At 41.7% G+C, this 60,948-nt stretch overlaps 2 protein-coding genes across 6 annotated transcripts; one reads left to right on the top strand and one right to left on the bottom strand.

The window, feature by feature from the left end:
• The first annotated feature begins 2,436 nt into the window (after nucleotides 1–2,436).
• LOC143031778 (uncharacterized) lies at nucleotides 2,437–5,941 on the top strand. Its single transcript, XM_076196047.1, has one exon. The coding sequence runs from the start codon at nucleotides 2,552–2,554 to the stop codon at nucleotides 4,010–4,012; it is 1,461 nt and encodes a 486-aa protein (XP_076052162.1). The 5' UTR covers nucleotides 2,437–2,551; the 3' UTR covers nucleotides 4,013–5,941.
• Nucleotides 5,942–30,453: 24,512 nt separating this feature from the next.
• LOC143031776 (uncharacterized) lies at nucleotides 30,454–40,807 on the bottom strand. 5 transcript variants are annotated; one of them, XM_076196042.1, is made up of 2 exons: nucleotides 40,580–40,807; nucleotides 30,454–33,246 (listed from the first exon to the last, which is right to left on the bottom strand). In XM_076196042.1, exon 2 carries the CDS (start codon nucleotides 32,432–32,434, stop codon nucleotides 30,821–30,823), a length of 1,614 nt encoding a protein of 537 aa, XP_076052157.1. In that variant the 5' UTR covers nucleotides 32,435–33,246; nucleotides 40,580–40,807; the 3' UTR covers nucleotides 30,454–30,820. The 5 variants fall into 5 exon arrangements, with proteins under 5 accessions (XP_076052157.1, XP_076052160.1, XP_076052159.1 ...); XM_076196045.1 differs by having other exon boundaries at nucleotides 40,596–40,807; XM_076196044.1 differs by having other exon boundaries at nucleotides 40,613–40,807.
• Nucleotides 40,808–60,948: the final 20,141 nt, after the last annotated feature.

Genomic DNA, 60,948 nt, shown 5'->3' with positions numbered 1-60,948 from the left:
CCTGCCACAAGTGCAGTGTTGTCAGCAAACAACAACTGGCTTATCTCCCATTGTTCTCTATTTTCTTTAAGCATCTCCAATCCCCAGCCCATTACCCTTGCATTTACCTCTCTTACAACCCCATCCATGTATAGATTGAACAACCAAAGCGACATAACACATCCCAGGCAAAGTCCCACCTTTACCTCAAACCACTCACTCTCTCCATTTCTGATTCTAACATAAGCTCTACTACTCTCGTAAAAACTCTTGACTGCTCTTAACAGCTTTCCTCCTATCCCATATATCTGCAATACCTCCCACAGTGTCTTGCAGTCTACCCTGTCATAAGCCTTTTCCAAATTCTTAAAGGCCCAATATGTGAGTACATTCTTACCATTTCCTAAAACTTTCTGACATATCTGTCTTACACAAAAGTCTGATCCACACAACCCCTACCTGTTCCTCACCAGTTACTCCCACTATCCCTCTCCTAATTCCCTCAATCAAAACCCTTCCATAAGCCTTCCTAACTACACTCAACAAACTGATCTCTCTGCAACTACTAAACTCACACATGTCTCCTTTTGGGGAGCAGGTTTTCTTGAATACATTTTCTGTTGAATAATACAGCACACTTTGTGTTAATGATCTTCTTATTAATGTTTTCAATCCTTCTCGCTATCTTTCTATCTGCAGGGGGAAGGGAGAACACTGCATTACCAAATGAATCCAATGTAAATTTAGAAAAAAAAAACAGACATAACTTACATTTCACCTATATTTGAGCCATCATCTGGTAATTTTATTTCCAGAAACTACAAACTGTGGTTATGTATGACGCAAAGTGAATCAATGGGAGAGGTGCTGAGGTGCCTTTTAGTTTCTCCCTGGCATGCTGTAGGGTGCCCCATATAGTTCCAAAGTTCCACACATTCTGTTGGATATTTATTTCTGGCTGATGATATCAGTGCTGCTTCCATACATTTTAATTTTCTTTTACTATTGTCCTTTGCCAGTACTATTGTGTTTTCATTCATGTCCTCCTTTGATATTCTAGTTTTGTGTCCTTTTGTAATGTGGGACTTTATTGCCCCATTTTGCCAATGGTATGTGAGTATGATAAATTTTGGGTTGTGTGGCCAACGTTCTTAAGATTTGCAAGTTGTTCATCTCCTTCAATGTCTACAAAAATGTCATCAACATATCAAAAATACATACTCGGGCTCAGATCTATGGCATCAAAGAAGGAATTCTCAATGTGGCACATATATGACTGGGCAAATAAGACACCTAGGTGCCCATGGTTACATTTTTTTTTTTTTTCCAACATTCTGCCTGAGGGTCATCTGAAGGGTACTTTTATGCAAACTTGTAGCATTTTCTCAGTATATTAGAGTATATTGGCCATGCAACCCAAAATTTATCACAAAGACTCACATGCCATAGCAAAACAGGGCAATAAAATCCCATATTACAAAATTACATAAAACTAGCATTTCATGAGAGTACCTGAATAAAAAACACAACAGTATTGGTAAAGGACAATAATAGAAGAAAACTAAAATGCATGGAAGCAGTATTGATATCATCAGCCAGAAAGAAATATCCAACAGAATATTTGTGGAGCCTTAGAGTTATATATGTGTATATATATATATATTTATATTTATATATATATATATATATATATATATGTATATGTATATATGTATATGTATATATATATATATATATGTATATATATATATATATATATATATATATATATATATATATATATATATATATATATATATATATGTATTTACCTAGTTGTATTTTGCGGGAAGGGGAGCTATGCTCGTGTTGTCCCGCCATTGTATCTCGCAGTGTCTAGTTTGTTTTTAAACTCATGAATGGTTTTTGCGCATACTATTTCATTATCCAGTTTGTTCCAAGTGTCCAAAACTCTATGTGGAAAACTGTTTTTCTTCAGTTCTCTTCTATAGCTATGTTTTTTTATTTTCTTACCATGTCCTCTTGTGTTTCTTTTGTCCCAGTTAAGTAAGTTCTCTCTATCAAGTATCTCTGTGCCTTTCATGATTCTGTAGATGGTCAATAGGTCACCTCTCTCTCTTCTTTGCTCCAGTGTCGGTAATTCCAGTTTAGCCAATCTCTCCTCATATGATAGGTTTGCAAGTGCAGGTGCCATTTTTGTAGCTGCTCTTTGGTGTGTGTGTATGCAAGGTAGAATGTAATATATTATAGCACCATATCTGTTAGTGTTTCTACCTATTTTATATGAGGTGATGGTATGTATGACGGGTATGTTTAGATTCAAAGGTAATTGAGTATGAGATGATTTGTGTATGAAATATCCACAGTTATATTACACTGTATTGAACAATTACAAAGAAATATCAATCTTATAATTATTCTTTTCAGTTTAGGATGAGGGTAACTATCACCTTTTTTTTTTTTTTTTTTTTTTTGGAAGCGCTATCTGTCAACCCCATATGTGTCATACAATAAAGAGAATCCAGTGTGACATCTGCGGCACAGCAATATCACGAGTCATCTTAGATATTGCATGATGACCCAGACTGGAGACAAGCATTTCCAGTGTGATCTGTGTGATTCTGCTTTCTCACAAAAGGGCTGTCTCACACAGCATACGAAGTCCCATACAGGAGAAAACCCTTTCAAAAGTGACCTTTGTAATTCTGATTTCTCACAAAAGGGTAATCTCACACAGCATATGAGAACCCACAAAGGAGAGAAGCCTTTCCAGTGTGAGCTGTGCAATTCTGCTTTTCCACAAAGGAGTCATCTCAAAAATCATATGAGAACTCACACAGGAGAGAAGCCTTTCCAGTGTGACCTCTGTGACTCTGCTTTCTCACAAAACCATTATCTCAAAAGTCATATGAGAACCCACACAGGAGAGAAGCCTTTCCATTGTGACATTTGTGATTCTTATTTCTCACAAAAGGGTAATCTCAAGAGACATGTGATGATCCACACCGAAGAAATGCCTTTCCAGTGTGTCATTTGTAATTCTGGTTTCGCAGCAAAGAGTCATCTCGAAACACATATGAGAATCCACACAGGAGAGAAGCCTTTCCAGTGTGACATTTGTGATTCTCATTTCTCACGAAAGAGTCATCTCAAAAGTCATATGAGGACCCACACAGGAGAGAAGCCTTTCCAGTGTGACATTTGTGATTCTGCTTTCTCAGAAAAGAGTTCTCTCAAAAGACACATGAGGACCCACACAGGAGAGAAACGTTTCCAGTCTGACCTGTGTGATTCTACTTTCACAGAGAAGAGTTCTGTCATAATGCATAGGAGGACCCACACAGGAGAGAAACGTTTCCAGTGTGACCTTTGTGATTCTGCTTTTTCAAGAAAGGATTATCTCGCACATCATTTAAGGACCCACACTAGAGAGAAGCCATTCCAATGTGACCTGTGCAATAAAGTTTTCTTAGTAAAGTATCAACTCAAATCCCACATGATGATCCACACAGGAGAGAAGCCTTTCCAGTGTGACATTTGTGATTCTGCTTTCTCAGAAAAGAGTTCTCTCAAAAGACACATGAAGACCCACACAGGAGAGAAGCCTTTCCAGTGTGACTTGTGCAGTTCTGCTTTTTCACAAAGGAATCATCTCGAAACACATATGAGAACCCACACAGGAGAGAAGCCTTTCCAGTGTGACATTTGTGATTCTGCTTTCTCACAAAAGGGTAATCTCAAAAGTCACATAAGGACCCACACAGGAGAGAAGCCTTTCCAGTGTGACATTTGTCATTCTGCTTTCTCACAAAGGGGTGATCTTACACGGCATATGAGGACCCACACAGGAGAGAAACGTTTCCAGTGTGACCTGTGTGATTCTACTTTTACAGAGAAGAGTTCTGTCAAAATGCATATGAGGATCCACACAGGAGAAAAACCTTTCCAGTGTGACCTTTGTGATTCTGCTTTTTCACAAAGGAATCATCTCAAAAATCATATGAGGACCCACACAGGAGAGAAGCCTTTCTAGTGTGACATTTGTGATTCTTCTTTCTCATTAAAAGGTAATCGCAAACAACATATGATGACCCACACATGAGGGAATGCTTTCCAGTGTGACATTTGTCATTCTGTTTTCTCAGAAGAGAGTAATCTCAAAATACATATGAGGACCCACACAGGAGAGAAGCCATTCCATTGTGGCCTGTGTGATAAAGTTTTATTGGAAAAGTGTCTCCTGAAATATCAATTGATGATCCACACAGGAGAGAAGCCTTTTCAGTGTGATCTTTGTGATTCTGCTTTCTCAAGAAAGGATTTACTCAACATATGATGATCCATTTCTGGAGAAAATCCTTTCCAGTGTGACCTTTGTGATTCTGCTTTCTCACAAAATGGCTATCTCACATGGCATATGAGGACCCACACAGAAGAGAAGCCTTTCCAGTGTTACCTATGTGATTCTACTTTCACAGAGAAGAGTTCTCTCATAAAGCAGAGGAGAATCATCAGAGTCAAGAAACTTTTCCAGTGTGACCTTTATGATTCTGTTTTCTCAAGAAAGGATTCTCTCGCACATATAAGGACCCACACAGGAGAGAGCCCATTCCAGTGTGGCCTGTACAATAAAGTTTTCTCACAAAAGTATCAACTCAAAGCTCACATGATGATGCACACAATAGAGAAACCTTTCCAATGTGACCTTTTTTATTCTGCTCTCTCAAGAAAGGGTTCTCTAACAAAGCATACGAGGATCCATTTATGAGAAAAGCCCTTTCTGTGTGACCCGTGCAACAAGGCTTTCTTACAAAAGGATGCTCTCACACAGCATATGGATCCACATAGCCTTTTCACTGTGACCTTTGTGCTTTCTCAAGAAATGATTTTCTCACAGAGCATATCAGGACCCTCACTAGAGAGAAACCTTTCCAGTGTAACCTGTGCTATTCTGCTTTCTCACAAAAGAGGTCTCTCAGTCATCACATGGTGACTTACACTGGAGAGAAGTCATTGCAGTATGACCTGTGCAATAAAAAAAATTCCCTCCAAGCTCTGCACATGTGTGCATTTACATATGTTTTACAACTAGCGTTCAAAGGGGAAAATGTGTACACACAAGGTATTCAAGATGAAATTGAAATGTAATTAGAAAAATCATATAAGTTCATGATAATGAATTCAAAACAAGATATGATTTTGAGAATCTATTAATGACTGCTTCACATTTTGAGACCATTTGTATGGTGTTCAGCAGTTACTCATTACCAGTACTTGTTCATTCAAATGAGAAATCAAGAAGCATGTTTAACTTTTGCCCCCTGAAGTAACCCTGATGGTCTGACAAGTGAATGTTTTTTTTTTTTGTGTATCAAATTTAATTGTCAAATTCAAAGGATATGAAATACAAACAAACTGCTAGCTGCTAGTGAATGGATGGATGAAATATTGAAAACTGCTACATCCATTGACATGACAAATTCCCTGATGATGAGGTACAAGAACGATCAATGATATCTATTTGGAAACTGTTCAGGAGAACATCATTTACATATGCTTATGAGGTTGAAAAGCTACCAAATACATGGCAATTCAATAAATGTAGATATTGTGTGTAAAGAATGGGTGAATACCAAAGACAGCAAAGAATTCAGAATTGGTAATGGAATTAAGTCTAAATGAAGGTAATCAGTCATTAATATTTATCTTTTGTTTGTACTGCTTATCAGATAAATATGTATTACATATTTTGTCATTGTTTTTACACAAAAAACTATTGAAATACAAAATCAGTGTAACTTAAGAAACAATAGAATTAGAATATATGCCTAATCATTTGTTTTATTTATGGAAAGCCAAATTTGAGAAGTACTTCAAAGACATAATAAGATACTAAACTAGGTGGCAATCGGAGTGTGCATGCCTCCACCAACGTAAGGATCATAGAATGGAAAAAGTTCATATTGCCCACATGATAGCAATGGTCTTTTAGTATACAATCTATGCAGTTTGTAATCAATTCATAAATGCCAGGGTCTGGAAAAGAATGCACAAACATCTGTATCTGCCTCACATCTTAATATCTTGTTTCTAGCCCTGAGACGCTCCACAAAATTTAATCAAAATCCGCGTAAAGTTGCTAACAAAATAAATGTTGGCAAGTGGGGATAATATACACTTCAAAATGGCATGCATTTGCTAAACTGGTCCATATGATTACTCACGTGGGTACGGACATGCTTCAAAAAGAGGGTAAGTGTCGCAGACAAGCAAATTTCTGCACTCTTCTATCGAGGTAGATTTTTTTTTCTTTTTTTCAAAAAAATAAAACAAAACACATGCTCGACCACAAAAACATCCATGCTGATACTTTCTCTCGAGGTATCAGTTTTAAGGAGGAAGGTGTCATGCCATATTGTGAATATAATGACATATTCCATGTCCACCACTATCATTCCTTTGCATGATTATTGTAAAAAATACATTTTTATATGCGTGTAGTTGTGTGTCTTGTGTTGAAGTGTATGTTGTTGTTATTCCCTAGACTGTTCAAGCAGTCCTGTATCCCCAAGGAATGCCACAGCCAAAATGGGGTTTTCCCACAAATCCTTTATGGAGTTTTGTGTTGTTTGCATGTGTGATTGTGTGTAATGCAGTCTTCCATGACGTGTTGAATAGTATGGGGTGAAGTATTACATCCTGGGCATTTGTCCACAGTGCGGTCATCCAGTCTCTTCTGGTAGCCTAGAAGGGCTGGGTGGTGGCCGCATCGCAATCTGGCCAGGTGGACTCTGTCCTTTCGTGGGAGAGGGGATTCAGAGGGATGGACATCAGGGCTCTAGAATGCAGCAAAGTGTTGTCTATTAGTATGTTGAATTGTGTTATGAATTTAAAGTTGTACTTAAGAATCTTGTGATCCTATGTAGATGTGTGAGAATGGAGGGAGGAGATACACATTCAGGAAGTACGTTCCCAACGTCCGAGCCATATACATAAGGACTACCACACACACCACATAAATATGCAGTATTGACGTCATCAGCGAAGGTTATAGGAGATGAATACAGAGTGGCTAGACATCCTAGTTTAGACAGGGCACTCCTGTTTTTATATCACTCTGGTATCTGTGGAGAATATTGAAACGAACACCCCGGGCTCCTTCGAACGGCTCCGGACGGTGTCGTTCAAATACAACTTCCAAGATTCGCCAAGCCCAGTAGCCACGACAAAGATGGTATGAGTGAACAAAAACACACGATCTTCCTTGGTCACTTATATTAATGCAAGGCTTTTAGATATTTGAGGAAGGGTGATATAACAAGTATTTTTACTCGAGTCCCGGTTTTTGACTTGTTAACCTTTCTTGAAAAAGAATTAAAGAAATATGATCCTATACTTCCTTCCCATGCAATTATTAGTTTAATCAAATTATGTGTTATTGACTCGAAATTTGAGTTTAATGGGAAGTTCTACAAACAAACATTTGGTATGGCTATGGGGAATTATCTGTCTCCGGTTTTAAGTAATCTATATATGGAGTTTTTCGAAAGAGATTTATTGCCTAATATTTTGCCATCTAATGTAATATTGTACAGATATGTTGATGACATATTGTGTATTTGGCCTTGTGATAAACCTGTGGATGAGTTTGTGTTAAAGTTAAATAGTTTGGTTCCTTCTATAGAATTCACATTTGAGACAGAAGAGAACAACACATTGCCTTTCTTAGATGTAAGGATTCATCGATGTGGTAGATATTTTAAATTAATGTCTACAGAAGACCAACCAATGTTCTCTCATATATTCATTTCTATTCATACTATCATCAAAGTACGAAGTTATCTGTTTTTTCTTCTATGTTCTTGAGAGCGTTTAGAGTATGTTCTCCTGAGTATCTTGAAGATGAAGTAAAATTTGTTTATGAGATTGGTCAAAAATTAAAATATCCAAAACATCTGATGGATAGAGCACAAGAAAAAGCCAGAAGAAGATAATTTAACACCTCTCAAGTAAACGGACTTAAATTGAAGAACATTTGAGCAATTCCATATCATGAAAATTTGATCACCCTTCCTCAAATATTTAAAAGATTTGGTATTCAGGTGATATTTAATAACAACAATATTGTTAAGAACTATCTTATTAGGAATTCTCCAAATGAAAAAGAAGGATGTATATACAGTATACCTTGTAATGTGTGTGATTTTAAGTACATAGGACAAACAGGGAAAGATTTAAACAAAAGGATTAGTCAACATAAATACAACATAAAAACGGATCAAGTGTCAAGTGGACTTTTCGTCCACCAAAAAGAGTTCTCCCATAGTAGTGACTGGCAAAACACAAAAGTTATTACATCATGTCATAATATTGTAGAAAAAAACATAATTGGATCATGTTACATTAAAAATAGTTTTGAAAATAATATGAATTTAAGCTTAGGTTTGTATGAGTTAGATAATTTTATTATTAAAAAGATTGTAAACAATTCTTCTGGAATCAGGTAACATTGGACCTTTCCCAGTTCCTCTTCCACCTTTGGTCACTTTTTTTTTATTTTATTTTTTTATTTTATTTTTTTATTTTATTTTTTTTTTTATTCTCTGTACCCTGATGATGTCTTGAATAGACAAAAACGTTCGGTATTCATCTATTTTATTTTCCAAGTGGTTTCTGCAAATATGTATATATATGTATATATATATATACATATATGACATATATATATACATATATATTATATATATATATATATATATATATATATATATGTGTGTATATATATATATATATGTGGTGGGGGAAAAGAATACTGCCACCAAGTATTTCCACTTGGATCGTAAGAGGCAAGAAGAAAGGGACGGGGATTGGGACTAGGCATCCTTCTCCTTGTAGCCCCACAAGGGACATTCCTAAAAAAAAAGTAAAGGCATAAGAGGGTCTAGGAGTTTTCCGACTAGCACCCTAAGGTTTGGGTCTTTTAATGTGCGTGGATGTGGTACAGATGAGAGTAAAAGGGAAGAGATAGGTAGTATGTTTGTGAGAAGAAAGATGGATGTGTTGGCTTTGAGTGAAACAAAGTTGAAAGGGAAGGGCGAGTATAAGTTTGGGAGTGTAAGTGGGAGGTAAATGTGTAGTGGAGTGGAAGGAGGTTTCCTCAAAGATAATGTGGATGAAGGTGAAACTGGGAAAGGAGATGTGGGTTTTTGTAAGTGCATATGGGCCTGGTAGTGAGAAGAGTGTAGAAGAAAGGGAGGCCTTTTGGATAGATTTAAATGAGTGCATAGAGGATTTAGGGAGAAATGTCAATGTAATAGTACTGGGAGACCTTAATGCTAGGGTAGGAAATGATCCAATTGATGGAGTGGTTGGGAAATGTGGAGTTCCAGGAAAGAATCGTAGTAGAGAGTTGATGGTGGAAATGTGTCTAGATGAGAGTTGATGATAGCAAATACAGTGTTTCGGAAGAAAGTCAAGAATAAGTACCCATGGGAGAGGGTGGTGGATGGAAGGGTGGTAGATAGAGCGTTGATGGATTATGTAGTGGTAAATAGGATTATGATAGGAAGAGTTAAGGATGTACATGTGCTAAAGGGAGAGGGTGGGGGAATTTCAGATCATTTTTTGGTGGAAGATAGTTGAGAGTGGAGGATAGATGGAGAAAGAGGAAAGGGACAAAAGGTAGGGAGGTGCTTAGAGTGAGCTCTTTAAATGAAAAGAAGAAGGAGTACAAGAAGAAGCTGAAGGAGGAGTGGGAGGGAGTGAAGGATAGAGTAGAGCTAGGAGTGGAGGAGGAATGGGGATGGTTCAAGGAGGGAGTCACAAAGTGTGCAAAGATGGTGTGTGGGACAAGAAGGACAGGAGGAAATAGAAGGAAGGGTAGTGAATGGTGGGATGAGGAAACAAAGAAGGTTGTAGAAGAGAAGAAGCGAGCTTTCACAGATTGGTTACAAAATAGGAGTCATATGAGAGGTACAAAGAAAAGAAAAGAGAAGTAAAGCAAAAGGTAAAGGTTGCAAAGAGGAGAGCAGATGTGAAATGGGGTAAGAGTTTGACAGAAAATTTTGAAAGTAATAGAAAGATGTTTTGGAAAGAAATTAAGAGAGGAAGAGGCGAATCAAGTAGAGAAGAAAAGGTAAAAGGTGCAGATGGAGAGATGATAATGGAAGAGAAAGCAGTAAGGGGAAGATGGGCAGAATATTTTAGGGAGTTGCTAAATGTGAAGGAGGGTAGGGAAGGAAAGATTGCTGCAGTGGGAAGTGCGAAGAAAATGAGAGTGATGAATGGAGGAGAAATAAGGAAGGATGAGGTGAAGGCAGTTGTTAAGATGATGAAAGCAGGTAAGGCACCTGGTCTGGATGGATGCCATGCGGAATGTCTGAAAAAGGGAGGTACAGTGATGGTGGACTGGTTGGTGAGGTTATTTAATGTTTGTTGGAGAGAGGGTAGAGTGCCGGAAGACTGGAGGAGTGCCTGTATAGTTCCTCTTTACAAGGGAAAAGGGGACAAGTGTGAATGTAGTAGTTTCAGAGGGATTAGCTTGTTAAGTGTAGTTGGGAAGGCTTATGGGAGGATCTTGATTGAGAGGATTAGGAGAGGAACAGGAGTAATTGGTGAGGAACAGTGTGGATTTAGGACAGGTAGAGGTTGTGTAGATCAGATCTTTGTGGTAAGACAGATATGTGAGAAAGCTATAGGAAAGGGGAAGGATGTTTTTTGGGCTTTTATTGATCTGGAAAAGGCTTATGATAGGGTAGACAGGAAGGTACTTTGGGAGGTTATGCAGATATACGGGATAGGAGGAAAGCTTCTGGGAGCTGTCAAGAGTTTTTATGAGAGTAGTAGAGCTTGTGTCAGGATTGGAACAGGAGAGAGTGAGTGGTTTGAGGTAAAGGTGGGACTTCGTCAAGGATGCGTTATGTTGCCCTGGCTGTTCAACTTATACATGGATGGGGGGGGGGGTGCGAGAGGTAAATGCAAGGGTAGTGGGAAAGGGATTGGAGATGGTTAAAGAAAATGGAGAAAAGTGGGAGGTGAGTCAGCTGTTGTTTGCGGACGACACTGCGCTTGTGGCAGGATCGGAGGAGGGATTGAGGAAGCTGGTGGCAGAGTTTGGGAGAGTATGTGATAGAAGAAAGCTAAAGATAAATGTGGGTAAAAGTAAGGTGATGAGATGTACAAGGGGTGAAAGTGGCAGTAGACTGGAAGTGAGCATTAAGGGAGAGCGACTGGAGGAAGTGGATAGTTTTAGATACTTGGGTGCAAATGTGGCAGGGAAAGGTGGAGTGAAAGTGGAGGTAGAATGTAGATTGAGAGAAGCGAGTAAATGCCTTGGTGGATTGAAGAATGTAATGAGGAATAGACATTTGGGAATGGATGATAAGAGGAGACTGTATGAAGGAGTGATTGTGCCAACAGCACTGTATGGGGCAGAAACATGGAACATAAGAGAAGAAGAGAGAAGGAGTTTGAATGTGTTTGAGATGAGGTGTCTGAGAAGTATGATGGGGGTTACTAGGCTAGATAGAGTGAGAAATGAGGAGGTGAGGAGGAGAACAGGGGTGGAAAAGGAGCTGGGAGATAGGGTTGATGAAAGAATATTAGGATGGTTTGGACACATGGAAAGAATGAGTGAAGAAAGACTAGTAAGAGAGGTGTGGAAGGCAGATATGGAGGAAGTGAACATGAGGGGACGTCCTAGGATGAGGTGGATGGATGGGGTGAAGGGGGCTTTGGGGAAGAGGGGAATGTCTGTTGAGGAAGGACGGGAGAGGACAGAAGACAGGGGTGAATGGAGAATGGTTGTATATGGATGATGTGATTGCATGAGGTGGAATGGGCGGGTGGATGGGGAGTGAGGTAGTATGTGTGAGCAAAATTTGACGCAGCCCAAAGGGATTTCTCCCCGTCCTCATTTTATGCAATGGGGGGATGGAGAGGGGGGGGGGTCGCCGATTTAATGAAGCGGCTTTGCTGTGGATGTGCTGTGTCTTGCGACACTGCTTCTGACGCAGGGCAGTGGACAAGGTGCAGGGATGACCCGTCATTCAGGAGGTGCTAAGATAAGAGGGAGGGTGGAGGGGTGTGGAGTGTATTCAGGGATGGAATGGGTGGGAATGATTTTATGCCTTTTCTTTTTGGCTACCCTCCTTGTAAGGGAAAAAAAAGCCTTGGTATATGTATGTATGTATGTTTCTCAGAATGTTTCGCTCACTTAATATGAAAATTTTCAAAATTCATCGTCTTTTCTATATTTGAAAAATTCTCTACACGTGTGTAAGGATTTTCTCAGAATGTTTCGCTCAGTGTAAATATGAATTCATTGTATTTTCTATATTTATAAAACATTTTTCTCTCCACGTGTTTAAGAATTTTCTCAGAATGTTTCCTTCAGTGTTAATATGAACATAATTGTCAGAATGTTTCGCTCAGTGTTAAATGAACATAATTGTCCAAATTTATCGTATTATCTATACGAGTATTTTTTATATTTTCTCTACAAGTGTTTAAGGATATTTTTAGAATGTTTCGCTCAGTGTTGTCATAAAGCATCTTTTCTATATCTTTAAATCAGTTTTCTCTCCACGTGTTTAAGGGATTTCTCAGAATGTTTCGTTCAGTGTTAATATGAACACTTCAAAATTCATCGTCTTTTCTATATATCAAAAAGGTTTTCTCCGTTTTTCAGAATGTTTTGTCAAATTTCATTGTATTTTCTATATTTCTAAGACATTTTTCTCTCCACGTGTTTAAGAATTTTCTCAGAATTAATATGAACACAATTATCAGAATAATTCGTTTAATATTAGAATGAACATAATTGTCAAAATTTATCGTATTTTCTATACGAGTATTTTTTCATATTTTCTCTACAAGTGTTTAAGGATTTTCTCAGAATGTTTCGCTCAGTGTTAATATGAACACAATTGTCAAAAATAATATTTTCTATGTCTTTAATGCATTTTGCATTTTTCTCTGCACGTGTTTAAGGGTTTTCTCAGAATGTTTCGTTCAGTGTTAATATGAACGTTTTCAATATTCATCGTCTATCCTATATTTTTAACAGTTTTTTCTCTAGGTTTTCTCAGAATGTTTCGCTCACTGTTAATTTAAAAACAATTTTCAAAATTCATCGTCTTTTCTATATTAAAAAATCTCTGAACGCGTTTAAGGATTTTCTCAGAATGTTTCGCTCAATGTTAATATGAACACAATTATCAAAAATAATCTTTTCTGTGTCTTTAATGCATATTTCTCTGCACGTGTTTAAAGGTTTTCTCAGAATGTTTCGTTCATTGTTAATATGAACACTTTTCAGAATTCATCGTCTTTTCTATATTTCTAAAAGGTTTTTCTCTAGGTTTTCTCAGAATGTTTTGCTCACTGTTAATTTTCTAAATTCATCGTCTTTTCTATTTTAAAAAATCTCTACACGCGTTTAAGGATTTTCTCAGAATGTTTCGCTTGGTGTTAATATGAACACAATTGTCAAAAATCATCGTATTTTCTATATTTTTAAAACATTTTTCTCTCCACGTGTTTAAGAATTTTCTCAGAATGTTTCGTTCAGTGAATACAATTGTCAGAATGTTTCTCTCAGTGTTAAAAAGAACATAATTATTAAAATGATCATATTTTCTCAAGTGTTTAAGGGTTTTCTCAGAATGTTTCGCTCAGTTGTCAAAAATCATCTTTTCTATATCTTTAAAGCATTTTTCTCTGCTGTTTTCTCAGAATGTTTTGTTCAGTGTAATGAACACTTTTCAAAATTCATCGTCTTTTCTATATTTCTAAAAGGTTTTCTCAGAAAGTTTCGCTCAGTGTTAATATTAAAACAATTTTCAAAATTCATCATCTTTTCTATATGAAAAAAATTCTCTACACGTGTTAAAGGATGTTCTCATAATGTTTCGCTCAGTGATTATATGAACACAATTGTCAAAATTAATCGTATTTTCTATATTTAAAAAAAGATTCTCACCACGTTTCTCAGAATGTTTCGTTCAGTGTTAATATGAAAACAATTGTCAAAATTCATCGTCTTTTCTATATTTTAAAGTGTTTCTCTCTAAATGTATACAGGGATTTTTTCAGAATGTTTCGCTCAATTGTCAAAATTCATTATCTTTTAAATATTTTTAAAACATTTTTTGGGCTTTCTCAGAATTTTTCATTCAGTGTTACGGGAGGCCACGTGCTGAACTGAAAATTTCGCTCCACGGTACCATGAAATCTCTTACGTCACAGTCTAATTCCATCTTCAAACGAGGTAAAAACACAGTTGATTTTCATCTTCACAGTAGGCAAATATACCGTCGATTTCCATCTTCACACTAGGCAAAAATATCGTCGATCTCCATCTACACACTAGGCAAAAAATAACGTTGATTTCCATATTTACACTAGGCAAAACTGCCGTCGGTTTCCATCTTCACACTAGGCAAAAATACCGTCGATTTCCTCCTTCATATTAGGCAAAAATGACGTAGATTTTCATCTTAACACTAGGCAAAAATAACGTTGATTTCCATGTTCACACTAGGTAAAACTGCCTTTGATTTCCATCTTCACACTAGGCAAAACTGCCGTCGATTTCTTTCTTCATACTAGGCAAAAATGACATCGATTTCCATCTTCACACTAGGCAAAAATGCCGCCGATTTTGGTTTTCTATGTCGATGTCACATTTGGCAGAAAAATCGTATTTTTTGTTCTATTCGCGAAAAAAAAAAATCCTTCAACGGGACAGAATACCGTCAAAATTTCCTCACATAGACTCGATACACATGACAGTAGATATTGTTTTCCCCAAAAACCCGTAAAGATGTTTTTGTCCCTTGAGAATATGAATAAATATACATAAAAATACAAATAGAATTAATAAAGAAAAAGTAAAGGAATAAATAGAAATTAAATCACATAAAACGCAATATAAGTAAATAAATAAATAGATACATCAATAAAATTATTAAACAAAATAAACTTTTTACCCTTACACTGCCGTATTCTTGCGCATTGTTACATGATTTATTTTAGCTTAGGGTAAAAGCATAATCATTACTTCATTTAGTTTTGGTCTTGCCAAGACGATGCTTACTATCTAATTGATATAATAAAAAATTGCCATGCTTATGCATACTGTTGTTTTGGAGAAATAATGCGAGATCTTGAAATAATTTGAATGAAAATGGGCTATTGGCAACTCGACGGCAGTGCTGGAATATGATTGGCTAATATATATATATCACCCCTATCCTCCTGAAATAATGATAAATTGTGAAAATGAAACGTCAGGACCCGATACTCACGAATAGAAATTCATATAAATACCTTTCCATCAAATAAAGTATTTCCCTGTAATACGTTATGATACTGCAGAACACGACAAAGAAATAATAATGGAATATTAGACGGAAAGGTAAAGAGAGGAAACGAAACGGAATGAGAGGTTGAAAGGAGGGTCGGCTTTCAGCGACTACAGCACTATCTCCCTCATCCTTGGATCCAGTACCTACCATCTGGTAGTGGTGGGCAGCTACCGGTAAAGTTACCGGTTTTATCGGTAACAGCCTTGACGGTAGCTTACCGGCAATAATTCTGCTACCGTTAAGGTTCCGTTAACCGATAAGCTATACCAAACACTAGTGGAGCGGTAAGCACGTCTCGGCTTGGTGGTACTGAGTGACGGTAGTGGTGGGCAGCTACCGGTAGTTACGGGTTTTATCGGTAACAACCTTGACGGTAGCTTACCAGCAAAAAATCTGCTACCGTTTAGGCTCCGTTAACCGATAAGCTATCCCATAATACTCAGAGAGCGGTAAGCACGTTTCGGCTTGGTGGTACTGAGTGACAGTACTGACGGCCCTACGTAGGATGAAAATTAACAGGAACGTATTCAACGTGCTAGATCGTCCTGCTCCCTTCTCGGCCCACAGATGCACAGTACGAAATGTACGTATTCGAATATGAAAATTAACAGTCGTGCTAGATCGTTTTGTTCGCATCTCGGCCCGCAGAGGTTCAGTGCAAAATGTACGTATTCGATTAGTCAGCCTATGTTCCGGTGGGCATGTATCCAAATGGATGCACAGAATAAAAAATTAAAATAAAACATATGCGTGTGTTTTTTGTCCATTTAAAGGTACTATAATATAAATATAGGGATCGTAGAGTCCTGCTAATACAAAATTAACGTTATTCCAATATAAAAAATGGCAACTATGAACAATTGAAAAAAACTTTGACAGAAATTCAAAGGGTTGAGATTGTGTTCCTGAGCCTAATATAAGAGGAACTTGGTAAAAAAAACATTATGAAAATGACCTACGTATGTCAATTCATCTCGCACAAAACCTTTAAAACCTCAATTGTACAAAAAAACTTTGTCCTGACTAAATGAAAAATGGGTGATTTTGGAAATGAATTTTTATGTGTAATGTGTAAAAATGATGCATGTAATTATTTTTCTTATATGAAATTGTGTTTCTATGTGAAAAATATATTCTTTGTATGAAATTGCACTTACATAGAGACGGAAGTGGGGTGTGAGAGGGGGAGGGGGGGATTGGTGCGTAGGCCTAATATGCACTGAGGGAGAGGAGGTAATGCTGTGACCTTACACGCACCCCCTCCCTACTCCCCGCCCACGAGAGTTGGAGTAACGACTCGGAGCGCAGGATTTTTATAGTTACGACGTTACAAAACTTGTGACTACACACCATAGTAGGATGAAATTTGTTTAGATTTAAGTCATAAAGGCGACTCGAACTTGGGACGTCACTACTACCTCACGAGTCTTTTACCGGTAAATTACCGGTAATTCCGGTAACGGCATTGTTGTTTACCGGTAATTCCGGTATTGAAATTAGCGGTATTTGCCCAGCACTACCATCTGGAAAGAGAGGAGAAAACGCATCTGTCTCTAGCACACATTTCAACGACAAATGATTGGAGCTAAAGAGATGCTAGATGGTGACGTATAGATTCATGAATTGATTTTACATTTTCAAATTATGAATATAAAGAAATACACCTTTAGAATATATCATTTCCAATACAATAAGAATTAGTAAAAGTTGAAAATGATAACTTCCAATACAGTAATTACCACTGCCATCCCTTTCTAGTAGGGGTATGAATTACAATTCATAACAATGCAACATTATATCATGAAGGAAATGATACAGACAGACGAGAAATTAACAATTTCCAATACATCAAAACTGATAATAAATGAGTGAAAACTAGAATGAAAATATGATAATAGACCAAACAAATAATTTTCGTTATAGTGATAACTCCTTTAGACCTTTTCATTTAGACCATAAGTGGACAGCAGGAATATATAATTCCTCATAAATAATGCGGAATGAGATGAGAAAGGAAAGAGAAGTGAATGGAGAGGGTAGTAAAGGGGTGAGGAGAGGAAAGTAAAGGAAGGACAGGCGTAAATGTCTGAAGAAAAGAGAAATGCAACAATAGATTTAGGAAGGAAAGCTAGTGTGGAGAAAGAGGGGGAATAAACTTCAGTCAGCACCACATCCAATACAAGTACACATTTTACAAATGGAATGATGCGTCGTTTGGCGTGTAGCCACAAGGCAAAATATTTCTTTTTCAGTACTCTAGCACTCAATAGGTTCGAAGAGTGTGGTACTGCGTATAGCATTTCCCTGGGCAGAGTGCTACATTGCACTCCTTACAATGGTAGGATGTTGATTTTCTTTTCTTTGGTCGCAGGATGGTGTTCATACAAACGTGGCAATCCCTTTGTCTTTTTGTACGTTTTATTGAGGCAGCAGTAGGTGCTGGGGGTGAGAGAGATTTCCAGGTAGTGCCTCTGTACCCACGCTGTACAGGCCAGACAATCGGGCATGTTTTGAAGTAGCGAGTGGCGGCCTGGCCTGGGTGTGTTGAACTTTGTTCTCCGTACTTCTCCAGCAATTGGTACGACACTGCATACGTGAATTTCTTCAGAGACGTTGGTCTGTTGCCACTCCTTATCAGCCTGAAGTTACAGGCATTGAGCACAGTTTTCCTCACACATTCCACAAACCTGACCATCGTGTCGGCCTTGTCAACAAGACGCATATTTGCCGTGTAGTCAATCACAAGGTCAGGTTTCTTTATTACTTCACCTGTCCTGTAATTCATCTTCCCTGTAGTCATCATTTTTCCGGTATGCAGAGTTGACAGCATAATGACTTGACGCTTGCCATGCCACTGCATTGCCATGACCTTTCCCCACTTCTGAATGCTGTGGTCCTCGCTTCTAGTTTTGTGTGCCTCGAAAAGTGGAGGCATGTGTCTTTCGTGTCTTTCGAACTGTACCACAGGATCCTCCTACCCCTTTGTCGTGCAGAAAACGGGACAAATCTGGACTTGAATAATAGGAGGAGTCTGTATACAAGACGTGGCCTTTCTCCATGTATGGTGCAAGTAGATTTTTTTTTTTTTTTTTTTTTTTTTTTTTATAATGCTCCCTGTGCTTCCATGAGGGTCATTTCGATTGTAATCAATGCTGGTTGGTACCTGTGTAAGGGATCATGTCCACTACAATACCAGTCTCACAATCACACAAGACAAACAATTTGATTCCAAATTGGTTCCTTTTCGTCTGCATATACTGCTTGAAAATAAGACGTCCCTTGAATAGCACAAGCGATTTGTCTATTACCAGCTTGTAGAAGGGTTTGAGAAATCGGCTGTACCGTTCCTATATCATCATAAACACGTCACGTATCTTCCACATGCGGTCGTCTGGTCGAGGTTGTGTATTCGTGGCAAAGTGCAAGGTCCTTAGTAGTTTTTGGAACCTATTTCTTGACATGAATTTCCCGAATGTTGGTGTACCCAGCAACGGTTCTGTTTTCCAATAGTCGCTGATGACATGTTTCTTTGCGTGTGGCATCAGAATAATTAGAGTTCCCTGACTGTTGCGTCTTTCCATATACTAAGGTAGCTGTGTATATTACTTTCTTCTGAATTGCCACTCTCCTGTGTTATGAGATAATTATGTTGTAGATTAGTCTTCTGCACTATTCTGTCCATTACTTCATTGTCAAAGAAGGCTTGTAAATATTCTGCTTCCGTTCCATCAGGTCCAACGGAAAAAAACAACAACTGAAGTCACAACTGATGAGCTATCAAAATTATGAATGTGAGGCTCAAAATCATGACCATCACTCCAGGAAGAAAAACCCACATTGTCGCAGGGGTTCGTGTCAGGTGGTGTGGGGAGTTGGTGCAACTCCTTCATCCTCACTCGAATTCCATTCATAACTCTCTCCCCGATGCACCAGGGCCATCGATGTCTCACTGCTGTCCACTGCTCGGTGATCGTGATTCATGTCATCATATGATCCATAATTGCCATCCGCTCTTCTTGTTGTTGATAGCAAAGTTTGATCACTTCGTCGCTTTTCCCCATCTGAAAAAGGTCAATATATGTGTATTATTGCGGCGTTATGCAAGTTCAACTACTTTCATTATATATGACCCATGCCTCAAATCACCTGTAACCCGTTGTAGAAATGTCACACATTACAGATAGCCTATCTGTAATGTGTGACATATATATGCATAGCCTTTCTGAGATAGACTATGCAATGAATCAGGGCGTGGCCAGGCGACAATAGTATTCCCAAAGTATAAAGACCAGGGATTCTCAAAGTGGTCGATATCGACCCCTGCGGGGTCGATCGGAACTACCAAGGGGTCAATGAATAGCCAAGGGGTCTAAAGGGGGTCGATGAATAATTAGGGGGTCGGTGAATGTTTACTGCTGGAGTAGAAGAGACCATCTAAATATAATTTCAAACTACAAAATTACACTGTATTAATGATTATGCTAATAAACATTTTTAGTTAATACCAATCATTGCTTTAATACCGATAATATAAAAATACTTTATAATAGGTTACAATACATTATTGTAGTGGAATATATATATATTTATACATATATATGTATATATATATATATATATATACATCTATATATATATATATATATATATGTGTGTGTGTGTGTGTGTGTGTGTGTGTGTGTGTGTGTGTGTGTGTGTGTGTGTGTGTGTGTATATATATATATATATATATATATATATATATATATATATAAATTCGACGCACCCAAGTTATATCACATTTGACCTCTGTCACACTCCAACCTTCATCATAGTTCTTAACTCTTCTTAAACTTTTCTTCGCATTCAATCTTATCATCTGCCTACGTTGGTTTTTTTTCTCTGTCATATTTGAGATGGTGCCAATATGAATGGATCGTATATATATGGAAAACCAGATATAACTAATATTAATGACTAATGAGACTGAGTAATTTCTTAAAGACGCAATAGATGATGAAATCAATTCAAACTAATTAAATCAAATCAATTGAATTTTCAATTTTACAGCCTTCGTTGTCCGTGCAAGTTTGGTATGTAGTGTTCATAAGCGAGATGCATATTTTAGGCGAAGTTGCGTTCTTGGCAACTATAAACTTCAATCAGTTGGATTGGAAACACTTCGAGGAATTTCGTGGTTGTTATTCATGCAGTTTCAGTTTGGTTGGTTGTGGGTTTGTTTGTGATTTTGTACATGGTGAGGTTTTTCAACTTGCTGTTTCAACCTTGTAAATCGTTTTCCCCACATGGAGATGATTTTGTAGTGACGCAGCCACAGGCGGTCACACACTTCCCATAGTTGGCAAGAGGTGAATATGAGCTAGCCAATCAGGAGCCAGCAAATGGTTCTCGAGCGGCTAGCGACCTTTCTTGCCAACTACGCTGAGCCGCGAGCGACCCTTAAATAGGGCAGCGGCGGCCAGTCAGGGCAGAATAGTAGCAGCCACGGCAGCAGCAACAACATCTCGTCCAGTCTTGTAGCAGTCCCATCGAGCCTCGCCGTCATCAGCCGCCACCGCCTCTGACGTTAGGCTCACCGTCCAGCTACGACTGATAAGATCCACTAAGCAGTGGCTATTACTTGTGGTTGTTTTACCAAAGAGATTAGAATAAGAGACCAAAGTGAATTTCATTTTCCCTGGCTTGTTCGAACCAAACCACAACAAATTGGTGACTCCGGTGAAGGACAACCAGGATTATGGAAAATTCACAAGTGAAACTTCCCAGTTTCTCCCGTGACTTGGAGAGCTGGCTACTTCACACAGAAGCCTATTTAGCCACTCAAGGTGACGTTCCGGACCACCAAGCCTTCGGCGCGTACATCGCCGCTCTACCAACGGACGTCATCGCCCTTGTCCGTAACGCCGTCTCTTCTCCTCCGGAAGAAGGCAAGTGTGCCGCCCTCAAGACTGCCTTACGGAAGCTATGCGCCAGGCCTGACGACCAGCTCTACCGAGATATCCGGCAGAGCGAACTCGGCGACACCACCCCCTCACAGCTATACACCCGTATGGCCAACCTCAACACCCGGGCAAAGGTGTCATTGCCCAAGGAACTCCTCCGCTCCATTCACCTCTCCAAGATGCCGGACGCCCTCCACTTACACCTGGAAGCTCTAGCCGGCGATAAGGACGACGAACAATACTGCGAAATAGCAGATAGGTTGTTCCAGCGACATACCTCGGTACACAAACCAGTGCATAGTGTTCGTGCAAAGTGTCGTGACAACCCAGGTGTTACCGACCATAGTGCTGTGAGTGAAAACATTCCCATGTCATATAGTGCCAGTGACCAAAGTATGCAGCAACTACGGCAGGAAGTCGCCGACATGAAGACCTTGCTCAACCAGTTGCTTGCCGAGAAGGGAACCCCCCCCCCTCAACCACCACCTAGCCCCGCTCCACGACAGGATACTGCCTCCTGTTGGTACCATACCCGCTTCGGAGCCAAGGCGCTCAGATGCACACAACCATGCAGCTGGTCGCAGGGAAACGCCAAACGCGGGGGTCGGTAAGCACTCCTACCCCCGCTAACCATACTCACACCCTCCTCTCAGTGCGTGATCGCCACTCTGGCCTCTCTTTCCTGGTAGACACGGGCTCAGCCGTCAGCATCATACCCCCGACGGAAGAACCCAACCACGGTACACGGTGGCCATCCTACGACCTGCTTGCAGCCAACGGTACGCCCATTGCAACGTACGGCAGCCACAGCGTCCTGGACCTCCACGATGTCAAGTTCCCTTGGACATTCGTCATAGCAGCGGTCCAGCACCCCATTCTTGGCTACGACTTCCTCCAACATTACGATATGGTAGTTAGCGCCAAGGATAACTGCTTGTACCACGGCACGACAAGCATACCGGGAACCACCACTAACGCCAAATCCCACCAGATATCGTCCCTCCAGTCCGCTGGCGATTATGTACGCATCCTGCAGGAGTTTCCCCAGCTAACATCGCCAGACAAGACCAACACCACCACCACCCCTCACAACATCATGCACCACATCCAGACATCTGGACCGCCAGTACACAGCAAGCCTCGACGACTTTCCCCAGAGAAGTTGGCCGCTGCCAAACAGGAGTTCCAAGAACTCCTAGACCAGGACATCATCCAACCATCGGAGAGTGCTTGGGCATCACCACTCCACATGGTTCCCAAGCCACCCCCACCGCCCAACCAATGGCGGGCTTGCGGTGACTACCGTCAACTTAACCGCATCACGAAGCCCGACCGCTACCCCATCCCTCACGCTCAAGACTTCCACTTCAAGCTTCACGGGAAGCAGGTCTTCTCCAAAATTGACCTGGTCAGGGCGTTTCATCAAATCCCTGTAGCGCCGGAAGACGTCCAGAAGACAGCCATAGCCACTCCGTTCGGCCTCTTCGAGTGGAAGATGATGGCCTTTGGCCTCCGGAATGCCGCCCAGACGTTCCAGAGGTTCATAGACCATGCCCTCAGAGACTTCGACTTCATCACCGTTTACATCGACGACATCCTCGTAGCCTCCGATACCCACGACGAACACCGCCAACGCCTCCGCCTCCTCATCCGCCGCCTCCAAGATTATGGCCTCCGGGTACATCCGTCCAAGTGTCTCCTCGGAGTTTCATCTCTCGACTTCCTCGGACACCGCATCTCAACAGCAGGTCTGTATCCTCTCCCTCAGAAAGTAGACACAATCCAAGATTTCCCACAGCCAACAACCATCAAGATGCTCCGACGATTCCTAGGAATCGTCAATTATTACCACAGATTCATCCCCAACGCAGCTGCAAAACTCGCTCCCTTGAACGACCTCACCAAGAACCATTCCAAGCGGTCGGTCAAACCTGTGAGATGGTCTTCCGAAGCGACCCAGGCATTCGAACAAGCCAAGGCGGCAATCGCTGAAGCCGCCCGCTTGTCCTACCCAGTAGCTCACGCACCCACATTCCTTACCACTGATGCCTCCTCCACAGCAATTGGCGCCGTCCTCCAACAGAAGATCAACGGCCAGCTCCAGCCTATCGCCTTTTTCTCCAAACGTCTGGACCCTCCTCAAATTCGCTACAGCGCCTTTGACAGGGAACTGCTAGCCATAGTCTCGGCTGTCAAGCACTTCCTTTACTTCCTGGAAGGCCGGCCTTTCGTTATCCTTACAGACCACAAGCCACTCGCCCATGCCCTAGACAGAGTCTCCAACCATCACTCCCCAAGAGTCTCCCGGCAGCTGTCCTTCCTCTCCCAATTTGATACTCGCATTGAATACATCAAGGGAGAGGATAACCAGGTAGCCGATGCCTTGTCTAGAATCACCTCCAGCATCCTCCCTAACCACAACATAGACTACGCACGCATCGCCGCATCTCAGAACAACGACGGTGAACTCCGCCTCCTACGTATGCACGACACCTCGTCCCTACAGCTAAGACAGCTTCCCAACAACCCCGTACCATTGTGGTGTGACATCTCCACAGGCAAACCCCGTCCGTACATCCCCGCCTGTCACCGTAAGGACGTCTTCTCCTCCTTCCATGACCACAGTCATCCGGGCATCCGCGCGACACAACGCCTCATCACGGATCGAGTCGTCTGGCCAGGCATCAACAAGGATGTCAGACAATGGACCCGGACCTGCCTCCCCTGCCAGACGGCCAAGGTTACGCGCCACGTCCACGCACCACTCCAGCGTTTTCCTGCACCAACGGCACGTTTCCAGTCAGTTCATGTGGACATTGTGGGCCCCCTTCCGCCTTCTCGCGGCATGCGTTACCTCCTTACGTGTATCGACAGGTACACCAGGTGGCCAGAAGCGATCCCCCTTCCGGATATATCCGCCGAGACGACCGCCCGTGCTTTCCTCTCTGGATGGGTATCCAGATTCGGCGCACCTCACATCATTGTCACCGATAGGGGCTCCCAGTTCGAATCTGACCTATGGTCCAGCCTCCTCAAGTTCCTTGGCACCAAACGTAACCGGACCACCGCTTACCACCCCCAAGCCAATGGACTCGTGGAACGGTTCCACCGCCAACTGAAGGAGTCGCTGAAGGCACAACCCTCATGCGACTGGGTCGACGCCCTTCCCCTGGTGCTTCTCACGATCCGCGTCACACCTAAGGTCGACAATGACATTTCCCCATCGCAGCTACTTTACGCTGAGAACCTTCGCCTCCCTGGGGAAATTGCCACGCCTGCCGTCGGCGATCCGGATCGTCACGCCCTCCTCCAACTCATCAAGGACACATTCGCCAACACCCCCTCGTCCACCACAACCACAGCCGGAGCACCTTCCCCCGGCCCTGTCTACAAGTGACTACGTCTTCGTCAGGAAAGACTCCACACGAGCTCCTCTTCAGCGCCCATACGACGGCCCCTTCCGAGTCCTCAGCAGATCACCAAAGTACTTCGTGATCAACCGAGGTGCCAAACCGGATAGCGTCTCCATCGACAGGCTCAAGCCGGCCCATCTCCCCATCAATCCCCCTACCAAACCTCCAGGGCCACTACAATACATCTTACAACATGGTCCTAACCCCATCCTCACCACCGAACCAAGTCATTCCTCACCCCCCGAAACACTCTCCCTTCCAAACCAACACTCCCCTCCAGGGCCACTACAATACATCTTACAACATGGTCCTAACCCCATCCTCACCACCGAACCAAGTCATTCCTCACCCCCCGAAACACTCTCCCTTCCAAACCAACACTCCCCTCCTGCCCCTGACTCTTCACCATACACAGATCACACGCACACGACAGCGAACCCTTCTCCTTCTCCCACCCCGCAACCACATCCTTCTACAACTGTTCCCGGCACCCCGCAAGATCCTCCCCACCCTACGCCCCCACTCTACCATGCAATGCAACAATTCTCACCCAACCTTATGTCTCCACAGCTCCATACTCAACCGACCCCACCTCGCCAGGCATCTGACTTCGACCACACCACCCTGCATTCGAGCCCCCCTCCATCAAGGCCCTCCTCGCCAGACATGCCCCCTGATGGAATGACCACACGTTTTGGGCGAGTGATACGAAGGCCACACCGATTCAACCACGTCGCGCGCGTCGCTCCCTATCTCCCTCGACGCCCGCTCTCGAAGAGAGGGGGAGTGGTGTAGTGACGCAGCCACAGGCGGTCACACACTTCCCATAGTTGGCAAGAGGTGAATATGAGCTGGCCAATCAGGAGCCAGCAAATGGTTCTCGAGCGGCTAGCGACCTCTCTTGCCAACTACGCTGAGCCGCGAGCGACCCTTAAATAGGGCAGCGGCGGCCAGTCAGGGCAGAATAGTAATAGCCACGGCAGCAGCAACAACATCTCGTCCAGTCTTGTAGCAGTCCCATCGAGCCTCGCCGTCATCATCCGCCACCGCCTCTGACGTTAGGCTCACCGTCCAGCTACGACTGATCAGATCCACTAACCAGTGGCTATTACTTGTGGTTTTACCAAAGAGATTAGAATAAGAGACCAAAGTGAATTTCGTTTTCCCTGGCTTGTTCGAACCAAACCACTACACTAGTATTATTATTATTATTATTATCATTACTATCATCATCATCATCATCATCATCATCATCATCATCATCATTATTATTATTATTATTATTATTATTATCATTATTATTATTATTGCTATTTTTATTATTTTTATTGTGTGAGTGTATGTGGCGCGGACAGGGACGGACGGTTGGCAACTCCCCCCTCCGATTGGGGGGAGGGGGGTCAAAGGGCACGAGCGTTGGTATCCCCCTTCCCGCCAGAGGGGGGAGTGCCCTCACATCATCGACGGAAGTGGGCAGTTCCTGGGAGAGGTTAGATGAAGTACCTGACTGCGATCTGATTTTCAGAGGGGATGAAGAAAGTAGTCTATCTAATATCAGCATTAGTAAAGTAGAAGTAGTCAAGCAGATTGAAAGACTTAAAGGTACAAAATCCCCGGGTCCAGACGAAATTTTTCCTAGAATGCTAAAGGAATGTAAATTTGAAATCTGCGACCAGTTAACTGAAATATTTAATCAATCAGTAAACACTGGTTTTATGCCTACGGCTTCGAGGCAAGCAAACGTTGTTCCTGTTTTAGAAGGGAGATAGATTGTCTATATGCAACTACAGGCCAATCAGTTTGACATCGGTTATAGGAAAAAATGCTTGAATCAGTAATAGTAAATAGACTCAGGGAACACATCGAAAGACGTATCTTAATTCGTGATTCACAGCATGGTTTCTCCAAGAGTAAGGCATGCGTGACTAATCTATCCTTTTACACTAAAGTATGTAAGGCGTCAGATAACAATGATAATTACGATATTATTTACCTTGACTTTAGCAAAGCGTTCGACAAGGTGCCACAACAGAGACTACTAAATAAAATCAAAGCCCATGGCATAGGAGGAAAAGTGTTAGAATGGATTAGAGCTTGGATTAGTAACAGAAAATAGCGAGTCACCATAACTGGAGTAAAATATAAGTGGGGCAGTGTTACTAGTGAGGTCCCCCAGGGCTCGGTTTTGGGTCCCTTGTTGTTCATTATGTATATAACGACTTAGACGACGGGATAAATAGTGATGTTACTAAGTTTGCGGACAACATTAAAATAGGACGCCTAATTAGGTCAGGAGACGACGTAGAGATTCTGCAGGATAATCTTAAATTGTTCACATGGTCGGTGAAATGGCAAATGAACTTCAATATCTCTAAATGTAGCGTGTTAAACGTAGGGCTACACAACCCCAAAAATAGATACAGCTTAGATAACACACTTTTAGAGAAAACCGAGTGCGAGACTTGGGAGTTCTAGTGAGTCCGGACCTTAAAACTAGGAAAAAGTGCATTAGCGCCATGAATAAAGCTAACAGAGCATTAGGTTACATTGCTAGGACAGTAAGGAATACAAGTGCAGAGGTAATTATTAAACTCTTTCTAGCGATGGTTAGACCCATTCTTGACTATGCGCTACAGTTTTGGTCTCCGTCCTACAGAATGGACATCAATTCACTAGAATCAGTACAGAGAAGAATGGCCAAAATGATACATGGACACAGAAATTTGCCTTACGAAGAGAGGCTTAGGCACCTTAACTTACTGCCGACGGAGGCAGTTTTTTGGTATAACATGTCCCCCAGGTCAGGCCAAGACGACCGCTCGGTCCCGCAAAAGGCCGTGTTCAAATACGATTGGCGGCATCCGCTGAAAGGGCCGGAACCGCCGGCCAATGCCGAAGAAGGCCCAGTACGCCTCAGTGCAGGTGGGGGGGGGGGAGGTATGGGTGAGGCCAAAGGACAGAAAGTGCACGTCACAGTGGGTGGACGAGAAGGACAGTGACGGAGCTGAGGTGCACTCACGGAACAATGTCTCTGTTGAGGGAGTGCCCCCGCGGCACATCTTGGATATTCGGCGTCGTGTGGTGAACGAAGGAGGCGACGAGGAGGAAGGCTACCGAGCGACAGCGAATGAGGAGGCGATGACTCGGAGACCCTACCGCGACAGGCGTCCGCCGAGGTGGCTGGCTGCAGGACTATGATGTAGAGGAAGGAGGAGACGAGGGGTAGGTTGATCTCGAGATCAAGGCGGGGTGTGGTATGAGTGTGAGTGTATGGGACGCGGACGGGGACGGGCGGTCGGCACCCCCCCCCCCCCAGACGTCTTTGGCGTGCATATACAACATACTTCACAGAGACTTGCTGAGCATCTTGGCCACACCAACTTCAAGTGTAGTGATGGCTGGCTGCGGTGGTTTCGACGGCGCCACGCCATCGTAAACAAAGCTATCACTGGGGAGCTGCTTAGTGCCGACGCCAGTGCTGTGGATCCGTCTATGGACAGGTTTCTTGAGTTTAGTGAAGTGGAGCATTAACGACTTTCAAATTTAAATCGCTGATGAAAGCGGGTTATATTGGAAGTCTCTGCCCAGTAACACCCAGGTTTCCACCGAGATAAGCAGCACTACCGGCAGGATACTTGTAAAGGACAGGCTGTCAGTTATGGCCTGTGGTAATGCTGACAGCTCCCACAGACTGAAGCCTGTTGTTGTTAGTAAGAGTGCTAAACCAAGGGCACTTAAGGAAAAAATGCGCAAAGTACCTGTAGTGACTATTGTTTTTATGTGCTTTGCAACGACTGATTTTGTATTTCAAGAGTCCTTTGTGTGACAATGACAGAGCTGACAAAAATATTCAGTATGTATGGCAGGAACGGGAGGAATGGAGGTAAATTGTAGATTGAGAGAAGCAAGTAAATGTCATGGAAGATTAAAAAGTGGTATGAGAAATAGGCAACTGGGAATGGATGCAAAGAGGAGAATGTATGAAGGGATGATTGTGTTGATGGCATTGTATGGGGCACAGGCTTGGAATTTAAGAGAGGCAGAGAGGAAAATTTTAAATGTGTTTGAGATGGAATGTCTGAGAAGTATAGTAAGGGTTACAAGGTTGGATAGAGTGAAAAACGAGGAGGTGAGGAGGAGAGCAGGAGTGGAAAAGGAGATGGCAGATATGGCTGATGAAATGTTACTGGGATGGTTCGGACACATGGAAAGAACGAGTGGTGAAAGACTAGTATAAGAGGTGTGGAAGGCAGAGGTGGGGAGAATGAACTTGAGGGGACGACCATCATGAGGGGAATGTCTGTTGAGCAAGGAAGGTAGAAGGCAGAAAATAGGTTTGAGTGGAGAATGTGTATGGGTGATATTGTTATGAATGATATTTTGATGCAGCCTGAAGGGATTTTTCCTCTTCTCCTTTCCTGCTTGAGGGGATGGAGAGGGGGGTTCACCAATTAAGTGAAACGGCCTTGCTGTGGATACACTGTGTCTTGCTGCATTGCGTTTGACCCAGGGGGGCAGTTGGCAGGATGCAGGGATGACCCATCATCCATGAAGAGCTGAGATGGGATGGTTGGAAAAGGCGGAGTGAAATGGGTGGGAATAGGTATGTGCCTCTGACTTACCTACCTCCCTTATAAGGAGGAAAAAGCTCTTGGTATATATCTATTTGATTAGTAGAATGAAATGAAGTAAAAAAGATAACACTGATGACTGACTACCTTTATTTAAAATGTCTAAATTTGCAAATAAATATATACATAATAAAAGAGCCCATTACCAATTATCAGCATTAGTTCTAGCTTCCCCTTATTTCTTCTCTCTTCTGTCTTTGGCATTCACCGACTCTTTGTACACATTATCTAAAGTGATTGAATTCCCATACAATTGGTAGCTTTTCATTCTCATAAGCATATCCAAATGACATTCCCCTAATTGGTTCTAAGTTTGTTCTTTATTTTATTCATTTGGGTAAAACCTCGCTCATAGTCTGCATGAGACACAAGGAAGGTTCGTCCAATATCCATCAACATTGCCAAGTCACATAACTGTTCATTCTGAGGAGCAAATACCACCATTTGTGTAAAATCTCATATCATTTTGGGTTTGATTTTTTTCTGCACAGAATATTTGAAATCATTAAACTGACTAATTAATCATTTCTGTAGTATCAGCCAAAACAATTATGATATTCAAGACAAAGGGCATTAACATGTTCACTACCAAATGAGAAATCATAATGTGAAATACAGGAGATATCAAACACTGACCATCCTCTGAGAACCTATCCTGTGAATGGGCATAGTTTGTTTTTTGCACCACACCATTTGCCTCCTTTGAATTTGACATGTTGCCTTCTTTTGTTTTCCTTTGCTTACCTTTCAATTAAAGTCAACTAGAAAGTCAGGATGGGCCTTTCCAACACCTCCCTTTCCCCTTTTCATAATTTTTAATTTCTAATCTTTCCTTTGGCTTTGATTCAGTGTTGTGCTTATTTGACTTTCTAACTAAGCAAAGCTCTTTAAGTAGCCATATTTTCATCATCATCTTTTTTGCTCATGCTGTTATTCAGGCCATTAAGAGTATTTAATTTGAGGGAGTGAAATTGTAAACATTCTTCTTGATTTAATTAATTTGAATGATTAAGTGCTGGTGATAAATAACCGTTAAACACAATACAAACCATCTTAAACCCACATGTGACATTATGAAATTGTACACTTACATTTTAAAGGTCATTGACAGATTCTCAAGATCACATCTTTCTTTTATTTTGAATTCATCATTATAAAATCATAAAGTTTATCTAGAACAATTCAATTTCATCTTAAAAGCCTTGCGTGTGCACATTTTTTCCTTTGTGTATTAGTTGTGAAACATGTGTGCACACACATAGGCATAAAACTTAGAGGGAACACTTTTCACTACACAGGTCACAATGGAATGGCTTCTCAACAGTTTTAGTAACCATGTGACATATGAGAGACCTCGTTTGTTAGAAACCTGAATTGCTCAGGTCACACTGGAAAGGCTACTCTCCTGTGTGGGTCATCATGTGATATTTGAGGCAATTCTTTTGTGAGGAAGTTGCATCATACTGTTCACATAGGAATGGCTTTTATCAAGTGTGGGTCCTTATATGCCTAGTAAGAGAACTCTTACGTAAGAAACCAGAATCGCACAGGTCACACTGAAAAGGATTCTCTCCTGTGTGGGTCCTCATATGTTTTGTGAGAGATCCCTTATGTGAGAAAGCAGAATCACACAGGTTACACTGGAAAGGCTTCTCTCCTGTGTGGGTCCTGATATGCCTTGTGAGATTACTCTTTAGTGAGACAGCAAAATCACACAGACCACACTGGAAAGGTTTCTCTCCTGTGTGGGTACTCATATGTTTTGTGAGAGAACCCTTTTCTGAAAAAGCAGAGTCACACAGGTCACACTGGAAAGGCTTCTCCCCAGTGTGGGTCCTTATGTGCCTTGTAAGATCATTTTTCTTTGAGAAACCAGAATTGCACAGGTCACACTGAAAAGGCTTCTCTCCTGTGTGGGTCCTCATATGCTGTGTGAGAGAACCCTTTTGTGAGAAAGCAGAATCACATATGTCACACTGGAAAGGCTTCTCTCCTGTGTGGGTCCTTATATGCTGTGTTAAATTACCCTTTTGTGAGAAAGTAGAATTGCACAAGTTACACTGGAAAGGCGTCTCTCCAGTGTGGGTCCTTATATGCTTTGTAAGAATTAGCTTATGTGAGAAACTAGAATTGCACAGGCCGCACTGAAAAGGCTTCTCTCCTGTGTGGGTCCTTACATGCTGTGTTAAATGACCCTTTCGGGAGAAAGCAGAATCACAAAGGTCACACTGGAAAGGCTTCTCCCCTGTGTGGGTCCTCATATGCCTTGTAAGATCACTTTTATATGAGAAACCAGAATTGCACAGGTCACAATGAAAAGGCTTTTCTCTTGTGTGGGTCCTTGCATGCTGTGTGAGAGAACCCTTTATTGAGAAAGCAGAATCACAAAGGTCACACTGGAAAGGCTTCTCTCCTGTGTGGGTCCTTATATGATTTCTGAGATGACCCTTTTCTGAAAAAGCAGAATCGCACAGGTCACACTGGAAAGGCTTCTCTCCAGTGTGGGTCCTTATATGCATTCTAAGAGCACTCTTATGTGAGAAACCAGAATTGCACAGGTCACACTGAAAAGGATTCTCATCTGTGTGGGTCGTCATATGCTGTGTGAGAGAACCCTTTTCTGAGAAAGCAGAATCACACAGGTTACACTGGAAAGGCTTCTCTCCTGTGTGGGTCCTCATATGTCTTGTGAGAGAACTCTTTTGTGAGACAGCATAATCACACAGACCACACTGGAAAGGTTTCTCTCCTGTATGGGTACTCATATGTTTTGTGAGAGATCCTTTTTCTGAAAAAGCAGAGTCACACAGGTCACACTGGAAAGGCTTCTCCCCAGTGTGGGTCCTTATGTGCCTTGTAAGATCATTTTTCTGTGAGAAACCAGAATTGCACAGGTCACACTGAAAAGGCTTCTCTCCTGTGTGGGTCTTCATATGCTGTGTGAGAGAACCCTTTCGTGAGAAAGTGGAATCACATATGTCACACTGGAAAGGCTTCTCTCCTGTGTGGGTCCTTATATGCTGTGTTAAATTAAACTTTTGTGAGAAAGTAGAATTGCACAAGTTACACTGGAAAGGCTTCTCTCCAGTGTGGGTCCTCATGTGCTTTGTAAGACTACTCTTACGTGAGAAACCAGAATTGCACAGGTCGCACGGAAAAGGCTTCTCTCCTGTGTGGGTCCTTATATGCTGTGTTAAATGACCCTTTCGTGAGAAAGCAGAATCACAAAGGTCACACTGGAAAGGCTTCTCCCCTGTGTGGGTCCTTATATGATTTGTGAGAGAACCCTTTTGTGAGAAAGTAGAATCACAAAGGTCACATTAGAAAGGCTTCTCTCCTATGTGGATCATTATGTGATCTTTCAGCTGATTCTTTTGTGACAAAGCTTTATTGCACAGGCTATATTAGAATGGCTTCTCTCAAATGTGGGTCACTGTATGAAATTTGAGGTTATTCTTTCATGAGAAAGCTCCATTGCACTGGTCACATTGGATAGACTTCTCTCCTGTGTGGGTCTTCATATGCTGTGTGAGATTACCCCTTTGTGAGAAAGCATAATTACACACGTCACACTGGAAAGGCGTTTCTCCTGTTTGGGTTTTCATATGCTTTGCAATACCATCTTTTTTTGGGAAAGCAGAATCTCACAGCTCACAGTGGATTGACTTTCTCCTGAGTGGGTCACCACATGTTTTTAGGTGACTTTTGTGCCATTTGAGATCACCCTTTTGTGAGAAAGTAGAATTATACAGGTCACACTGGTTAGGATTCTCTCTTGTGTGGGTCATCATACAATATCTAAGATGACTCGTGACATACCTGTGCTGCAGATATCATACTGGATCCATTTCATCATATATATATGAAATCTACAGATAGCTCTTCCAAAGAAATGGTGATAGTTATCCTCATCCTGGAAAAAAAATGTAATTATAAGACTGACATGTAACTTTTTGAAATTGTGTATTACACTGTAATCAGATTGTGGATGTTTTGCACACAAAACATTTCATACTCAAGTCCCTTCATACCTAAACAGATTCTTTGTACTTGCCATCCCCAACATGTGTAGAAACACTAACAGGGTGCTATGATATATTGCATTCTACTTGTACTTTATTAGAAAGGTGCTGAAAATAATCTAAAATCTACATGCATACACACCCCATCATGATCAGAATGACTCAACTTTTGTTCTAGCTTTTTCCTCAGGTCATGAGATGTGTTGGGGAATGGCCCAGCTGGCCAAAAAGGTATATTTTGTTATAACTAAAAAAAAAAAATCCATGTTTGGGCTCACAAGACCTGACTAACTATGAACAACTCTAGGAAGATTTATTCAGCTCATCTCATTCATCTGACTTATAAAGTGATGCAAGTCACATCGTTTAAGATACACTGATAAGTGGTGTACCTGTTATTATTTAACCAAAACATAATCAATAATATTGACCTGAGATATTGTAGAGGTGCTTTACATATTTTTTCTTGTCATATTCAGTAGAATACCTGTGTGGGTATCATGACATAGTATTTGGCAGGTAGAAATGACTATATGTCAAATAATGGTCAATCATTGCACACCAGAAATTTTAGGGACAGACTACCCCACCTTTAATCTATACATGCATGATATACCCACACCTCACACCTCAAAAATACAAATCTCTTCCTAAACAGATGAAATAATTACATCCACACAGTGTAATACAGACAAAGCCAAAGAAATACAACAGCCATACCTCAACACATTCCTATGGGGGAAATAATAGCAACACAACCTGGAATAAGGAATCTGATAACTAGCCTTGATGTCAGAAAATCACACAGCCCAGATGAAATTACAAACTGGATACTAAAGGAGTGTAAAGAAGAATTGGTAGGCAAAATATACAATATAATAGGTTGTTTGCTTAAGGAAGGAAAAATACCAGAAGACTGGAAAAATGCTAACATCATACTAATACATAAAGGAGGTAACAAGGAAGACCCATCATATTATAGACTGATTTCCCTTACAAGTACTGCAGCCAAAACTTGTGAAAAAATGATCAAAAATATGTGGGCAAAACATCTAGAAGAGAATAATGTACTAAACCCGTGACATTTTGGATTCATACAGGAAAGATCACGCACCACAAATCTGATCTGCTCATACTGAAGACTATTAGATATAATACAGGAAAGGGACAGATGGGCTGATTATGCTTTCCTAGATCTACAAAAAGATTTTGATAAAGTACCACATACAAAACTGAAAAACATTGGAGGGGTACAAGGTAAACTAATGGAATGGATGGAGAACTTCCTGCATGGAAGAAAAATTATAGTGCTCAGAGGTAAAAGGTTCTACTTGGGAAGAGATGATTAGTGGAGTTCCACAGTGATTGGTACTGGTTCCAATAATGATTGCTATTATGTGAATGACATGGACAAGGGTGTCCACAGTTACATGAACTTCTTTATTGATGATGCAAAATTGTTGAGAAAAGTGAGCACTGAAATAGATTGAGTCACTGCAGAGAGATCTAAACAAACTTTGGGAATGGAGTCAGAAGTGGGAAGTGGACTTCAACATCAAGAAATGTAGTATAATGGAATTTGGAAAAAGTAAAAACAGGATATCAGGAAAATATAAAATTGGTGAAAAGAACTACAAAGATGGCCCCCACACTTTCGGAACTGTCATACGAAGAGAGACCGTCAATACTAGAGTTACCGACTCTGGAACAAAGAAAAGAATGAGGAGACTTGTTGACCATCTATAGAATCATGAGAGGTATGGAAGTCAGATGGAGAAGACTTACTAAAATGGGATACAAGAAATATAACAGGACATGGAAAGAAACTCAAAAAAGACAGTTATAGAAGAGGCCTGAAAAAGAGCAGGCTTCCCCACAATGTGGTGGATGTATGGAACAAACTGGATGAAATGATAGTGTGTGTAAAAACCATACACAAATTTAAGAACAATTTAGATACTGCGAGATACAGAGGACACCATGATCATTGTTCCCTTTCCCATAAGATACAACTAGGTAAATACAGTATATGTTTATATATGTTTGTATATATATATATATATATATCTATATATATATCTATATATATATATATATATATATATATATATATATATATATATATATATATGCGGTATATTCAACCACATGAACCATTTTAACCACCCAGTTGACTGGGATAACGCTTAAGTCATCACATACAACAACAACATAACAGAAAGAAATTTAATTGAATGCAGTTTGATCAAATCTAGTAAGGGGATAAATGTTAATCTTCATCAAGGTTTGTACAAATTAGATAGTTTTATTTCTCATGAAATTTCAAAATTGTTTGAATTGTAATATAAATTATGAGCAGTTGTCCCATACTTGTTGGTTACCAGGACGGCCCAAACGTCCCATACTTGTTGGCTACCAGGACGGCCCATACGTCCGTCACGTGTACTTCTTCCACTACCTCTCCGAATGCCCTCTTCACTATGTCATATATTCTGTACCTTGTTTCTTCATCTTATAATTCCTTCTTTGTATCTGCACTGAAGATGTAATTACACGAAAGTGCTCTGCTTCGTTAGTTTACTTTTCCTAGTGGTTATTTACGCATGTGTGTGTGTGTGTGTGTGTGTGTGTGTGTGTGTGTGTGTGAGTGTATTTACCTAGTTGTATTTTACGAAATGGGAGCTATGCTAGTTGTGACCTGTTTTCGTATCTCTCAACATCCAATTTATTCTTGACTCGTGTATAGTTCTGGCATTCACTGTTTCACCGTTTAGTTTGTTCCAGACAACAATTGCTCTGTGCGGGAAACTGTTCTTTTTCAGGTCTCTTCTGTAACTGTCCTTCTTTAGTCTTTTATTGTGTCCTCTTGTCCCATTTCAATAGGTCATTTCTATCGAGAACTTCCATCCCTTTCATAATTCTGAAGATAGTCAACAGGTCGCCTCTTTCCCTTCTCTGCTCCAATGTTGACAGCTGTAATTTCTCCAATCTTTGTTCATATGTCAAATTTGATAGTGTGGGTGCCATCTTTGTTGCCGCTCTTTGGATTCTTTCTAATTTTTTTGTGCTTGGTGCCCACATTGATATAGCATATTCTAGTTTTGGTCTTATCAATTTAGTAATTATTTTCTTAACCATCTCTTCATCCATGTAGTCGAAGGCCCCTTTCATTGATCTTATTATTTTATTTTCTTCCCAGTGTTTGGTCCATCTGTTCCCGATAACCTTTTTGCATATTTTTGCTACTGTGCTTGTGAGGGACACCAGTCTAAAGTTTGTAGGATCTTCTCTGTTTCCTCCTTTGTATATTGGTACTATGTTTGTATCTTTCCAATCTTGCGGTACCTTTCCCTCTTTTAAAATGAGAAGTCTATTATCTTGTGTAGTTTATATGTCAGTTCATCTATACACTCTTACAATATCCAATTTGCAATTTCATCTGGTCCGTGCGACTTTCTAACACCTAGGCTTTTAATTTGGTCTCTTATTTCCCTCCGTGTTATTTTTATTTTCTTCATCATGGGTGAACTTTCTAGTTGTTTGTCCTCCCGGGGTTGTGAGCTTTCAATTGTAAAAACAAACCTGAAGTGTCTGATCATAACTTCTACCATCTCTGTGTCGTCTATGTACTCTTTATCTCTTTCACGCAATTTTACTACATCATGCTTATCCTTTAGTTTGTCGTTTACACATCTGTAAAAGAGTTTTGGTTGATCCTTACATTTCTCTATGACATCCCTTTCATATTCGCTTTTTTCTTTCCTGCGTATGTTTACATACTCATTTCTAAGTTTTTTTATATGTTTGACATTTGGATGTTTTCCTGTATTTTTTTTCCATTTTTTCCATGCTTTATCTCTCCTGGCTTTAGCCTCACTACATCTTTTGTTGAACCAACATTTTATATAAATTTCTTTTGTTTCTTTTTTGGTACATATTTGTTAACTCCCTCTTTATAATTTTCTTTAAACATGTTCCATTTGTCATCCATAGTTGTTTCCTTTTTAGAGAACCTATCCCAATTTGCATTTTGGAAAAATTTCCTTAGTTCTACAAAGTTTTGTTGTACATAAATCTTCCTTCTCTATGTTTATCATTTCTATGTTGTTCTGTTCTTTTAATTCAAACTCTATTGGTATATGGTCGCTTTTTCCAATTGGTGTTTTATACACCATTCTGTTCACAATATCTGGTTCAGAGGTTAATGCTAGGTCTAGTTTTGATTGTTCCTCATTGTTTCTACATCTAGTATTCTCCTTAACCCATTGTGTTAGAGTGTATTCGATGGTCATATATCTAGTAGCATGTTGCTCCAGAGTTCATCTCCCCCCTTGACTGTCATTTCTTCCTAAATTATGTCTTTTGCATTAAAATTGCCCATGATTACTGTTTCCACTCTCTTTCAGTGATTCGTTTAGCACCTTTATTGTTTCTTCCAATAATTTGGAATGTTCACTATCTGGCCATGCATGGGTTTTAGGTGGTACATACACTACTACAAATTTTCTGCTTTTCATATTTTTGTTAGCCATTTTAATCATAATTACTTCTGTATTTCCCTGACCTTTGATTATCTTCGTTACATTTAAACCTTTTTTGGTCAATATCATGACACCTCCTTGCTTATCAGCTGTTTTTTGCCCAGTGGTTATATAAACCATGTTTCACTATGCTTGTTAATAGCGGTCCTTTCAGTTTTGTCTCTACTATGCCCATGATGTCAGGTTTTTCTGTTTCTAGATAGTCATTTAGTTCTTTGATTCCAGAGATCATACCATTGATGTTTGTGTATGCCACTTTTATTTTTTTATTTTTTTTTTTTATTTTTTATTTTTTTTAGGTTTCCATTTTTTAGATATACCATTTTTTCAGTCTCAAATCCAGCACTCTCCATAAAAAAAAAAAAATTCTCTGTTCTCTTTTCATTTCTATCACTTGCTTCAATTCTGAGCACTTTGTCCTTCTCTTTTTCCTCATCACTCATTTCCTTTTGTATTCTTATATTTTTTAATTTCTCGCTATTTGCCAGTTTGACCGCTTTTGATAATACTTCCTCTGCCATCATTTGTGTTCTTAGTTTTATTTTTAGAGGTCTTTGGTGTTTTTCTTTTGAGTATTTGCCTGTCCTGTGAATCTCGTAGATTTCTTTAATGAGACTTTGATCTTCATCCTGTATTTCTTTCAGAATTTCTTTGACTAGTTCCTTCCCTTCCTATTCTTTTTGGTATCTATACATATCATGCTTGTCCTGTATGCCATGGACCATAATGCACTTGCCTTTGTCAACTGTGTCTTTCACCAAATTTTCCTTCTCTTTGATTACTTTTATAACGGTTTCTTTTGTATTTTCTTCCATATATATACACACACACACAGTAACTAAAGACAAAGAAATACAAAAGTCCCATGCACTTTCATGTAATTCATATCTTCAGGCAAGACACAAAAGTGGTGCAACTGATTTTATACCACTTTTGTATCTCCCCTGAATATATGAATTACAGAAAAGCCCTTGCAAGTTTTGTTTCCTTTTCCTAGCAGTAACCAGCATATTATTGGATCATGTGACAGTTTCATTGTTTATCTGCATATTCACCTGGGACATAAACCCACTTCAGGAATTGGTGTTTTATCTCTTGTGCCAATTCTCAGAGTGGGTTTACGTCCTGGGCCAAAACATCCACAATGATGATATTACTGCAGTAAGGAGAATTGGAACATTTGACACAAATTGGTCAAGTGAAACTGGAAAAGCCAGATCCATACTGGTGTCACTCCATGGGAGACTAAAGGAAAAAATCATTTAAAAATCATATCGGTTAAATGAATCAGATGATAGGGTGATTGGTAAGATAAAAAAATACATAAATAAATAAGGAATGCTCACAATCAAACATCAGAAAATATTTGTTTTGTAGCATTGGTAAATGGATGGAATGGGCTAAAAAATATCTACAATAAGCTCACAATATAAGAAATGTTAGATAAAGAATGCAGAACTCACAGCCAGAAATATAATTATAAAGAAAATCTAAGAAAAACTGACCGGCATTAATAATTGCCATCCAAATCAGGTGAATAATGAAAGGTGGATTCATGTCCTGAATAATTTTTCAGCCTATTATCATTATGACTGCAAATAATGGAATATGCTTGGTTGAATGGAATTATGTTCATTAACTCGAGCTAATAAAAGGGACTCATTAAATCAGGATTCTACTGTAGTACAATATGAAAGGAGACTTGATTAATTCTGAGCAAATTAGGAGACTAAACTTAATTTTGAGGGAAGTCTTTGTGGACACATCCGGTCAAGGTCAATTGAGGGGAGGACACAAAACAGAGCCTACACAATTTGGATTTGATCTGGACATATAGACCACTGCTGCATAATGACGGGGTTCATGTTTATACAAGGGGCCAACAGCTAATCAAACAAGGCACATTTTTACTTAAGGTATGCAACGACTCTAGATTACTGCAGGAATTACAATTTAGAATCTGTGTTTAGGGATGCTACATATCTCTAAAATTTATATTCTTTGGATTGGTAATAATAATGTATATTACATTAATATATAGTTTACAAAACCATTGTTTAATTTTCCATTACTATGTCACGTAGGTATCCACTTCTACAATTTTACCTAAAAAAGCTGGACCCCTACTAGAGTAGAGGGTTTAGTTAGGTTAGGTATCAGTTGGATTGGTAATTGAATATCTGCTGTCCTGGAATTACTCTCAACCAGGCCTAACACTTGACCAGAAAAAGGACACTCATATAATTAAGTGAAATTGTCCATTGAGGGGTAGAAAATTTTAATAACCTCGTATTCTCTGACAGACTAGAAATATAAACAACGTATCAAACTCAAAGTCTGCTCTGACCTACGAATGCCATTTGAGGACCTGCATTTTTTTATGGGGGGGGGGGTGGATTAGAACAACTACTCACTGCCAAAGTAAGTGTGTAATCAAACTGGTGAATAATTGGGTTGAGATAAACAGTCTCCTCCCAATCAATATCTGGATCAACAATTGGCCGTTCGTGGCTATTCGTACGGTAAACAATCAAAGATCCCTTTTTTTTTTTTTGTCTTACTTAAGAGTTACGCTGTTTTACTCTGGTTGATGTCAGCTAAACAAAGAATTCAATACAACAACGACGAAGCTTTGTTACCTGATATTTTGAAATATATTACTATCCTTGCAATGACCACTTACCTGATCTGGTACTCACTCATACTGTTTTGGTACCTTTTAGTACTATTCTGTAGTTCCTGATGCATAATACAATGTTCCTTTAATATGATGGTGCTCGAATTTTAGTCTCAATCCTGTATGTTACGAACATTTTGTATTATTCACAAACCGATGATAATGTTTGTGTATTATGTGTACTGTTTGGACTCATGACTGTTCTGGTCCCCTCCTACATATGTTGTCCGTGTAGTGGACTAGCTAGGTAAGAACAGCCGCTCGCGTGGGATCGGTTTTTGTGGGAGGGGAAGAATGTCTGTAAGAAAATGAAAATATAGTTGTGTATAAAAGAGGGCTTCTGGTACCGGGCGATTAGGGATATTCATTTCCTGGAGTCGTGGCTTTGGAGGTGTGGGCAGGAGACTCGGGGTTGAAGACTGGGATTGATATGATGACCACAATGGAAATAGGCTTACATGCTTTTTTTGTGTTATCTTCAGTAATTGTAAGTGTAATTTCGAACTATGTGTTTTCCTTTATCTGTATTTCATGTATTTATTGCCAAATAAACTTATATATTATTATCATTATTACTATTATTATCATTATCATTATTATTATTATTATTATTATTATCATTATTATTATTATTATTATTATCATTATTATTATTATTGTTATTTTTATTATTTTTATTGTGTGAGTGTATGTGGCGCGGACGGGGACGGGCGGTTGGCAACTCCCCCCTCCCATTGGGGGGAGGGGGGTCAAAGGGCACGAGCGTTGGTATCCCCCTTCCCGCCAGAGGGGGAAGTGCCCTCGCATCATCGACGTGGGTGGACAGTGCCTGGGAAGGACCGCGCGTGGGTGGTTGGGGGAACACGAGTGTAGTAAGGGAGGGATACCCACCGAGGAACGGTGGGGCTAGTATTAGTAGTTAGGAGGAGAGAGGGAATTAGATTAGGTACAGTGGCATGAGTGTTCCAAGGAGGAGTAAAGGCCCACCCAGAAGCAACCGGAGGAGCGGCATCATCGAGCAGTAGTCGTTACTCAGGTCAAGTCAACCGGGTAGCTGCTTCAATTGGTGATATGGCGAGTGGTTGTGTTACCGTGTTCAGCGCCGATGAGGTACACTCACTACTTAGTAGAATTGAAGCCTTGGAGGATGCTGTCAAGTGCCATATAGAGGAGAATCGAGTTCTCCGCTCGAAGGCCCAAAATACGGAAGACCAATCTAGCTATGAGCTGGGATGGAAAACGGCAATATATAAGATGCGGAACAGTGGAAAAAAAAATCCTAACCAGCCCCGCTCGATTGCAAGAACTCGTTTCAAGTACTAGCGAATCTGCAGGAAGAAGAAACAAATGAAATTTAAGAGTAGAAGGGAAGGGCAGACGCTGGATCCCTGCCCACAGGTAAGATTTTGGTTGTCGGAGACAGTCAAGTGAGGTACTTAGACAGGGCTTTCTGCCATAAAGATAGGAAACATAGGACGCAGGTGTGTTTCCCCGGCGCGGGCATAGGAAATGTTAGAAATAGGATTGAGGAGTCTTTAGTAGGGGAAGGTAAGGACCCTGTAGTTTGCTTAAGTGCCGGGGGAAATGATATAGGTAAGTTAGGGAGTGATGAATTGTTTGCGCGGTTCTGGGATGCACTAGACAAGATTAGAAATAGGGGAGGTGTTCCTGCTGTATGTGGAATCCTTCCGAGGCGTAGAGTTGTAGGCATGTTGCATTCCAAGGCTATTGCAATGAATTGCAGGCTGGCAAAACATTGTAAGGCCAATGGATGGGCATTTGCCGACAACTGGGACCGCTTTTACGGTAGGAATCATCTATATACAAGGGACGGGGTGCACTTGTCGTCCAGAGGATTTCGGCTCCTTGCTGAATCCCTTGCGCGAGAAGTAGGCATCCTACAGGGTTTTTTTTTCGGGTAGATTACGTGGGAGTAGCGGTGGAGGGGAAGTATCGGAATATAGTTTAGGGACTTGAAAGGAATCACCAAAGCAGGTGGAAGGAAGATCAACTTAAAGTTTACTATACAAATAGCAGAAGCACAATTAACAAAATTGATTTGCTGCGAGGTAAAGCATGCGTAGAGAATTTCGATATTATAGCTATTACCGAGTCCTGGATCAACAAGGCTGATAAAAATTTCGTTCCGGAAATCGAAATAGAAGGATACAAGTTTTTCACATAGATAGGGTTGGCAGGAATGGGGGGGGTAGCACTTTTAATTAAAAATACAATAAACTGTATTATCAACAATTCTATCAAGGAAGAGGACTGTACGGAATCTATTTGGGTAGAGATTATAGGCAAGAATAAGAAAGTTATTGTTGGCGTCTTGGATAGACCTCCTAACCTCAGCATTGAGCAGACTGATCCCCTGATTCATGAAATTCACAGAGCGTCCCAGTACAAAAACGTTGTGATCATGGGAGTTTTTAACTATAGAAACAGTTACCGGGAAATTGTAATAGATTAGGAAACAAAGAAATTCCTAGATGTGATGCAGGATAATTTCCTAAAACAAAAGATTACCGATCCTACGAGGGAAGAAAATACTCCGGACTTAGTTTTAACTAATAATAAGCACCTAATCAGCGGCGGCGCCAGGAATTTTTAGTTGGGGAGGCTAAGGGGAGGCTGAGCAATTTTTTTTTGGGGGGGGGGGGTAATAGTAATATGATAATACACATATATTATCCTCATTTCAGAAGGGGAGGGGGTTAATGGTAGGGCTAGCACTGATGGCTGACAAATCTTTAGGCCTGGCAATTAAAAATTCCACTTAATAAAATTATTTCAATGAGTGTTTTAAATTTTCAATTTGCTCATTTCAGTTGGGGGGGCTGGCCACCTTTTTTTTTGGGGGGGGGGGCTAAAGCGCCCCCCCCCCCGTGGCGCCGCCACTGCACCTAATGAGTAACGGAAAAGTGGGAGATAGGCTAGGCTCTCGCAATCATCAAGAAATAAGATTTAATATTATTTGGGAAGAATTAAAAAGTACGAATAACGTCCGAGTACCGGACTTCAGGAGAGCAAACTTTGACAATATAAAAACCTATTTGAACTTGAATATGAAATGGCATGCGGACGTTGCGGACGTTTCGGACATTGTCGAGTCTCGGTGCGTGGCCGGGGGTCAGGTCATGACCAGGGATTGGGTCACGGAGGATAACATGCATACCTTGGGTCAGGTCAGTGGGGGGCGAGGGCTCAATAGACAGGTCAGCTATTTGGATGAAATGTATAGCAATCTAATGGATTTAATTGTTAATGCACAAAATACATTTCTCCCCCTGAAGTCAATACGGAAAAATAGTAATACTCCCAAATGGATGACGGACAGATTGAAACATGAGATCGGACTGAAAAGAGGACTTTACGTAATATATATATATATATATATATATATATATATATATATATATATATATATATATATATATATACATATATATATATATATATATATATATATATATATATATATATATATATATATATATATAAACGGGAAAACACACCTTACATCAAGATACAACGAAATGGCAAAGCTGGTTAAAAAGAATACACGTACAGCGAAACGTAATTATGAAATTAAGGTTGCTAGTCAAGCAAGATCCAACCCAAGGGGTTTCTTTCATCTTTATAGAACAAAAATAAAGAATAGGACCAATTAAAAACGATGAAAATGTCATGATAGAATCGGAGGGAAAAATGAGTGAGGAGTTTAACAATTATTTTCTATCGGTGTTTACTAATGAGAGGTTAGATAAAGTACCTGACTGCGATCCGATTTTCAGAGGGGATGAAGAAAGTAGTCTGTCTAATATCAGCATTAGCAAAGTAGTAGTCAAGCAGATTGAAAGACTTAAAGCTACAAAATCTTCTGGTCCAGACGAAATTTTTCCTAGAATGCTAAAGGGATGTAACTTTGAAATCTGCGACCAGTTAACTGAAATATTTAATCAATCAGTAGACACTGGTTTTATGCCTACTGCTTGGAGGCAAGCAAAAGTTGTTCCTGTTTTTAAGAAGGGAGATAGATCGTCTATATGCAACTACGGGCCAATCAGTTTGGCATCGGTTATAGGAAAAATGCTTGAATCAGTAATAGTAAATAGACTCAGGGAACACATCGAAAGACATATCTTAATTCGTGATTCACAGCATGGTTTCTCCAAGGGTAAGTCATGTGTGACTAATCTTCTAATCTTTCACACCAAATTATATAAGGCGTCAGATAACAATGATAATTACGATGTTATTTACCTTGACTTTAGCAAAGCGTTCGACAAGGTGCCACAACAGAGACTACTAAATAAAATCAAAGCCCATGGCATAGGAGGAAAAGTGTTAGAATGGATTAGAGCTTGGATTAGTAGCAGAAAACGGTGGGTCGCCATAAATGAAGTAAAATCTAGGTGGGGCAGTGTTACTAGTGAGGTCCCCCAGGGCTCGGTTTTGGGTCCCTTGTTGTTCATTGTGTATATAAACGACTTAGACGACGGGATAAATAGCGATGTTAGTAACTTTGCGGACACTAAAATAGGACTCCTAATTGGGTCAGGAGACGACGTAGAGATTCTGCAGGATGATCTTAAATTGTTCACATGGTTGGTGAAATGGCAAATGAACTTCAATATCTCTAAGTGTAGCGTGTTAAACGTAGGGCTACACAACCCCGAAAATAGAGACAGCTTAGATAACACGCTTTTAGAGAAAACTGAGTGCGAGAGAGACTTGGGAGGTCTAGTGAGTCCGGACTTTAAACCAGGAAACAGTGCATTAGCACCAGGGATAAAGCTGACAGAGCATTAGGTTACATTGCTAGGACGGTAACGAGTAGAAATGCAGGTGTAATTATTAAACTCTATCTAGCGATATTTAGACCCATTCTTGACTATGCGGTACAGTTTTGGTCTCCACCCTAAAGAGTGGACATCAATTCACTAGAATCAGTACAGAGAAGAATGGCCAAAATGATACATGGACTCAGAAATTTTCCCTACGAAGAGAGGCTTAGGTGCCTTAACTTACACTCTGGAAAGACGCAGAGTGCTGGGTGATCTAATAGAGGTGTTCAAGTGGATCAAAGGCTATAACAAGGGTGATGCAAACAAGGTCATCATATTAAAACAACAGGATAGGATTAGCAGTAATGGTTATAAACTGGACAAATTTAGATTTAAAAATTAAATAGGCAAGAATTGGTTTGCTAATAGGGTAGTCGACGAATGGAATAAACTTAGTAACATTGTAGTAAGCGCTGAAACTATCAGTTTTAAGAAACGATTAGGCAACTTTATGAATGGGGATGACAGAGTGGTGATGGATACGGAGCTGCCTAGTGTAGGCCTTATGATCTCTTGCAATCTCCTTCATTCTTATATTCTTATGACACCCAACCAAATACCACAAGCTATCTAGGCACCGCCGAGATGACCACACCCGCGAGTGGAGACAAGCCGTTCAAGATGAACAGCATCACCCTAAGGACGTTTGACGGCAATGGAAACGTCGCTGTGTGGCTTACGAAGGCGGAATTGGTCGCGAAGCTAACGGGAATAAAGGACGTGACATGTTACATTGCGCTAAATTTCGAGAGCGTGGCCTTATCCGTTTACATAGAGATGACAACCGAAAATCGAAAGGATGTGGAAAAGGTGAAGGAAAGGTTACAGGAGGTTTTCGGTGAGAGCTCCTTCGAAGCGTTCTGTAAGCTACAGCGAATGCGGTGGACAGGAGAACAGGTTGACATGTTCGCCAATGACATCGGGAGATTGGCGGGCCTGGTTAATGTTGAAAGCAACAGCCTGGAGACGACAGTGAGAATGGTTTTCGTGAATGGGTTTCCGGATCACATATCGACTGGGCTGCAGGAAATGGAAAATGCAGCAAAGGCAGACATGGGCGAACTGATAGCCCGCGCCAGGCTCCTGACTAAGGCTAAGGATGGAGGGCTGATGGGGGCCGTAGCCAAAGAAAAGCCACAAAGGAGGATACAGTCCGTGGAGGAAGAGTGGACGCGGGCCCGAACAGTGGGTGGCAGGCAAATGGAGGAAGCCCCATAAGAAAGGAAAATGGGTGAGCTCGGGGGTGACTACAACAGATGGCGTGGGCTGTCTCGGGTCCGTTGTTACGAGTATCGGTGACTGGGTCACCTTGCGAGGGACTGTACGGAGGTAGAGCTCCTCTACTAATGCAATCAGCCAAGGCATATAGCCCAAAATTGCAGTCAGGGAAACGGGAAATCGGCGGCCACCAAGCAGGGGGCCGCCGAGGAAATGTAAGGACACCGTCCAGCCGTATACCGATCGTGGATATTTGTGTGAGAGGGAGACGCGAGAGGGAATTGACGTGGTGCTGGGAATGGACGGAATTGCCCAGCTTGGAGAAGTCACGTTTATCGGTGGGCTCGTATGGATTGGAATGAGGCGGGACTCGGAAGGGAGGATGAAGACATAGGAGTGGCAATGGAAGACGCGTCGGGGGCGGTGCTGCCCCGAAGCTCGACCCTGTCCAGAGGGCGACGCCATGCACGATTGAGGACGAGGACTTCCTGGCGGAATTTGACGGCCAGAAAGGAACGGGGCCGGAACGCTGATGTTCAGGAGAGGGAACGAGATCCCGAAGGTGACGGACGAAATGTGCAAACGAGAACTTTTCTCCCTTTGCGGCAAATTAGTGGGCCACTACTCGATCGCCGGTTGGCTCCGCACGACGTGCAGCTACATTATTAGGAGGTCGGGGTCGAAACATTGGGGAGAGAAGATTCATGAGGACACGCTAACCACGATACGTGACGTCGTACAGCGGACGATGCACGGTGATCCAGTGAGGGGACAGTGGAACGCGCCCCAGCAGAGCCAAGCCGTAGTGTGGTGCGACGCAAGTAGCATAGCGACCGACGCCGTCTTGAAGATAGGGGGCGTGGTAGTAGAAAGTGGAGCGTTGCAGCGGAAGAAGGACGACTACCACCATATCAACGTATCAGAGTTGGACGCGGTCATAAAAGGAGTCAATTTGGCGCTGAAATGGGGGCTGCGTGAGACTTAGGATCCTGAGGGAGTAAATCGACGAGTTCAGCATGAAGATGAGGGTAAGGGAGGTGGTGCCCTCGGAGATGAACAAAGCAGACGCGCTAACCAGAATGAAGAGCTGGCTGAAAGCGAAGGAAGAATAGGACGAGGAGAAGCTCGAGGTGTGCGCCGCTGGGTCCTTTCGTGCGAAAGAGTTGCACGAAACGCATCACTTAGGGGTCGATAGGTCAATGTTCCTGGCAAGGAAGGTTGACCCGAACATATCGAGGGAAGAAGTGCGGCATGCGGTGAGGGCGTGCGCCCGCTGTCAATTCATAGACCCCGCCCCCATACCGCATTCAGCGGGGGAGCTTTGCGTGGAAGAGAACTGGAGGCGGCTGGCGATTGACGTAACCCACTATCAAGGCACCAGATACTTATCGATGGTCGATTGTGGGCCAGGGCGGTTCGGCATTTGGCGAGAACTGAAGGCGGAGACTGGGGAAGAGATTGCGCGGGTGATGAACGAGGTAGTTTTGGAGCGGGGCCCAGTGCATGAAGTCCTGATGGACAACGGCACGGCGTTTCGGTCGGAGGCGCTGAAAGGTACATTAGACAAGTGGAACACAAGACGCTTCTTCCGTGCAGCTTACTGACCGAGCGAAAATGAGACAGTAGAACGACACCATCGTACAATTCAGTCCATGGCCGAGAAGGCGCGAATACTGCCAACGGAAGCAGTTTTATGGTATAACATGTCTCCCAGGTCAGGCCAAGACGACCAATTAAGTGAAACGGCCTTGCTGTGGATACACTGTCTTGCTGCATTGCGTTTGACCCAGGGCAGTTGGCAGGATGCAGGGATGACCCATCATCCATGAAGAGCTGAGATGGGATGGTTGGAAAAGGCGGAGTGAAATGGGCAGTGAATAGGTATGTGCCTCTGACTCATCTACCTCCCTTACAAGGAGGAAATAGCTCTTGGTATTTAGATAGATATATATCTAATTAGCAGTATGAAATGAAGTAAAAAAGATAACACTAATGACCGATTATCTTTATCTAAACTTTCTAAAATCGCAAATAACTATATACTTAATCAAAAAGCCCATTACCAATTCTCAGCATCAGTTCTAGCTTCCCCTTATTTCTTCTCTCTTTGGCATTCACCCACTCTTTGTACACATTATCTAAAGTGATTGAATTTCCATACAATTGGTAGCTTTTCATTCTCATAAGCATATCCAAATGACATTCCCCTAATTGGTTTCTAAGTTTGTTCTTTATTCTATTCATTTGAGTAAAACCTCACTCATAGTCTGCATGAGACACAAGGAAGGTTCGTCCAATATCCATCAACATTGCCAAGTCACATAACTGTTCATTCTGAGGAGCAAATACCACCATTTGTGTAAAATCTCATATCATTTTGGATTTAATTTTTTTGTGCACAGAACATTTGAAATCATTAAACTGACTAATTAATCATTTCTGTTGTATCAGCCAAAAAAAATATGATATTCATGACAAAGGACATGTTCACTACCAAATGAAAAATCATAATGTGAAATACAGGAGATATCAAACACTGACCATCCTCTGGACATAGTTTGTTTTTGCAGCACACCATTTGCTTCCTTTGAATTTGACATGTCGCCTTCTTTTGTTTTCCTTTCTTTACTCTTCAATTAAATTCAACTAGAAAGTCGGGACCCTTTCCAACAGCTCCCTTTTCTCTTATCATAATTTTCAATGTCTAATCTTTGCTTTGGCTTTGATTCAGTGTTGTGCTTATTTGAATTTCTAACTAAGCAAATCTCTTTTAGTAGCCGTATTTTCATAATCATCTTTTTTGCTCATGCTGTGTGAGGGCGAACGAGGAACTATGTTCTCTCGGCCCTTAAAAGTATTACCAGTTCGGGTGCTACTAGATTTGCTGGGGTTTGAATCAAACACGGAAAAGAATTAAGGGATTCAAAAGAGCTATGAATACATATTAAACCATCAAAAGTGTACAATGGAATGCTGGTGAAAGGAACACCTGATACAAGATGCTCAGCACTTTGAACCTCCGTATCGTAACGACGGAGTAGCAATGTTCGGGTACGTATGGACGAACCGTTCCAGCCCACTCAGACGATTTTCCTGAGAACAGCGAAGACGAGAAGACTTGACGTCGAGTAGTCTGCGACTGGAGTAATTAAGACTTGGGATTAGCATGGCAGTGGGTAGTCTTTGCAGGACGTCTTCTGATCAAGTTCTAATTCGTCGTTTTTTTTTTGTTTTTTGTTTTTTGTTTTTTATCTTTAAAGCTATCGACCTATAATGAGGTCATTAAGCCTGGTGTGAACCTGCGATCCTTTTTATTCTACCATTATAATTTCCACAATAGTCCTGTTGTGCGCAAATAAAATACTACTTTGTCAATAAGTAAACGGTCGTCGGTCAAAAGATTTGCGGTGCTTAGCTGAATTTTCTTAAGTTTGCAGTGTTGTATAAGCGCTTGGCGCTGTGTGTTGTATCTTGACAAGTGTATGAGTATGTGTCTTATGGATAGTATAGTGTAGCAGGTGCTGCATTGGGGAGGAAATACGCCGTTAATGTATGGGTTTAGGTGGGTGAGCCGGGTCGAGTTCATCCTCAGTCTTGCTATGGCGATTTCCTCCTGTCTGTTATTTCTGTATGATGTCGACCAATCTGTTATGTGTTCCTTTTGTTTGTGCGAGATGTCAAGGTTGTTCCACTGGAGTTGCCAGTGGGTGTGTAATTGTTTTCTTAATATAGAATTGAAGCTTCCTATGTCCAGGGGTATGTCTGTAATAGAGTCTTTTTCTAAGGCAGTTTTGGCTAAGGTGTCCGCTTTCTCATTCCCGAAGATCCCAATGCGACTGGGAACCCAAGAGAGAGTAATGGACTTGTTAGTTATCGACAATGTGCTCATGATTCTGCCCAAGAGGAAGTTCTCCATATGGTTACCTGACTTAATTGACTGAAGTGCACTTAGTGAAACTGTGAATATGACGAAATTACTATGTGTGTCAGATTGAGCATATTCTAAGGCTTGATATACACCGTAGAGTTCGGCGATATATATGCTCGTATGGTCCGGCAATCTGAACATCATACGGATTTGTTGCAGTATAACCCTGTCCCAGTTTTGGGGCCGCACTTGGAGCCATCGGTGTACAGTGCCCTGTGGTCATTGTACTTATGGATGGTCTCCAGGGGTCTTCTGTTTCAGTTCTTCTGTGGAAGACTTTTTTTTCTTGAGGTCTTGGATGTCAATCTTGAGGGCGATGCTTTTCCACGGTGGTAAGTGGGTGGCTTCCATCTGTTCTATTGACCACAGTGGCACCGAGTACTGCTCACACAAGGATCGGATCCTGGTGGAGAGGGGATTTAGGCTGGAGTTGGTGAAGTGTTCGTGTTGGTTTACCGCTTGCTTGCAGGGATGTTGTTGGGTACGAAGCACTTTGGCGGCGTATCGTAGTGTGAGGTGCTCGCGCCTGTAGTGGAGGGGGGGTACGTTTGCTTCAACCTCCAGCCTCTCGATTCTTGTGCAGCGTAATGCTCCAAGTGCTATTCTTAGGCCTTTGTTTTGGATGATGTTCAGGGGTTGTAACGTGGTTGGTGTTGCCGAACCATAAATCTCACACCCATAGTCTAATTTAGATCTAATTAGGGACTTATAAATCATTAGCAGGGATTTCCTATCTGCTCCCCAATTTGTGCCCGTTAGTTTACGTAGCAAATTAATTCTCTTGTTGCACGCATCAACTAGGTATTTTACATGGGCCTTCCAGTTTAGCCTGGAGTCCAGTCTCAGGCCAAGGAAAAAGGTTGAGTTTTGTACTGGAATGGGAGTACCATGTAATTGCAGATTTATTTCTGCCTGGGCTCTGCGTGAAAATACAATTACTGTTGACTTTAATTCCGAAAACTTAAATCCCCATTTGTCAGACCAGTCCTGGAGCGAGTCCAGGGCCAGTTGTACGCGAGAGCCGGAAAACTTGGCATTCGGTGAGAAATGCCAGATTCCGACATCGTCAGCGTATAATGAGTATCTAAGGTTCCGAGGTGGAGCGGGTAGAATATCGTTTATAAGCAACATGAATAATGTGGGACTTAACACACTTCCCTGTGGTACGCCATTTTCTTGGGTGCGTACTGTTGAATAAAAGTTTTGATTTTTAACGGAAAAAGTTCGTTCATTTAAGAAATTTTGAATGAAAATAGGGAGATTCCCTCTAAGGCCAAGAGCATAGAGTTTTTCGAGGATACCACGTCGCCATGCCATATCGTAGGCTCTTTCCAAATCTAAAAAGCAAGCAACAAGGTATTCTTTCCTCTCGAAAGAGGAAAGGATATCGTGTTCTAAGTTGACCAAATGGTCAAGACTACTTCTATTTTTCCTGAAACCACATTGGGCAGGAACTATTAAATTTTGAGACTCTAGAATGAATTTTAATCTGTTATTGGCCATACGTTCTAATACTTTGCATAAGCAGTTGGTAAGCGCTATAGGGCGATAGGAGGAGGGACTCTTTGGGTCCTTCCCCCTTTTGAGAATAGGTATGACGTGGGCATGTCTCCATGTTTTTGGGAACTCATGACTAATCCAAATTGCGTTGTATATGTCTAGTAATTTTTTCAGTGAAATTGAATTCAAATGTTGCAGCATCTCATACCTAATCCCGTCTGGGCCAGCAGAGGTTCCTCTACACGAGCTTAAGGCTTGTTCAAGCTCGTGTAGTGTGAAGGGGGTGTTATAATCGTGGTGTGTCTGTGTATGGAAGATCAGTGGTTCTGCTTCCCGTCTTTGTTTTAGTTGTAAAAAGATTGGTGAATAGTTATTTGTGCTGCTTGTTTGCGTGAACGTGTCTGCGATTGTGTTTGCGATGTCCGTGGGAGCATCTACAAACGTGTTTCCAATGTTCAGGGTCTTGATGCTGGGGGTATATTTGCCGTCGATTTTTCGAACGGCTGACCAGATTTGTGTTAGAGGAGTGTTTGCGTTTATTGTGGAGATGTAATCACGCCAAGACTTTCGTTTGGCGTGTTTGATGGTTCTACGGGCCTCTGCTTGCGTCTTTTTAAAAGTAATAAGGTTTGGTGCAATGGGGTTGTTTTTAAAAGTTCGATATGCCCTATTCCGCTTGCAGAGTGCTTTTCTGCAGTCTGATGTCCACCAGGGAACTCTATGCTTGAGAAATACCGAGGTTTTTGGTATATGCTTATGCGCTGAATTCAAAATTGAGTTTGATAAATTGAATATTTTGTCATCCATATTATCCCCTGTGATGTTGACGTTTGTGGTTGTGCGATACATTTCCCAGTTGGCTTTTTTGATGTTAAATTTGGGACAGGGAGGGGGTGGGTTGTCTCCGTAGGCTGGAGGAGCCGTAGCGTTATCACCCCCTGTTTTTAGGATTACTGGGAAATGATCGCTAAGCATGGTGTCGTCATGCGTGCTCCATTGGAGAATGTCAGACAACGTAGGAGATGATATGGATAAATCAATGCATGAAAAGGTACCCCTAGTATTGTCTACACGGGTGGGGCTGCCAGTATTTAGGAGGACCAGGTTGTTGGCATTGAGCACCTCGTCCATCTGCTCCCCTCGAGGAGACGTGTGGTTACTACCCCACGTGTGATGGTGGGAGTTAAAATCTCCCACTATCAGTATGTGGTGGGGTAGCTGGCTGATCAACTCGTTGATTTCCACTAGTGGAAATCGAGGGTCGGGAGGTAGGTAAATGGAGCAGATGGTGACTAGTTTGTTTTGCAGTTTTGTTTTGATTGCGACTGCCTCCAAGTTGGTAGATAGTGGTAATTCCACTTGGGGAAGGCAGTCGCTGACTGCAACTGCGACCCCCCCTCCAGGCGCTAACCTGTCCTTCCTATATATGGTATAGCTTCGTAGTGTGAAGTCTACACTGGGCTTAAGATGTGTTTCCTGTAGACATATTACTGAGGGGTTGTTGAGGGCGTTAAAGATTATTAGGTCATTTAATTTACTTCTAACACCTCGGCAATTCCACTGGATTATTTTCATTTTTATTTATTTTTTATTTATTTATTTATTTATTTTTTATTTTATTTTTTTATTTTTTATATTTTTTTATTTTTTTTATCTGCTTCGGTTTCTTCCTTTCTTGGCCTTAGTGGGAGAGGTGTGTTTAGCCCCGGCTGAACGGTCTGGGCTGGTTAGAGGACTTAAAAGTCGTTTTTGAGAGACGGAGATCTCCATATGGACATCCTCTTCAGTACGTGTGGACACACGTTTGGAAGGCTCTGGGATGGCCGGGGAAGGAAGGTGCGAGTGAGTTTGCCTGTTAGTTTGGCGGTGTTCTTTGTCCTTGGAGTGCTTGGTCTCAGTTTGCGTTTCAATGGTTCTGTAGGTTTTTTTTACTGCCGAAGCATAGGAAGTTGCTCCGGAAGTACCAGTTGGGGTAACTAGTCTTTCCATCACACGCTTCCTTGCTTCGTAAAAGGATATGCCACAAGTTGCTTTCTCGGTACAAATTTGTTTCTCTATATTGAAAGTGGGACATTCTCGGGAGGTTGATGCATGGTTGTTATTGGAGGGACAGTTGACACATTGAAGCACCTTTGCAGAGCAAGCATCCATAGGATGTTCGCCTGCACATTTACCACATACGACTGTTTGTTTGCTGCAGAATTTGGCTAGGTGACCATATTTAAAGCATTTGTTGCAGCGCAAAGGGTTGGGGACATATGGTCGTGTTGGGACATGTATATATCCAATTTTGACATGATCAGGGAGGGTTGTGGAATTGAACGTGAGGATTATCAGGGGCGTGTTCACTCGCATGTTTCTTTCCCGGTCCAGTCGCGTGATAAATTTAACATCCAAAATGCCTTCAGATTTCATCTCTTCGAGGATGTCACACTCTTCCATGGTCATCAAATCTCTGCAGTGGATTACTCCTCTGCAGGAGTTGAGTGACCTAGGGAGGGATGCAACAACATCGAAGGAATGAAACTTCCTGGCCTTGAGCAAATCGCGAGTCGCTTTCCCAGAGTTGGTGGTGATTTGGAGATCTCCGCTTCTAAGTTTCTTCACTTGGTTGATATCATCGGTAAATTGAGACAGACATTTCTTTAGCATGAATGGGTTAAGGTCAGCTAATCGGGTTTGGTCGGAATGTAAGAAAACATGTCTAGCCTTGTCCGGGTCGATATTAGGGTCGTCAGGGGAAGTCTTCCTAGTTTGCAGGGATGGAGTTGAGGACTCCATCCTGCGCGTTGGGGTGGGGGGACGAGCCCCCTGGTACACAGAAAAAATGTGCTCAGCAGAGCAAAAATACAATATAAAGGGGGTCACACAGCTTCCTTTGGCGACTGGTGACAGCCGCGTAATAGGACCACTGTGTGCCCAGTGGTACGGGGTCTACACTACTTCTAAACTACGATAGATGTTGCTAGATTTCGCCGGGCCGGACGACGAAGAAGTCTCACGAGCCAACAAGGGCTCGTGCGGATCCCGGAGAGCTACGAAATAACGAGAAAGGTGGTACAAGGAAAAAGTACTGGGAAATGCCCAGAGGTGGGTGGCAGTGTAACTGCCAAAAAAGCTTTCCAACGTAAAGCTGGACCACGATTACAGTTAACTCTAGGGAGTAGCCCTAGCAAGCTTAACTATGCTCGTGTGAGTGCGTCTGTCTGCTGCCAAGGGCTGCCGACGACTGTGTGTGACCATTCATCGTTTTGTTTGTTGGATCTTTAAGGCTATCGACCTATAATGAGGTCATTAAGCCCGGTGTGAACCTGCGATCCTTTTTATTCTACCATTATAATTCCCACAATAGTCCAGTAGTGCGCAAATAAAATACTACTTTGTCAATAAGTAAACGGTCGTCTGTCAAAAGATTTGTGGTGCTCAGCTGAATTTTCTTAATTTGGCAATGTTGTCTGAGCGCTTGGCGCTGTGTGTTGTATTTTGAGCAGTGTAGGAGTATGTGTCTTATGGATAGTATAGTGTTGCATGTGTTGCATTGGGGAGGAAATACGCCGTCAATATATGGTTTTAAGTGGGTGAGGCGGGTCGAGTTCATCCTCAGTCTTGCTATGGCGATTTCCTCGAGTCTGTTATTTCTGTATGATGTCGACCAATCTGTTATGTGTTCCTTTTGTTTGTGAGAAATGTCGAGATTGTTCCACTGGAGTTGCCAGTGGGTGTGTAATTGTTTTCTTAGTATGGAATTGAAGGTGCCTATGTCCAGGGGTATGTCGGTAATAGAGTCTATTTCTAAAGCAGTTTTGGCTAAGATGTCCGCTTTCTCATTCCCGAAGATCCCAATGTGACTGGGAACCCAAGAGAGAGTAATGGACTTGCTAGTTATCGACAATGTGCTAATGATTTTGCCCAAGAGGAAGTTCTCCATATGGTTACCTGTCTTGATTGATTTTAGTGCACTTAATGAATCTGTGAATATGACGAATTTACTATGTGTGTCGGATTGAGCATATTCTAAGGCTTTATATATGCCGTAGAGTTCGGCGATATATATGCTCGTATGGTTCGGCAATCTGAACATCATCCGGGTTTTGTTGCAGTATAACCCTGTCCCAGTTTTGTGGCCGCACTTGGAGCCATCAGTGTACAGTGCCATGTGGTCATTGTACTTTTGGATGGTCTCCAAGGTCTTTTGTTTTAGTTCTTCTGTGGATGAAGTCTTCTTTTGTAGGTCTTGGTTAATGAAGATCTTCGGGGCGATGTTTTCCCACGGTGGTAAGACGGTGGCTTCAATCTGTTCTATTGACCACAGTGGCACTGAATATTGCTCGCACAAGGATCGGATCCTGATGGAAAGGGGATTTAGGCTGGAGTTGGTGAAGTGCTCATATCGTTGGATTGTCTCCTTGCAGGGATGTTGAGGGATGCGAAGCGCTTTGGCGACGTATCTTAGGGCAAGGAGCTCGCGCCTGTAGTGGAGGGGGGGTACGTTTGCTTCGACCTCCAGCCTCTCGATCCTTGTGCAGCGTAGTGCTCCAAGTGCTATTCTTAGGCCTTTGTTTTGGATGATGTTCAGGGGTTGTAAGGTGGCTAGTGTTGCCGAACCATAAATCTGACACCCATAGTCTAGTTTTGATCTAATTAGGGACTTATAAATCATTAGCAGGGATTTCCTATCTGCTCCCCAATTTGTGCCCGTTAGTTTACGTAGCAAATTAATTCTCTTGTTGCACGCATCAACTAGGTATTTTACATGGGCCTTCCAGTTTAGCCTGGAGTCCAGTCTCAGGCCAAGAAAAAAGGTTGAGTTTTGTACTGGAATGGGAGTACCATGTAATTGCAGATTTATTTCTGCCTGGGCTCTGCGTGAAAATACAATTACTGTTGACTTTAATTCCGAAAACTTAAATCCCCATTTGTCAGACCAGTCCTGGAGCGAGTCCAGGGCCAGTTGTACGCGAGAGCCGGAAAACTTGGCATTCGGAGAGGAATGCCAGATTCCGACATCGTCAGCGTATAATGAGTATTTAAGGTTCCGAGGTGGAGCGGGTAGAATATCGTTTATCAGCAACATAAAAAGTGTGGGGCTTAACACACTTCCCTGTGGTACGCCATTTTCTTGGGTGCGTACTGTTGAATAGTAATTTTGAATTTTGACCGAAAATGTGCGGTCTTTTAAAAATTTTTGAATGAAAATAGGGAGATTCCCTCTAAGGCCAAGTGCATAGAGTTTTTCGAGGATACCACGTCGCCATGCCATGTCGTAGGCTCTTTCTAAATCCAAAAAGCAAGCAACAAGATATTCTTTCCTCTCGAAGGAGGAGAGGATATCTTGTTCTAATTTGACTAAATGGTCAAGACTACTTCTATTTTTCCTGAAACCACATTGGGCAGGAACTATTAAATTTTGAGATTCTAGTATGTATTTCAATCTGTTATTGGCCATACGTTCTAATACTTTGCATAAGCAGTTGGTAAGCGCTATAGGGCGATAAGAGGAAGGACTCTTTGGGTCCTTCCCCTTTTTGAGAATAGGTATGACGTGGGCATGTCTCCATGTTTTTGGGAATTCTTGACTAATCCAAATTGTGTTGTATATTTTTAATAATTTTTCCAGTGAAATTGAATTCAAGTGTTGCAGCATCTCATACCTAATCTCGTCTGGGCCGGCAGAGGTTCCTCTACACGAGCTTAAGGCTTGTTTAAGCTCGTGTAGTTGGAAGGGGGTGTTATATTCGTAGTGTGTCTGTGTATGGAAGATCAGAGGTTCTGCTTCCCGTGTTTGTTTGTGTTGTAAAAAGGTTGGTGAATAGTTATTCGTGTTGCTTGTTTGCGTAAATGTGTCTGCGATTGTGTTTGCGATGTCCAGGGGAGCATCTACAAACTTGTTTCCAATTGTTAGGGTCTTAATGTTGGGCGTGTATTTGCCGTCTATTTTACGGACGGCTGACCAGATTTGTGATAGAGAAGTGTTTGCGTTTATAGTTGAGATGTAGTCATGCCAAGACTTACGTTTGGCATGTTTTATTGTTCTACGGGCCTCTGCTTGCGTCTTTTTAAAAGTAATGAAATGGGGTGCAATAGGGTTATTTTTAAAAGTTCGATATGCCCTATTCCGCTTGCAAAGTGCTTTTCTGCAGTCTGATGTCCACCAAGGAACTCTATGCTTGTGAAATACCGAGGTTTTTGGTATATGCTCATGCGCTGAATTCAAAATAGAGTTTGATAAATTGAAAATTTTGTCATCCATATTATCCCCTGTGATGTTGACGTTGGTGGTTGTGCGATACATTTCCCAGTTGGCCTTTTTGATGTTAAATTTGGGACAGGGAGGGGGTGAGTTGTCTCCGTAGGCTGGAGGAGCCGTAGTGTTGTTACCCCCTATTTTTATTATTACTGGGAAATGATCGCTTAGCATGGTGTCGTCATGCGTATCCCATTGGGTGTTGTCAGACAACGCAGGAGATGATATGGATAAATCTATACATGAAAATGAACCCCTAGTATTGTCTACTCGAGTGGGACTGCCAGTGTTTAGGAGGACCAGGTTGTTTGATTCGAGCACTTCTTCCATCTGCTCCCCTCGGCGAGAGGTTCTTTTGCTACCCCACATGCGATGGTGGGAGTTAAAATCTCCCACTATCAGTTTGTGGTGGGGTAGTTGTTTGAAGAGCTCGTTTACCTCCTCTAGTGGGAAACGAGGGTCGGGAGGTAGATAAACGGAGCAGATGGTCGCGAGTTTGTTGTTTATTTTAGTTATGACAGCGACTGCTTCCAAGGTGGTGGCCAGTGGTAATTCCACTTGGGGAAGGCAGTCGCTGACTGCAACTGCGACCCCCCCTCCAGGCGCCAACCTGTCCTTCCTATAGGTGGTATAGTTCTTTAGTTGGAACTGAACACTGGGGTCAAGGTGGGTCTCTTGTAGACATATAACTGAGGGGTTGTTGAGTGAGTTAAAGATCGTTAAGTCATTTACTTTACTTCTAACACCTCGGCAATTCCACTGGATTATTTTCATTTTATTTATTTATTTATTTATTTATTTATTTTGTTTTTTTTTGTTTTTTGTTTTGTTTTTTATCTGCTTCGGTTTCTTCCTTTCTTGGCCTTAGTGGGAGAGGTGTGTTTAGCCCCGGATGAACGGTCTGGGCTGGTTAGAGGACTTAAAAGACGTTTTTGGGAAACGGAGATCTCCATATTGACATCCTCTTCTGTACGTGTGGACACACGTTTGGAAGGCTCTGGGATGGCCGGGGAAGGAAGGTGCGAGTGAGTTTGCCTTTGGCGGTGTTCTTTTTCCTTGGAGTGTTTGGTCTCTGTTTGTGTTTCAATGGTTCTATAGGTTTTCTTAACTGCCGAAGCATAGGAAGTTGCTCCGGAAGTACTAGTTGGTATCACTAGTCTTTCCATCACACGCTTCCTTGCTTCGTAAAAGGATATGCCACAAGTTGCTTTTTCCGTACAAATTTGTTTTTCTATTTTGAAGGTGGGACAGTCTCGGGAGGTGGATGCATGATCGTTATTGGAGGGACAGTTGACACATTGAAACACGTTAGTAGAGCAAGCATCCGTTGGATGTTCGCCTGCACACTTACCGCATACGATTGATTGTTTGCTGCAGAATTTGGCAAGGTGACCATATTTGAAACACTTGTTGCAGCGCAAAGGGTTAGGGACATATGGTCGTGTTGGGACATGAATGTATCCTACTTTGACGTGGTCAGGGAGGGTTGTTGAATTGAAAGTGAGAATTAACAGGGGCGTGTTCACTCGCATGTTCCTTTCTCGGTCCAGTCGCGTTATGAATTTAACATCTAGTATTCCTTCCGATTTCATCTCGTCGAGGATGTCACACTCCTCCATGGTCACCAAGTCTCTGCAGTGGATTACTCCTCTGCAGGAGTTGAGTGATCTAGGGAGGGATGCAACAACATCGAATGAATGAAACTTCCTAGCCTTAAGTAGATCGCGTGTAGCTCTCCCAGAGTTGGTGGTAACTTGGAGGTCTCCGCTCCTAAGTTTTTTCACTTGGCTAATATCATCGGTAAATTGGGAAAGACATTTCTTTAGCATAAAAGGATTGAGGTCGGCTAATCGGGTCTGGTCGGAATGAATAAACACATGTCTTGCCTTGTCCGGGTCGATATTGGGGTCGTCAGGGGAAGTCTTCCTAGTTTGCAGGGATGGAGTTGAGGACTCCATCCTGCGCGTTGGGGTGGGGGGACGAGCCCCCTGGTACACAGATAAAATGTGCTCAGCAGAGCAAAAATACAATATAAAGGGGGTCACACAGCTTCCTTTGGCGACTGGTGACAGCCGCGTAATAGGACCACTGTGTGCCCAGTGGTACGGGGTCTACACTACTTCTAAACTACGATAGATGTTGCTAGATTTCGCCGGGCCGGACGACGAAGAAGTCTCACGAGCCAACAAGGGCTCGTGCGGATCCCGGAGAGCTACGAAATAACGAGAAAGGTGGTACAAGGAAAAAGTACTGGGAAATGCCCAGAGGTGGGTGGCAGTGTAACTGCCAAAAAAGCTTTCCAACGTAAAGCTGGACCACGATTACAGTTAACTATGCTCGTGTGAGTGCGTCTGTCTGCTGCCAAGGGCTGCCGACGACTGTGTGGACGTCCTGTATTTTGTTTGTTGGATCTTTAAGGCTATCGACCTATAATGAGGTCATTAAGCCCGGTGTGAACCTGCGATCCTTTTTATTCTACCATTATAATTCCCACAATAGTCCAGTAGTGCGCAAATAAAATACTACTTTGTCAATAAGTAAACGGTCGTCTGTCAAAAGATTTGTGGTGCTCAGCTGAATTTTCTTAATTTGGCAATGTTGTATGAGCGCTTGGCGCTGTGTGTTGTATTTTGAG

Source organism: Oratosquilla oratoria, chromosome 12 (assembly GCF_046742065.1).
Source record: "Oratosquilla oratoria isolate Oo_2021 chromosome 12, ASM4674206v1, whole genome shotgun sequence".
Taxonomy (NCBI): Eukaryota; Metazoa; Arthropoda; class Malacostraca; order Stomatopoda; family Squillidae; genus Oratosquilla; species Oratosquilla oratoria.
Note: the sequence above shows the minus strand (reverse complement) of the source record. Positions and strands in the feature narration are given on the sequence as shown.

Bases quoted from the DNA above. Each gene is read 5' to 3' on its own strand.
- LOC143031776 (XM_076196042.1), bottom strand. From the start codon at position 32,434: ATGAGGACCCACACTGGAGAGAAGCCTTTCCAGTGTAACTTGTGCAAT.
- LOC143031778 (XM_076196047.1), top strand. From the start codon at position 2,552: ATGATGACCCAGACTGGAGACAAGCATTTCCAGTGTGATCTGTGTGAT.